This window comes from Gossypium raimondii, chromosome 13 (genome assembly GCF_025698545.1).
Source record: "Gossypium raimondii isolate GPD5lz chromosome 13, ASM2569854v1, whole genome shotgun sequence".
Lineage (NCBI taxonomy): Eukaryota > Viridiplantae > Streptophyta > Magnoliopsida > Malvales > Malvaceae > Gossypium > Gossypium raimondii.
This window is the reverse complement of record NC_068577.1, coordinates 13,675,061-13,747,149: the sequence shown is the minus strand read 5'-3', so window position 1 is coordinate 13,747,149 and position 72,089 is coordinate 13,675,061. Positions and strand designations below refer to the sequence as shown.

Sequence of the window (72,089 nt, the reverse complement as noted above, 5' to 3'; positions counted from 1 at the left end):
CACTGCCCACAGTTTCAATCCACTCCCCTTCAGCTAATCCAAGCCTTAAAGCCAAGGAGATAAGATTCGCTGTCGTGGCTTCAATCTGCTCAGTTACAATGCCAGGGAAATAAGATTCGCCGTTGTGGCTTCAATCTTTTCCATTGCAACGTCGAGGCGATAAGACTAGTGTCTTCGATCTGCTTCACCGCCATTACAGGAAGGCAAGATCTACTTTTTTCAACCTACTCCACTGCTGCTCAGGGAGACAAGGCTAGAGTTTCACCGTTTTGTTCTCTAAGAAACATGACTTGTAATTTCTTTTCATGAACCTAATTATGTCTATTGATTAGGATGTCATGATCAGAATGAATCAAATGCTCCTAACTAGACATGTATGAATGACATTTGAATGAATACAGAATGTCATTTTTTCAAGAATGATCCCTCATTATCACTCAAGTTTACTCAAAGTTTATTAAGGTTTTATCGCTGACGTGCTACAACGCCTTTTTGCTCGACTAGTGTCTCCCAAGCAAAACTTAGTCAGATTGTCCCACTGTATCTTTCTTTCGTTGTGACCCAAAGGTACAAAAATTTGGCTTTTCCTTAATCTTCTCCTATCGTAACTCAAGGATGCAGATCATGAAACACTTTGGTCCTTTACACCATTCCCCGAGTGTCATACTAAATTCTTATGCGCAAATGAAGAATTTATTTTCTAAAGGGAACTTCTTCCTATCCCTTGAAGCTTTGCCACCAATCAAGATTTCTTGTCATTTCGTTCAATCAACATTTGGACAACAAAATCTGAAAGAACAGTATTAATTTAGAATTTTCCTAGGACGAACCTTTTTTTATAAGCTCGCATCATTCATTTCTGGTACATTTGACCGTGACGAATAGCTTTTAGTCTTTTTTCTTCTTTCAAGTTTAACTGATCTTACCGAGATTGGATCCATTCAGCCTCATCCAACTTTAACACAGCCAATACCCGAAGAGAAGGGATTTCAACTTCAATGGGTAAAACTGCCTCCATCCCATAAACCAAAGAAAAAGGCGTTGCCCTAGTAGAAGTTCTGATAGATGTTCGGTAAGCAAGAAGAGCGAATGGTAACTTCTCATGCCAATCCTTGTAAGTTTCAGCCATTTTCGCCACAATTTTCTTGATATTTTTGTTGGCCGCCTCCACTACACCATTCATTTTTGGACGATATGGTGATGAATTATGGTGTTTAATCTTGAACTGGTTGTAGATTTCTGCTATTGTGCTATTATTCAGATTCAGCGCATTCTCAGATATGATTCTTTCAGGCATTCCATATCGACATATGATCTCTTTCTTCAAAAACTTACTGACTGCTGACTTCGTGACATTAGCATATGAGGTTGCTTCTACCCACTTAGTGAAGTAGTTAATAACCACAAAAATGAAATGATGTCCATTAGAAGCCTTCGGCGATATTGGCCCAATGACATCCATCCCCCACATGGAGAAAGGCCATAGAGAAGTTATAACATGAAGAGGTGAAGGAGGCGCGTGCATTTTATCCCCATAAATTTGGCATTTATGGCACTTCTTGGCATAATTGATGCAATCTCCTTCCATGGTGGATTAGTAATATCCGAATCTCATGATCTGTCTAGCCATGGTGAATCCATTGGCGTGTGTTCCACAAATACCCTTATGGACTTCTTCTAAAATTTCCTTAGCCTCTATAGCATCCACGCATCTCAACAGTACTTGATCCTTTCCCCTTTTGTATAGAATCTCTCCATCTAAGACACAGTCAATAGCTAGTCTCCTCAATGTCCTATTTTCATTCTCTGTTGCCTGATCAGGATATTCGCGATTCTTCACATATAGCAATATATCTTGGTACCAGAGACGATTATCATTCTCAACTTCTTCAATACTGTAGCAGTAGGCCGGGATCTCATAAATACTAATTTGAATGGGCTTCATGTCTTCTAATTTATTCACTTTAATCATGGAGGCTAAAGTAGCAAGAGCATCAACCATCTGATTTTCTTCCCGTGGGAGATAACAAAATGTAATGTTGTCAAACTCTTCAATCAATTCTAGAACCAATCTCTGATAATGGATCAACTTGGGGTCTCTCGTTTCCAATTCCCCTTTTAGTTGGTATATTACCAATACTGAGTCTCCATATACTTCTAGTGTCTTAATTTTCCGTTCTATGGCTGCTCGGATACCCATGATGCAAGCTTCATACTCGGCCATGTTATTAGTGTAATCGAAGTCCAATTTACTGGTGAAAGGATGATAATATCCATTTGGAGATACCAGGATTGCCCCAATCTTATTGCCTAACGCATTCGAAGCTCCATCAAAGTTTAACCTCCAAGAATGATTTTCTTGGGGATCCCTTTCCGCATTCACCACACACATCAAGTCTTCATTAAGGAAATCGAAGTCCAGAGGTTCATAATCTTCTAAAGCTCTGCTAGCCAAGAAATCTGCTATCGCATTCCCTTTGATGGCCTTCTGACTTACATATACTATATCGAACTCGGAGAGCAAGATTTGCCATCTAGCCATTCTCCCATTCAACACCGTTGACTCCATCATATACTTTAAAGGGTCTAATTTTGAAATTAGCCAAGTCGTATGATAGAGTAAGTATTGCCTCAACCTCTTTGTCGTCCAAATCAAGGCACAACATAATTTTTCGATAGACGAATATCTCATTTCACAATTAGTGAATTTCTTACTGAGATAGTATATCGCCTTTTCCTTCTTTCCAGTCGCATCATGTTGACCCAACACACATCCCATGGAATTTTTGAACACCGTTAAATACAAAATCAAGGGTCTATCTGGGTTAGGTGGTGACAGCACTGGAGTATTGGATATGTATTGCTTTATCTTTTCAAAAGCTTCCTGGCATTCTTCATTCCAAACACCTAGATTATGTTTCTTCAGAAGACAAAATATGGGATCACATTTCTCGGTCAATTGTGAAATGAACCGAGCAATATAATTCAGTCTTCCTAAGAAACCTCAAATCTCTTTCTGAGTACGTGGTGGCAGTAAATCTCGTATTGCCTTGACTTTGTCTGGGTCAATCTCGATTCCTTTCTCACTGACTATGAAGCCCAACAACTTTCCTGACCTAGCTCCAAAAGTGCATTTTGTTGGATTAAGTTTGAGCTAAAACTTTTTTAGTCTTAAGAACAATTTTCTCAGGACCTGCACATGTTTCTCCTCTGTTCTGGATTTGGCAATCATATCATCTACATAAACCTCAATCTCTTTATGCATCATGTCATGGAACAAGACTACCATGGCTCTCTGATATGTTGCTCCCGCATTCTTTAATCCGAATGGCATCACTTTATAGAAAAATGTTCCCCACAAAGTAATGAATGTAATCTTTCCCATATCTTCAGGATGTATCTTTATCTGATTATATCCTAAGAAACCATCCATGAAAGAGAATAGTGAATACCCCGCTGTATTATCCACCAACGTATCAATATGTGGCAATGGGAAGTTGTCTTTTGGGCTTGCTTTGTTCAAATCTCTGTAATCCATGCACATTTGTACTTTTCCATCTTTTTTAGGGACTGGAACGATGTTGGCTACCCATTCAGAATATTTGACCTCCTGTAAAAACCCAGCATCAAACTACTTATTGACTTCCTCTTTTATTTTAAACACAATATCGGGCTTCATTCTTATTAGCTTCTGTTGAACTGGCTTACAATCCTTCCTTATAGGTAGGCGATGCACTACAATGTCAATGCTCAACCCGGGCATATCTTGGTATGACCATGCGAAGACATCTTTGAATTCTTGGAGTAATTCAATGAGGTCTCGTCTTGTTTTTGCAGAAATCCCAGTTCCAACTTTCACCTCTTTCCCTTCTTCCAAGCTCATAACCTCTATTGCTTCCTTGTGAGGTAGAATTTGTTTTTCTTCCTGTTCTACTAGAGGTGCTCATGGGCCGAGCGGCCCGGCCCGGCCCGATGACCCACCCGAAATATGAGAGGGTTTGGGTAAAAATATAGGCCCGAAATATGGGTTTGGGCAAAAAAATGAGGCCCGATTAAAAAACAGGCCGGGCCTCGAGCACCACTTTTTTGGCCCGGGCCTATAATAATTTTTTTATTTTTATTTTTTTAAAATACTTTTAAAATACTTTTTTTAAATTTTTTAAAATTTAAAATTTTTTAAAAATATTTTTTTAATTTTTTTAATTTTAAAATAGTTTTAAAATAGTTTTTTTAATTTTTAAAATAAATTTTTTGGTATTTATTTAAAAAATGGGCTGGGCCCAGGCTTATGATTTTTTTCCCGGGTTGGGCCTGGGCAAAATTCTAGGCCCATATTTCGGGCCGGGCCGAAATTTTTTTCTGGGCCCGGCCCGACCCATGAGCACCTCTATGTTCTACCATTCTCAACAAGTCCAAAGATAAACCACCATCTACGTCACCTTCAAAGTCCTGCAATCTCTTTAAACACATGTTTCGTTCAAGAGGAAACTTTGAGTTTGTAGCAGCGTCATTCACGTCATTGATATACAGGGATCTAATATGGTTACAAAAGAATGCATGACTTTATGTACAATTATTTGTGCAATACGATTATAAATGAAAGAATAATTTAATATATTTACTCGTATGGAAAAAATAAAATAATATTTGCTTGAAAGAATTGCAAAGATGTATTTTATTAAAATAATAATATTTGAACATAAGCCTATTTTCACAAAAGAGTTCTTATTATTTCTAGGCTAAAACAACAAGTTTGTTCTGAATATTACTCTAAGACAGTTCTAAAGACTTCAGGTATTTCTTCCGTAGTCCAATTATTTAGAACACCCCCAGGTTCATAAGGACAAATGTCTAACATTCTCCTCTCTTCATTTGCATCCTCATTTATGGCATTGATGTGCATATTTTCCAACGTCTCTTCGATGCTTTCCTCAATCAGTATCTTTCTCTCAGAATGAATGATCCCTCTAGATACGAATGTTTTGGATATGTGGGGAATTATCATTGGCTCCTATATAATTTCCTCCCCACTTAAAAGCGCACTTCTTCTTTCTTGCCTTCTTTCTCTAATCTTAAGTTCATCTTCTCTTCCTCCATTTGTTCTATCTTCTTTTCTAAATCAACATTTCTTCTTTCAAAATCTTGTCTTATGATTTCTAACTTAGAAGGGATGACCCGCAAATATTCCTCTATTGACCGGCGGGTGTGTTTCCATGCACTGGATATCTCTTGAATCTTTTTTCTATAACCATCATCCCTGTATGAGAATTCACAATCAGCTATTCCTTAGGTCACAGGTATAAATTGTCTTGACCTATACTGCCTTAGCACTAGCAATGGGACATATCCAACAGCTCCCCAAATTCTAAGCAAAGGAACCCAATCAAAATTACCAAATCTATACAGGATCTCATCCGGAAGCAACCAAGGAGCTCTCCACTCGATGTCCTCTTCTTGAAGATTCTGAAGAATTACCATCCACTTCTCCTCTGAAATGTCATCTCTCCTCGGTGTGGCTACAATCTCGTTTAGTGGCGAATAATTTTTAGAGAAAACCCGATATGAAACCCTATCAACCTTCCAAAAGTGACTGTGAAACCATGCGAGTTGGAGCTGTGCACATCCAATGAATCTGTCCTCTCCTACTTTTCGACATGCACTCAATGACCTGAAGGTTTCTGCCAAAATTGTCAGAATTGGTGTAACCCTTTTATCAAGCCGGTCAAATAAATCGGTGACTACTTTATCAACATGTCCGAAAGCTTTGGGGAAGACAACTAAGCCATATATACTCAAAGCAAATACGTCTAACCTCTTCCTCACATCTGGGTGTGTTAGAATGAAATCTTTCAAACTCTTCCAAGGAATGCACTTGCTATCCCCCTTTTGCTTAATCCATGCAACAACCCACTGCTCACTCATACCCATTATATTTATCAGCTTCTTCGAAAAGGTTGGCACATTTTTCGCTCTCGAGTAGACTTTATCTACATGAAACTTTGAACATCGAAGTAAAGCCACATATTCTTCTATCGTAGGCACCAAATCAACCTTCCCAAATGTGAAGCAATTGTAAGCAAGATTCCAAAACTGGGCTCGGGCTCAAAACAAGTGCTTGTCTACCTTCACATCAAGAAAATAAGGAAAATCCCCATAATTATTATAAAATAGCTGTCTAACCTCGTCATTCCACTGATCCCAGATTTCCTTCAATTCTTGCAAATTGTTTTGAGTTACACTGATGCACGTAAAGTCCCAAAATTCTGATACATATCCATCAGCCAAACTATCGCCTTTCTCTCACTACGTTGTTTCAGACCAAGTTCAGACAGCCGCATTATCCTCCACTTTATCAAGAAACCCTTTTTCCATGATAAGCTTTCTATCTAGCAACTGAATATGAACTGACGCCTTTTATAATGAAATGAAATGCCATGTCATGCAATCAAAATAAAACACAAAAATTCAGTATCATATATAAGCATTGAATATAATCTAGAAATAGTAAAACACCTGTTTGGATATCTACTAGGGTTCAGTGTAGTTCTACCTAAGGTGGATTCCCAAGGTTCATTATATGAAGTTCGGCTTCTAGGGCAAAGGTACTTGAACCAACAGATTCCTTGATCCTCACCAATTATAGGCTCAGATAGATTGAGTTCGGTTCAGGGGAATACATTTTACCTATGACTATACGAGGATGAAAATCTCACGAAGGCATCGGTACAGATATATCCTGAAAGCGATCCACTATCCTATACGGAGGTGAAAATCTCACGAAGGAATAGTTTCTCACTCCCACTTAGAAGGTAAAATCATTAATCTCATGTAACGTATAATGCAAAAATATCTAAAATACCTAGATCAATTAATCAAGAAAATAATGAATGCAAAAGGATATCATGAATTTTTAAAGTTCATTTTTTCGACCATAAGACAAAAATTAATCAACTTTTGGGCTCGACTGTCTTATTTTTAAAAGTCCCCAGCGGAGTCGCCAAGCTGTCGAAACCATTTTTATTTTTTATTTTTGAAAAAAAAATAGTTGTCGATGAAAATTGGAGTTGCCACCAATCTTTTATTAATGTGTGATTGGATCACCTAAAAACGACTTTGGTCTACGAGTTTTAGAAAAACGGGTTCGGGAGTCAGTTACGTACGAGGAAGGATTAGCACCCCGTAACGCCCAAAAATTGGTACCAAGTTGATTAATAAATGTCTTGATGTCGAGAGTTGAAAAATACGATCCTTAATTAAATCAAGTTATTCATTAACACTCACTCATTTTGGAGAAAAATGTCACACCCAATGCGTTAGGGCACGGCATTTTATTTCTTCAAAAATGAGTTTGTCCAAAAGATTCATGTAATAAAATTTAAAAAAATATATTCAATTGTTTGAGATTTATGAAGAAATCGCAGCCCAATACATTAGGGCACAATTTCTCAAAATCCTAAACGTTGAACATTTCCTTTATTAAATTTTTAAAAAAAATCTTTATCTCAAGAAATCAACACGTCACATCCAATGCATTAGGACACAACTTATTGAATTCCTGACAACAAGCTTTTCATTTGTTTGATTAAAGAGCATTCTCGATAATTAGATTTAACGAAGAAAATTGGAACCCAATACGTTAGGGCTCAATTTTCTTGAAAATCCTAAATACGAGTATTATCTCTATTTTGAAAATTTTCTATTTTTAAATTCGAGTAAAAGATGATGTAATGTTATATTGAATGTATGTATAAATGTCGCAATAACAAATACAACAATTGTATAGAAATAATATAAATAGTAAATAAACAAAATTAATATAAATAAAAAAATAAACAATGACAATGCAAAATATCAAATAAATGAGCAAAATAAAAAAAACATTCTTTTAGAATATAAATGCAAACACAAATAAATAAACAAGTGAAGGACATAAGCGAAACTATAAAATAAAAAAAATAAAGGATATAAAGTGTGTATATAATATATCTATTGAAATTATGAAAATAAACGACATACATAAGGTACGAATATGGATTATAAAATTTATAAAATATATGTATATACCAATTATAAAAAAATATCTATGTAAAACTAGGAATATTTAAAATGTAAAGTATATATATATAAATATGCATTAAGACATTTGCAAAAATAATAAAAATAGATATATGGATATATGTATATATATAATTTTAAAATAGATGTGCACGTGTAAATATAGATTTTGAAAATAATAATAATTATATATATATAAATTATAAAAGTAATAATAATAATTACATCATTTAAATTAATTAATTCCTAAAAATAACAAAAAAAAGACTAATTTGAATTAGAAATTGAAATCCGGGGCAAATCTGCGAATAAATGGAGACTGGAGGACCCTATTGAATACGCAAATAATTCAGAGGGGCTGGAAAGGAAATTATCCATTCTCCTCCAAAATGGCGTCGTTCAAATAGGATTAAATTGAAATCGAAGAAAAATTAAAAGGATAAATTTAAAAAATAAAAAAAACTCAATTGCAAGAATATTAAAAGGCGAAGGGGCTAAAAGCGCAATTTGCCCCTCCGCATAAAAACACACGGATCCTAGGCCGGGTCGGGTCGATTTCGGGTCGATCCAGGCCTAAACGACGCCGTTTCATTTGGCTGTTTAAGCCAAAAAAGTTTCAACAATTTCATTTTTCATTTCTCTTTAAAAGAAAACAAAAAAAACCTTCAAAACTCTCTCCCCTCCCCAGTCGTTAGGCCAGGGTCCGGGTACCGGCCGATCTTCGGCCACCGTGCCGGCCGCCGGCCTCCGGCGACGACACCGCCATCTGTGGTGGCCGAAAAAGGGGAAAATTCTCTATTCTGCTCTTTCGTCCCCTTTAAACCCAAATTCGGGTTAAAAATTCCCAAAATCAACGAAAAAACCCTAGAAAACCCCTAGAAACCTTTCGGCTTCTAGTCGTCTGTCCTCGGAGACGGACCTCGGCCTTCCTAACGGCGTTATAGAGGCGAACGAAAGTAAGTGTTTTACTTTTTGTTTTAATTATTTCAGTAAAAAAATAGAAAGACAAATATAGAATAAAATAAAGCTAAAAAATCAATCCTCGTTTTCGATTGATTCTGTCTGTGTTTCCAGTCGCTTTTTTGTGTGAAATACTGCCCTTTTTATTTATTTTTTCCGACCCTCTTACAATATTTCAATGGCCTTTTTATAGCCATAATAATAATAAAAAATAAAGAAACAAATCACGTTTGATATCTTCTTGATCTGCAATCTTTGATTTTGTTTCCTTCTTTGTGATTATTTCTTGCAAGTGAAGGTGTGGAGATCCAATTCGTGCGGGCTAGGTGGCTGCAGCGCAAAGGTTTCCTCAAAAACCCTAGGGTTTCTGCAACTAATTTGGGCCACTGAGCTTTGGGCCTCTGTTTGATTTTGGTTTGGGCCCTTATAGGCCTGTTTGTAATTTGGGCCTTTTACCCGGGCCAAAATCGGGTATTACACAATGCATTAGGACACAACATATTGACTTCCCGACGACAAAAATTTTATTTTGTTTGTTTAAAGAGCATTCTCGATAATTAGATTCAACGAAGAAAATTGGAACCCAATACGTTAGGGCTCAATCTTTTCTAAGATTCTAAATACGAGTATTGCCTTTGTTTTCGAAGTTTTTCATTTTTAATGAATTCGAGTAAAAAAATCGATGTTTCATTAGATGTATGCATAAATTCCCTTTTAACAAATAACAATAATAAATACAACAATGGTATAGAAATAATATAAATAAATAAATAAACTAAACTAATGTACATAAAAAATAATCAATGACATGCAAAGTATCAAATAAATGAGCAAAAAAAAAGACATTCTTTTAAAATATAAATGAAAACATAAATCAATAAACAAATGAAGAAAATAAACAAAATATAAAGAATAGAAGGTACATAATATATACATTGAAATTATGAAGAATAATAGACATACACACGGATTTACATATAAAATTTGGGATTATAAAATTTATGTAACAAAATATATAATACATTTATGAAAATAAAGAAAAATATATAAATTATAAAATATATGTTAAAAATATAAGTAAGTATTTAATTATTTTCGAAATAAAAAACATAGATATATACGTATATATATATAAATATAGAAAAATATTCGTTAGAAAAAATATAAATATATATACATATACATATATAAAAAATAGATATATACATATATATATATATATATATAGATTATAAAAAATAATTACATATATAAATTATAAAAATATAAATAATAATTACATTATTGAAATTAATTAAAAAATATGAAAAGGACTAAATTGAATTGGAGATAGAAATCTGGGGGGAAATTTGTAAATAACTGAAGATTAAAGGACTATTTTGAACACGCCAATAACGTAGAGGGGCTGGAAAGGAAATTATCCCTTCGCCTCTAAAACTGCGTCGTTCAAATAGGATTAAATTGAAATCGAAAATAAATTAAAAGGATAAATTTTAAAAATAAAAGAAAACCCAATTGAATAAACACTAAAAGGCGGAGGGGCTAAAAACGCAATTTACCCCTCTGCATAAAAATGTGCAGATCCTAGGCCGGGTCAGGTTGGTTTCGGGTCGATCCAGACCTAAATGACGCCTTTTTCAGTAGGCTATTTAAGCCAAAAATAATTCAAAAAATTTCATTTTTTCATTCCCTTTTTCAAAAAAAAAACCAGAAAACCTCTAAAAAAAACGGGCTCTCCCCCCAGTTCGTCCGGTCAGGGTCCGAGCACTGGCCGGTCATCGGCCACCACGCCAGCCGCCGATCTTCGGCGACGGCACCACCGTCTGCGGTGGCCGAAAAAAAGGAAAATCCTCTTTTTGGTCCTTCCGACCCCTCAAAGCCCAAATATGGGTTTAGATCCTTCAAAATACCGCCAAAAAGCCCCAAATCTCGGCCGTCCTTGGAGACAACTTCCTCGGCCGTCCCTGGCGATCTGGGCGTCACTTAAAGGTCGTTTCTCTCTTTTTCTCTTTTTTTTGCTTTATTCATATGTAAATAAAAATATAATAAAAAAAGAGTAAAAAAGTAAAAACTACAGATGCTAACATTTGGATCAACTGTATTGCTCTCAGTATTGAGTTCTCTGTTTTTGGTTGCGAAAATAACTATTTTTTTATTGATCTCCTCTTTCTTTTTTAGTGTAACAATGGCCTTTTTATAGCCGAAATAAGACAATAATATAGAAAGCAAATCTGTTTACATTGATTTGATTCACAATCTTTTGATTTTTCTTTCCATTTGCTGTTTTGTTTCTTGTCGTGCAGGTACGAGCTTGGAGATGCGGGGGCTTGGCTGCGGCGCAACGTTCACCCTAGAAACCCTAGGGTTTCCTGAATCTGTTTTGGGCCACTGTAATTTGGGCCTCTGTAGTTTAACAAAAATCGGGTCTGGGTTTGGGCCTATTTTGTTGTAATTGGGTTTGGGTTTTGGGCCCATTTTATTGTAAAAGGACTGTTTGTATTTGCTTTGTGTAGGTCGAGCAAATTGGGCCAATTACAGTTGCCCCTTTTTGCTCGTTATCGTGTAACGGGAACGGAGCAAAGACTTTAAAAATGCCCATTTTTACCCGGTCGTGCTGGAACTTGCTACTCTTCTTCTTCAAGTAGCCTCATTCCTTCCTAATGCATCTTCAGAAGTATAGGAACTAGTGTTTTCATCTAATCCACTGCAACTTCAGGGAGATAAGACTTATAGCTTCAACTTGATCCGCTGCAACTTAAAGATAAATTTGATGCGATCTGCTCTATTGTAATTTCAGAGAGATAAGATTCATCATTCTAATCTACTCCACTACAACTTTAGGTAGATTGGATTTGTTTATCCAGTCTGCCCCACTGCAATTTCAGGGGGATAACACTTGCTTTCTTGAGTTTGCTCCACTGCAACTTCAGGGAGATAAGACTTGCCATCTTCAGTCCGCCTCACTGCAACTTCAGGAGGATAAGACTTGCTTACTCAGCTTGCTCCACTGTAACTTCAGGGAGATAAGACTTGCTTTCTTGAGTCTGCCCCACTGCAACCTCAGGGGGATAAGACTAGATGCGATCTGCTCTCTGCAACTTCAGAGAGATAAGATCTATCACTTTAATCCGCTCCACTTCAACTTCAGGGAGATGGGATTATTGGCTTTAATCTGCTTCACTACAACTTCAGGGAGATAAGATTTGCCATCGTCAGTCTGCCCCACTGCAACTTCAGGAGGATAAGACTGGATGCGATCTGCTCTTTTGCAACTTCAGAGAGATAAGATCCATCATTTTTATCCGCTCCACTGCAACTTCAGGGAGATAGGATTGGTTCTTCTATTTAACTGTAATGTCGGGAAGACAAGATTCACCGTCGTAGCTTCAATCTGTTCCACTGCACCGCCAAGGAAGTAAGATTCGCCGTTGTGGCCTCAATCTTTTTAATTGCAATGTCGGGAAACAAGATTCGTCGTCGTAGCTTCAATCTGTTCCACTGCACCGCCAAGGAAGTAAGATTCACCGCTGTGGCCTCAATCTTTTTAATTGCAATGTCGGGAAACAAGATTCACCGTTGTAACTTCAATTTGTTCCACTACATCGCCAGGGAAGTAAGATTGTGGCTTCAATCTATTAATTGCAATGTCGGGAAACAAGATTCACCGTAGTAGCTTCAATCTGTTCCACTACATCGCCAAGGAAGTAAGATTCGCCGTTGTGACTTCAATATATTCCACTGTAATGCCAAAGAGATAGGATTCGCTGCCCACAGCTTCAATCCGCTCTACTTCAACTAATCCAAGCCTTAACGTCAGGGAAATAAGATTTATCGTCATGGCTTCAATCTGCTCTGCTATAACGCCAGGAAAATAAGATTCACCATTGTGGCTTTAATCTTTTCCATTGTAATGTCAAGGCGATAAGACGGGTGTCTCCGATTTGCTTTGCTACTAGTACAGGAAGGCAAGATCTGTTATTTTCAACCTACTCCACTGCTGCTCAGGGAGACAAGGCTGGTATCTTCGATCCACTTCGCTGCCAATATAGGAAGACAAGATCTGCTATTTTCAACCTACTCCACTGCTGCTCAAGAAGACAAGGCTGGTATCTTCTATCTACTTCGCTACTGATACAGGAAGACAAGATCTGCTATTTTTAACCTACTCCACTGCTGCTCAGAGAGATAAAGCTGAGCTCTCACCGATCTGTTCGTTGGGGAACATGACCTGTATAATTCATTTTATGAACCTAATTATGTCTAGTGAATAGGATGTCATGATCAGAATGAATCAAATGCTTCTAACTAGACGTGTATGAATGAATTTTGCATAATGTCATTTTTTCGAGAATGATCCTTCTTTATCACTTAGGTTTTCATTACTCAAAGTTTATTAAGGCTTTATCACTGACGTGCTACAATGCCTTCTTGTTTGGCTGACATTTCCAAATAAACACTTAATCAAATTGCCCCTCACTGTGAACGTCAAAGTTCAATCCACTGAGACGCAAAATTTGTATCATCTTCCTCCAGCTGTGACCCAATGGTAGAAAAATCTGGCATTTTTCTCAACCCTCTCCTATCGCCATGTGAAGCACTTTGATCTTTTACCATTCATAGGGTGTCATACCAAATGCCTATGCATAAATGAAGGATTCTCTTCTCCATGGAAACCCCTTTCTATTGCTCGGTGATAATTGCTTGCTTGTTCATTTAAGCCTCGTCACCAACCTGGCATCTTGTCATTTTGTTCATTTTTTTTCAGTCAATGTTTTTGACAACAAAATATGAAAGGATAGTCTTAATTTAGACTTTTCCTTCATAGAAATTTCAACCTTTAAACTTGGTGCATTCTAAACAATAGCCCTGCTTCAGGTTACTGTATTATTTAGAAACTTCTAGAGCAATATACAAAACTTCCATTGTGAAAGTTTTATTAGTCCATTAATCATTATTCTAATACAACACACTTGCCAAAAGAACAAAACAATGGGTAAAATAGAATTGATTTGAGAGCATAGCTTGACATGAATATATTATCATAAATATTGAGAATAAAAGAGGAATTGACTCATATCTTGAAAAAGAGTGAAGTATTCCAAGAATAAGCAATTCAATAGCATAAAGACTAGGTGCCCCAGATATCGCAGCTCGAACTTCTCTATAAAAACTTTCTGAAGACCATTTTGAGTTTGACATGTGCTTAGGAGATCTACAATACTCTGTCAATGCTCCAAGATGTCGCCTAACCTTTCCTGTTGATTCAGGCATAGCAAGATCACTGCATGCCTCATTTTGATCAACATTTGAGTAACTCTGATCACCTCATGGCCTATTCTGGTCAAAATTTGAACCGCCCTTTTCGGGTTTTCAACTCAAATCCCCTTTGGTCTAAAGTGCCTTTTACGGGTTTTCACCTTAGCCTTTCCATTTTTACTTTTTCATTTTTTATTTTCATTTCTTCATTTTTTCACATCACGTTATTTTTTTGGGACTCAAGCTGTCCTTTGCGGGTTTTTACCTTGGTCCTCTCCTTCTTTAAGTGAAGTATTTCTTGACTAAATCTGAGTTTACAGGTTTAGACAAGTTTTTACTATCCATCTCTCTCAAGATCAGTGTTTCTCCGAAAGAACCTTCTCTACAACATAAGGTTATTCCAAATTTGGTATCTGTTTCCCTCTAAAATATATATATTTTTGTAGAGGGAAGATCTTCAATATTAGGCTACCCTCATGGAACTCTCTAGGACAAACCCTTTTGTTATAGGCTTGCATCATTCATTTTTGGTACATTTGACAGTGACGAATAGCTTTTAACCTTTTTCTGATCACATCACGATTAGATCCATTCTGCTTTATCCAACTTGCTCAGCCAATACCCGGAGAGAAAGAATTTCGGCTTCAATGGAAAAACCATGATAAACTAAAGAGAAGTATTGCTCGGGTAGAGTTTTCACACATCATTCGTGATTTTAATCTTGAACATACTGCAGATTTCTGATATCGTGCTAATGTATAGATTGTAATGACAGTTCCTAACCCGGGCATATCCTGGTATGACCATGTGAAGACAACGTCTCGCTTTGTTTCTTCGGTCATGTATGTTCCCTTAAGGTCATAGTCTCCATTGTCTCCTTATGAGGTAAATTTGTTTCTCTTCTTGCTCTACCATCCTTAACAAGTCAGGAGATAAGCTACAATCTATGTCATTTTCAAAGTTATGAAATCCCTCTAAACACATGCCTCGCTCAAAAAGAAATTCTGAGTCTGTAGCAACGTCATTCATGTTATTGATATCTGGGGACCCATAATAAATACCAAAGAATATACAAAAGAATGTATAAATTTATGAATAACTATTTGTACAACATGATTATGAATGAATGAATTATGTGGAAGAAAAACTAAAAGAATGAAAGAATAACTATTCAAACAGAGCGAAAGAATATTGGTTCAAAAATTATCGCAAGGATGCATTTCATTAAAATAACAACATTCAGACATGAGCCTATTTCACAACGGAATTCTTATTGGCTCTAGGCTAAAAGCAAAAAATGTGTTTTTAACACTGCTCTAAATAAGCCCTAAATACTACAAATATTTCTTATGCAGTTCGATTACTTAAAACACTCCCGAGTTTATAAAGGTGTATATCTAACAAGGTCCCTTTTAAATTGTGTCACCATATATGGCATTGATGTGAAAATTTCCCACCACTTCTTCATATATTGCATTCACTCCAATTGCAATCATGATTGGGTAGCGGATTTCCTTCACTAGATGAGTCATCAAACTTGACAACACCCATGTTGATGAGTCTTTCAACTAGCTTTTTGAAGGTAGTGCAATTCTCTATTTAATGTCCCGTAATTCCCGCATGATAATCGCATTGTGCACTTACGTCATACCATTTGGGATACGGAGGCTGTGGAGGCTTCACATGAAAAGGAGAAACAACATGCGCGTCGAATAAGTTTTGATACAGCTTCTTGTATGACATTAGAATTGGCATGAACTGGAGCTTTTCAGTACCTTACTTCACACCTGATTCTTGTCTTGATGAACCCTACTAATTAACAATCAATTTGCTGTACGTATTCACGTTGTTCACCTCATTTTCTTTTTCTTTTGAGGCTTGCCTTCTGTTATTTCCTCCAGCATTAATCTTTCCGCTCCTCATGGCGCTTTCAATCATTTCACCATTTATGACTATGTCAAGAAAGCTTTTTGTGGCACTTCCTAACATATGTGTGATGAACAGGGCTTTCAATGTATTTATAAATAGCATTGACATTTCCCTCTCCAAGAGCGGTGGCTGAACTTGGACGGCGACCTCCCTCCTCTCTATGCGTATTGCCTAAAACTTTCACCATGCTTCTTTTCCATGTTTTGTAGGGTGATTCTATCAGGTACCATGTCGGTTACATGACTGTATTGCTTTATGAATGCCTGTGCTAAATCTCTCCATGAATTAATCTTGGTACGACTCAATCGATTGTACCACTTGGATGCTGCCCCTGTGAGGCTATCCTGGAAGCAATGTATCAGCAGTTGGTCGTTATTAACATACCCAGTCATTCGCCTACAAAATAAAGTAATATGAGCTTCAGGGCCACTAGTTCCATTGTACTTCTCAAACTCTGGCATTTTGAACTTGTAAGGGAGTACTAAATCTAGAACTAAGCTCAATTCTTTAGCATCAACCCCATAGTAGCTCTCAGTACTTTCCATCGCTCTAAATTTTTCTTCCAGCCATTTATACTTTTCTTCTAGCTATTTTGGCAATTCATCCTTCATTTTCTCCTTTCCAGTTGCTTCATCGAAGTCAGGGATAGTAGGATTAACAAGGTTGTCTCTGGGGTTAGAGCCCGATCTAGCTTGAAAATTCATTGGTGTTGCAGCACCAGCTTGAAACTGCTGAGGCTTGATGGTGACAGAGGATTTGCGCGGGTATCCCTCGACATGCTGAGGGGTAAAGCCTGGGGGATAAACAGGTTCCTCAGTGTCTCATTCTTTAACGTTGAGCACCTAGCCCTTTCCTTTATTAATTCCCCTAGTCAACAACTGAGTTAACTGAGTAATCATATTCCCCTGAGATTCCATCATTTTGTCCATCATTTTTTATTGAATCTTCTCAAGCTGCTCTTTCATTTGTTGTTGAAGCTGATCTTGCATTTGTTTTTGGAACTGTTCTAGCCTCTCCATCCTTTGGTCCATGTCTTTAGTTTTTGATCGAGTACCGTAGCGGTGTTTGGTAGGTTGGTTGGTTTCCAGATTAACTGAGGAGTGATTTAAATTAATTAGAATCTTTTAATACCTTTTTAATGCATATGAAGCAATGCAATGCATGGAATGAATGCAAAAAGGCGCCAATTATAATTCAATTCCATCTAGGAAAACTTTACTAGAAAATAATTTTTTTTACATAAAGTGAATTAAAAATAAGGCTTTGCCCTAATACTCAGAACTCTAATATTTCTAAGTAACAAAGCTAATTCTCATCCCCGATCTGACTCTAACTCATACTTCACGCTCAGCATGTTGGCCTGCACTGCTAAAGTCTGTATGTGATGAGCAACTTCTCGAATTTGGACCACAGCTTCTCCCATAATATGATCTCTGCTCCTGACCTGATTCTGAAAGTAGTGAAGCTGTTCATTATTACGACTTTCATTTGCTTCCAAGTACTCGATCCGGATCTCACAATTTTGCAGCGCCGTTTCTAACTCTTCTATTCTTTTCTTCATTTTTTGAATCTTGCTCAAGCTTGCTTTTAACTCTATTGCGGAGTTTCAGTTTCGAAGAGATCTTTCCAACTCGGTCACCCTATTTTTTAATTCACATTTTTCTCTTTGGCTATCTGACAAACTCTTTTCGTTTCGCGTCTGAACCTCTTGGAATTTCTATTCCCATCTATCAACTTTGTCCTTTTCTTCTCGAATTTCTGCACGCCACTGTTCTAAGGATTTTCCCAGCCCAACAGTTTTCATTGACCGACGTAACTTTTTATAATCTGTCTTCAAACTATCTAACTCTTCTTAAGCGTTATTTTTCCCTTTCCTTAATTTCTCGATTTCAAGCTTCTGGACGTCTATGTCTAATCTCAAGTTTATCTTTTCTTCCTCTATTTGTTCCATCTTTTTTTCTAAATCTGCGTTCCTTCTTTCAAAATCCTGTCTTATGATTTCCAACTCAGATGGGATGACCTGCAAATGTTCCTCTATTGACTGGCCATTTTCCTGTCTTGACTTGGGTGTATTATCATTAATTCTCCTAACACACTATTCATTATACTCAGAAGTTGTCATTGGACCCACAGCTAACCTCTTCATCCGGCGAGTTTGTTTCCATGCGCTAGATATCTCTTGAATCCTCTTTCTATAATCATCATCCCTGTATGAAAATTCACAATCAGCTATTCCTTGGGTCACAGGTATAAATTGCCTTGACCAATACTGCCTTAGCACTAACAATGGGGCATATCCAACAGCTCCCCAAATTCCAAGTAGTGGAACCCAATCGAAGTTACCACATCTATACAGAATCTCATCTGGAAGCAACCAAGGGGCTCTCCACTCGATGCCCTCTTCTTGAAGATTCTGAAGAATTGCCATCCATTTCACCTCCGAAATGTCATCTCTCCTAAGTGTAGCTACTATCTCCTTTAATGGCGAATAATTTTCGGAGAAAACCCGATACGAAACCTTGTCAACCTTCCCAAAGTGACTTTGAAACCATGCGAGTAGGAGCTGTACACATCCAATGAATCTACCCTCACCCGCTTTTCGGCATACACTCAATGACCTGAAAGTTTCTGCCAAAATTGTCGGAATTGGTGTAACCCTCTTATCAAACCGGTCGAATAAATCGGTGACTGTTTCATCAACATGCCCCAAGGCTTTAGGGAAGATAACTAAGCCATATATACTCAAAGCAAAGACATCTACCCTTTTCCTCACGTCTGGGTGCGTTAGAATTGCATCTTTCAAACTCTTCCAGGGAATGCACTTGCTATCCCCCTTTTGCTTGATCCACGCAGTAACCAACTGCTCACTCATCCCTATTATATTCATCAGCTTCTTCAAAAAGGTTGGCACATTTACCGCTCTCGAGTAGACTTTTTCTACTTAAAACTTTGAACATTGAAGTAGGGCCATGTATTCTTTTATCGTTGGCACCAAATCGACCTTCCCAAATGTGAAACAACTGTAAGCAGGATTCCAAGACTAGGCGAGGGCTCGAAACAAGTGCTTGTCTATCTTCACATCAAGCAAATAAGGCAAATCCCTATAATTATTATAAAATAGCTTTTTAACCTCATCATTCCACTGATCCCAGATTTCCTTCAATTCTTGCAAATTGTTTTGAGTTACACTGATGCGTGTAAAGTCTCATAATTTTGATACGTATCTATCAGCCAAACTATCACCTTTCTCTCACTACGTTATTTCAAACCAAGCTCGGATAGCCGCATTATCCTCCACTTTATCAAGAAACCCTTTTTCTATTATAAGCTTTCTAGCTAGCAACTGAATATGAACCAACTCCTTTTATAATGAAATGTCATGTCATGCAATCAAAATAAAACACGAAAAGTCAGTATCATGTATAAACATTGAAAGCAATCAAGAAATAGTAAAAACACCTATTCGGGCATCTACTAGGGTTCAGTGTAGCTCTACCTAGGGTGGATTCCTAAGGTTCATTATACGAGGTTCGGCTTCTAGGGCAAAGGTACCTGAACTAGCAGATTCCTCGATCTTCACCCACTATAGGCTCATATAGATTGAGTTTAGTTCATGAGAATACATTTTCCTTATGACTATATGGAGATGAAAATCTCACGAAGGCATAGGTACAGATGTATCCCGAAAGTGATCCACTATCCTATACGGAGGTGAAAACCTCACGAAGGAATAGTTTCTCACTCCCACTTAGAAGGGTAAAATCATTCGACTCATGTAATGTATAATGCAAAAATACTTAGATCAATTAGGCAAAAATAATGAATGCGAAAGGATCTATGCATTTTTTTAAAATTTATTTTCTCTACCATAAGACAGAAATTAATCAACTTTGTGGCTCGACTCTCTTATTTTATGTCTCTAGTGGAGTCGCCAAGCTGTCGAAACCATTTTTATTGAAGAAACAAAACAATAATTAATTACCGATTTAAAAACGAAAAATTGGGAGTCGCCTCCAATCTTTTATTGAGGTGTGATTGGATCACCTAAAAACGACTTTGGTCTACGAGTCTTAGAAAAAACGGGTTTGGGAGTCAGTTACGTACGAGGATGGATTAGCACCCCCGTAACGCCCAAAAATTGGTACCAAGTTGATTAATTAATGTCTAAATGCCGAAAGTTAAAAATACGATCCTTAATTAAATCAAGTTATTGATTAAGACTCTCTCATTTCGGAGAAAAAATGTCACACCCAATGCGTTAGGGCACGATATTTTATTCCTTTTAAAATGAGTTTGTCCAAAAGACTTATGTAATAAAATTTAAGAGTACATTCAATTGTTTAAAATTTATGAAGAAACCACAGCCCAATATATTAGGGCACAATTTCTCAAAATCCTAAACTTTGAATATTTCCTTCATTAATTTTTAGAAAAAATCTTCATCTCGAGAAATCAATGCGTCACATCCAATGCATTAGGACACAACATATCGAATTCCCGACGACAAGCTTTTTATTTTGTTTGTTTAAAGAGCATTCTCGATAATTAGATTCAACGAAGAAAATTGGAACCCAATACGTTAGGGCTCAATCTTTTCGAAGATTCTAAATACGAGTATTGCCTGTGTTTTCAAGTTTTTCATTTTAATGAATTGAGTAAAAAATCGATGTTTCATTAGATGTATGCATAAATGCCGTTTTAACAAATAACAATAATAAATACAACAATGGTATGGAAATAATATAAACAAATAAATAAACGAAACTAATGTACATAAAAAAATAATCAATGACATGCAAAGTATCAAAAAATGAGCAAAATAAAAAAAGGCATTCTTTTAAAATATAAATGAAAACATAAATCAATAAAAAATGAAGGAAATAAACAAAAATATAAAGAATAGAAGGTACATAATATATACATTGAAATTATGAAGAATAATAGACATACACATGGATTTACATATAAAATTGGGATTATAAAATTTATGTAACAAAATATATAATACATTTATGAAAATAAAGAAAATATATAAATATATATGTATATATAAATTACAAAATATATGTTAAAAATATAAGTAAGTATTTAATTATTTTCAAAATAAAAACATAGATATATACGTACATATATATATAAATATAGAAAAGTATTCGTTAGAAAAATATATAAATATATATACATATACATATATAAAAAATAGATATATACATATATATATATAGATTATAAAAAATAATTACATATATAAATTATAAAATAGAAACAATAATTACATTATTGAAATTAATTAAAAAATATGAAAAGGACTAAATTGAATTGGAGATAGAAACCTGGGGGAAATTCACAAATAACTGAAGATTAAAGGACTATTTTGAACACGCCAATAACGTAGAGGGGCTGGAAAGAAAATTATCCCTTCTCCTCTGAAACGGCATCGTTCAAATAGGATTAAATTGAAATCAAAAATAAATTAAAAGGATAACTTTTAAAAATAAAAGAAAACCTAATTGAATAAACACTAAAAGGCGGAGGGGCTAAAAACGCAATTTACCCCTCCGCATAAAAACGCGTGGATCCAAAGCCGGGTCGGGTCGATTTCGGGTCGATCCAGGCCTAAACGACGCCGTTTTCAGTAGGCTATTTAAGCCAAAAATAATTCAAAACTTTTAATTTTTTTCACTCCCTTTTTTAAAAAAAACTAGAAAACCTCTCAAAAAAAGGCTCTCTCCCCAGTTCGTCCGGCCAGGGCCCGAGCACTGGCCGGTCATTAGCCACCGCGCCGGCCGATGATCTCTGGCAACGGCACCACTGTCTGCGATGGCCGAAAAAAGGAGGTTCCTCTTTTTGGTCCTTCCGACCCCTCAAAGCCCAAATCTGGGTTTAGATCCTTCAAAATACTTCCAAAAAACCCCAAATCTTGTGAAGACCCTTCGGCTTCCAGTTGTCTGTCCTCAGAGACAACTTCCTCGGCCGTCCCCGGCGATCTGGGCGTCACTTAAAGGTCGTTTCTCTCTTTTTCTCTTTTTTTTTTGCTTTATTCATATGTAAATAAAAAATATAATAAAAATAAGAGTAAAAAAATAAAAACTATAGATGTTAACCTTTGGATCGACTGTATTGCTCTCAATATTGAGTTCTCTATTTTTGGTTGCAAAAATAATTGTTTTTTATTGATCTCCTCTTAGTTTTTTAGTGTAAAAATGACCTTTTTATAGCCGAAATAAGACAATAATATAGAAAGCAAATCTGTTTACATTGATTTGATTCACAATCTTTTGATTTTTCTTTCCATATACTATTTTGTTTCTTGTCGTGCAGGTACGAGCTTGGAGATGCGGGACTGTAATTTGGGTCTCTGTAGTTTAACAAAAATCGGGTTTGGGTTTGGGCCTATTTTGTTGTAATTGAGTTTGGGTTTTGGGCGCATTTTATTGTAAAATGACTGTTTGTATTTGCTTTGTGTAGGCTGAGCAAATTGGGCCAATTACAAACTTAATAAAATTTTATAAGTTTTCTATAAGTTCTAAATATATTTTATAATATTTTCATATTTTTCGTAATATATTAATAACATTTTATAAAAAATTTTACATTTTCTATCATTTTTATAAATTTCTAAATTTGTTATAATATTTTAATAATTTTTAGGCTTAAATCATTAAAAATAAATTAAGTCTTCCTAAAATAATTACAAAAATCAATTAAGCCTTGTAAATTAAAAAAAATCAATTAAGTCCTCCATGTCGACATATTTCCACGTCAATCGCTATGTTAGCCTCCACATCATCACTCAACGGTCTCTTAGAAGCTTCTACAAAAACCTATATTTCAACGGCTCAATTGTTTGTAACTTTTGAGTAAGGGCACAATTGGTTCCAATTTTTAATTAGGACTTAATTGATTTTTAATTTTTTTACAATAGATTTTTTAGCATTTAAGCCTAATAAATTTATTATTGAATTTACTTTGTAATAAAACTTATTTTTTTGAATAGTAAAACATGTCAAGGATTAATAACCCAAAGCCCATCCTAAGTCTGACTTTTTCTAACAAGGGAGCAAGGCAGGGTAGATGTTGCCAAATCTAGAACCATTCCATAGTTAGCATGCTCTGCTCCACCACTTTCCTCACTACCACTTGCATAGATGTTGGATACATTTATAAATTTTGCATAGCGAGGCAAGTCGGGGCAGAGTGGGACAAATAGTTATCATAACTACTCCGTACTCATTATCCAAAAAGTAAAAAAGTACAATCTTACCGCAACCTGTAACGCCCCAAGTTTCTTAATTTTTTGAATTGTTTTATTATGGTAAGTAAATTGTTCTGGTTTAGTGGATAAGTGTCTGGATGTGTGCTGAAGGTTTTGTGTTTGATTCCCTTCCCTTAGGAATTTCTTTACTAATTTTGATCCCTTATCCATTTGGTACGTATATGTTATCTTTAATTTTTATATGTTTGTTGATAAGAGTGAGTCTGTTGATTCAGTGGTAAGGCTTTAGCTTATCTTTAGGTCCCATGTTTGAAACTTGTTGTGTGTAAAAGTGAAATTATTTTTGCTCGTCTCCTACTATGTTGTCCAAACTGTCAGGAGTTGAGTCAAACTCAAACTCTTAGTAATCTGATTTGATAGGATTTTATTTTTTTTAAAACTTGAGAATTATCTCTAAAAATCTTCCCACGTTGTTGTCCCTTTCTTCCATTCTCTCCACCTTTTTGTTTTTTTTGTTCTTTTCTCTTCTTTCCATTTTCATTTTTTGTTACTAAAATTTTCTTTGCCATTCTCTTTTCTCAGCTTCTTACCTTTTCTTTTTTCCTATTTTTCTCGTTAACAACCCTTATTCTTCATTGTCGTCCTTCATACTTTTCTTGCTGCCACTCAAATGTTTTGCCCAAGGTCGTCGCCTCTTCTAGATTCAATTGTAGTTAGTGTGTTCTCGTTCAGGTAAGTGATTTTGAAGTATTGTAAGTAGAGTATTTTAGTTACTCTTTTATTTTTCAGAGAAGGTGAGAAGATATTTGGGTTAATCTGTAAGTTTTAAACTAAGCGATTTCAATTTTAATTAGGTGGAGATCGAGTGGAGAATAACCTTCCAGTGAATTGAGAGCTTTGGGAACCACTTATTCTCTGGGCAAGTGGCCAAATGTCCAAGTTAGGGGGCTGGTTTGTGTAAATTTTGTAAGGGTTGAATGGCCTAATGCATTTTGGCCTAATACTCTAGTGGAGTAAGGGCTAAATTCATGATTTGGTCTTGGTGTTTTCTTACTAATTGGTTTAGTTTTGGATGCCATGTGTGCAAAACTTGGATTACTGCTCTTGTACCGACATCACATGAATGATTAGGTGTGTTACTCTAAACCCTAAAATCAGTGAAAACTTGCAAAATCAAAAGTTAAATGACAGACGACGTTACACGGGTGTGTGCTTGGCCGTGTGGGCTACATGGGTTGGATAGGTAGGGCATGTAGGCCCATTTCAAATAGTTAAGTTGGGCTGGATGTGCGAGTTAGCAAAATTCTGTAGTCGGTTATGTGATTATGTCTGAAATCTGTTAAGATTAATTAGTTATGCATGACGATAAATGCAAACATTCCACGAACATGTTAGATTTGGTAAATTTATAGACTTGTTGTATGTCTAATTGCGTGTGTATGTCTCTATTCCATAATTCCAACGAAGATTTTGTGCATAATTTTGATATGTAAAACAGTATACACTATTAGCATGTTTCTGATATGATAAGCTCATAAATGAGCATGCTTAATCTAAATATATCTGTATAAGTGTTACGATGTTGCATGTGCATTGGGTTGAGTTCTGATTATGTTGAGGAGGAAGATTTGGTAGACTATGTTTTGAAATTCTGGCGATAACTCGCAAAAATCTGTTTTGGTAGTTTAATTTGTAATATCTGTTTATGGCAAATTTCTGCATTTTATCTTGCAGTTCAACTGCATATTTAATTAGTGGAACATGACCACTAATTTGGTGTGTAGGTTAGATGGATACTTGATTACCCTAATTGGTATGTTGGGTGGGACGGAGATGGTGTGTAACGGTTGGGGGTAGGAATAATTCTGTATGACAATGCATTTTTGAGCATGTCTTGTTCTTCGATTATTCTATTTTGATATGTGTCTCTGTATATTATAATGCCATTTGTTCTGTATGTGGGCCAATTTGCACATTGGGCTTCAAGCTCACCCAATTGTTTTAACTTCTTAGGCAATCCATAGACTTAGGAATGAGCAGCGCTTGAGAGCTCGAATTAGGTTTTTTTAATAGGACAATTTTTTTAGGAAACTTTTAATATGGAATTTTTGGGATTGTAATATTGGTTTTGAACTTTGACTTGTGGTTTTTAGTAGGCTAGTTTAAATAAGTTGTATGGTTTTTCTATTAATTAGAATTGGATGCTGATTTTCAAACACTAAATAAGTTGTGAATTTTTTCATTGCAAATCAAAACACACAAACAAGTTTTCTGAAAGATATCTCAATTAATGGTATGGGTTTTACAATAAACTTGGTAGCAAATAACTAATGTTTTAGAAATTGTACTCCTAACAACAACTAAGTTTTCTAAAAGATAAACAAAATGGTTTTCTCAATAAATTTTCTTCGCTAGAATCAAAAGGAGTTTAAAAAGGGCTAAGCAATCGATTCTTTCAAGTGGTTGATGTTTTTCAAAAATCGGGTTTGGAAAACACAACAAAAAATAAATTTAGGGAAAAACCAGATTTTTAATTTTTTTTCTAAAACAAGAACTTGGTTGTGATATCTAAAGTAATAAACACTTAATCAAAATTGTACCTTTTCGATTTGTCTAGGATTAGTGCTTCGATCGAGTAATCTTCTTCGCTATCCTCAAGCTCATGTCTGTTGAGTGTGGGCTTGCTTCGAATTACAAAAATTACCAGTGGGGTAACTTCGTAATTTCTCTAAACTTTTAGGCTAAGATGTAAATAAGAAAAATATCTCTAGAATATTTCAAGTGTAGAAAAATATCTCTAAAATAAGAAAAACATCTATGTCTCTACCTGTGGAGTCAACTGTTCTGATAGCCAAGACTAGCCATCTCTTCAATTGGAATTGTAGACGACATGATAATCCTTCTCACTATTTGAATCAAATGCTCACTTTGATACTTTTACGGGATTACAGACTCGTTTAGATTATCTATTGAAGTAAGTTGTCTTTCTCGTAATGTAAACATTTTTACAATGCTGCTTATCATCAGTTTGAACTTAGACAATCAATGAGGTAATGTTTCCTTGTCACAATTTTAGTATGCATACAAAATATGAAAGAAAAAAATACAAAAGACATAATAGTGAAATGTACATAGAAAACAATTACATGTTTACTACAATATGGACATGTTTTCCAACAGATGTAACCTCTAAGATTCAGTCATAACGTCTAGGTCGGGTTAGGGGTGTGTACTTAAAAATAAACGCTTTATTCGAAACAAATCGATTAAAAATAGATCAAGCAATTTGGATTTTATCATTCCTATTTGCACTTATATTAGTCTAAATAATATAGGTATAATTTTGAGTCCTACAAATCTAAACAAGCTATTTGTGTTATAATTTTGATATTAACAGTTTATTTATAAGTTTAAATATTAAAATTTCATTGTTTTAGAAAAAATAAGTTTTCATCTATTGCAGCTTTATTCATCAAAATTTCAAAAGCAATAACAAATTCGGGGTTTACATTTTCCCCTTTTATTGATTGGAGATAATTCTCAATTTTTTATGGTACACGAGGAAGGAATAAACCATAAATACACTAAGTGAGGCCGAGCCGTTCAAGAGTATTCATCGTACAGTAATTTGAGCACTTCATCCGGTGAATGCTTGAAAATATTTCTACCCAATGGTCTTAAGAACATCATTGAAGCCAAACCATCAGCAACCCTATCACCCTCTCTGAAGATATGTTCATTCCTAACCATCCAAGGAAGTTGGAGTAATTCTTGATAGCTCGACTTACAACAGAATATTGCTGATCCACTTTAGTTGCTTGAATCACTTGGATTGCTTCAGTACTGTCCATCTCAAGAATTACTCGTTCAAGCCCAAGATTCGAGGCTAATTGGAGACCTTCCAATGCACCCGAAAGTTTAGCGGTGATGATCGAACAATAACTAATATTTCTTGAAAAACTAGCAATCCATCTCCCATGCTTGTCACAGATTAGTCCATCTGCTGACGCATACCCAATTCCATTACAAACAACACCATCTGTGTTCACTTTCAACCATCCATCATTTGGCAGAATCCAACTTATTAACCTACTAATTTTATAACTTGTATGCCAAAGAAAAACAAGTACCTTTTGAGGTCATCTCACTGGATTCTGATTAGTAAGGATCCTGTTTAAAAAAGCCAGCCAAAGAAAACCATGTACCTTTTGAGGTCTCAAATTATGCCAAATTTGATGCCAAATGCTGCCTCTTCTAGCCATTTCTATTTCGCAGTTAGTGGAGTAAGCAGAACAAATGGAGAAAACAACCTTTTCTCATACAGCCATCCAATAAAGTCATCCACATCAAAAAGTGATGGAGGTTTATAAGCAGAAATGCTCAAAAGAACCTGGATGGAATGCTAAACTAATTGCAGACCAATTCTACTCCTCACTTGGCGTAACCATATTTTTAATAGGAATATGCTCTGTAGGGACATTTTTGGATTGAGTACACACATTAATAAGTGGTCCCCAATATTTACCCCAATAACCTCTCCAAAAATCCACATATAAGCCGTTCCCAACATTCCATATAATGCCATTTTGGATATGAGTCCAAATGCGACCTATCCCTTTTCATAATCGTGATGCATTTCTAGTAGATAAAACAACAGTTAGGTGACCCTTCCATTTGTATTCAGATCTAAGCACTTGAACCCAAAATTGCTCAGGATTCTTGATAATATTAAAATCAATCTTTATGAGTAAAGCATTATTGAGGTAGTCAAGCTTCTTGAAACCAATGCCCCCATGTTTTGTATCTTTGCAAATATCATCCCACTTAACCAGATTACGCCCTTTTTTCTCCTTAGTGTTTCCCATACAAAATTATGAATGATCTTATCCATTTCATAGCAGACTCCATTCAGAATAAGTGTCAATTTCGTAGCATAATTAGGAACAAATGCTAAAATAACTTTAGCCAATGTAATCCTCTCAGCTAGCAATAGTAGTTTAGTCTTCCACCCTGTTAATTTTTTCCTCATATTATCGACGAGGTACTGAAAAGTGTCTTTTTTTCACTCTTTGTTGTAAGAGAAGAACCACTAGGTACCTCCCCAAGTTATCCACATAAGAGAAACAGAGGCCACAACTAATTTGCATTTTCAACTCTTAGAGAAAATTTTTAGAGAAAAAGATTTAAGTTTTTTGTGCATTGACTTTTTGCACAGAGTTAACATAGAAGTTTTCAATCACTTTTTTCAAAAGCACTTTTTGTTCAACCGTTGCTTCACTGAATAAAACTAAATCATTTGCAAAAAAATGGTGAGAAATACTAGGTCCATCCTTTGAAAGTTTTATAGGTCTCCACACCCATTTTCTAGACTTCCACGTTAATAAGATGAGCCAATCGCTCCATACAAAGTACAAAAAGGTAGGGCGATAAGGGATCGCCTTGTCTTATTCCACGAGACGGGTTGAAGACCTCAAATAGATTCACATTCCAAATCACCTGTATGGTTGATAAGCTAGCACAATACATAATAATATTTTGAACAATACTTTGAATGCCAATGTCAGTTAACGTATCTCCAATGAATCCCCAATCAAGTCTATCATAAGCTTTTTCCAAGTCAATTTTCACTGCTATCCAGCCTTTCCTACCAGTTTTCCTACGCATGGAATGAATGACCTTTTGAGCCACAATAATATTGTCTGTTATGCTTCTCCCAGGACAAAGCTTGTCTGGTTCGAAAGTACCCAATTAGTCAGCAAAGGTTTTAATCTGTTCACTATAACTTTACCTACAATTTTCTAAAGCACCGTGCAGAGGCTAATGGGTCGAAATTGAGATAAAGATTCAGGATTTTCCACCTTAAGAATCAATACACATAAAGTATGATTTATCCAACCCTCAAATCTGCCACCATTCCAAATATTCTTTACAAAATCACAAACACTTTGTCCAACCGTAGGCTATTTTTCTGGTAAAAAATACCATGAATCCCATCCACTCCTAGAGCTTTCAAAGGAGCCATCTCAAAGACAACCTTATAAATTTCCTTATTCGTAATGGTGACACTTAAGGAATCTAATTCAACTGCAAACATTTTATAGAACAATCCTCTTTGAAGAGAACCACTCCCAATTGACTTGTCTTTTATGAGAAGCATTTTGTAAAACTTGGTAGCCATCTGTTGCAAAATATCTGGGTCATCACACCAAATGTCGTCACTAAGTTTTAACATCTTGATCAAGTTAACCCTCATTCTATTAATAGTACTTGCATAAAAAAAACTTAGTATTACGGTCACTATTACATACCCATTTACAACAAGCCTTTTTTTTTCCCCAAAGACTCTCCTATTGAGTAAGTACTTCTTCAAGTTCAGATCTGAGTTGTTTTTCCAGGTTAAGTTGGAAACTCGAAGGGTACCTATCCAATCTTTCTTCAATCTCCTTAAGCCTAGCCATAAGGACCTTTTTCTTTGTACTAATATGATCAAAAGAGCTAAAGTTCCATTCTTTGATTTTAGAGCTGAAATTGTTTATATTAGTCACCATATCAGCATCCAAAGCCCAAGGATCTTTCAAAACCGAATCAAATTGGTCATGTTCTAGCCTAGCAGAAATAAAGCAAAATGGGATTTTATTAATGGATGAGGTCTGTACACTGGTAGATAAACAAATCGGTTTGTGATCAGAACCAATATGCTGAAGATGAGCCATAGAAGAATCAGGGAAGCTATTCATCCAATCGATATTGCAGATAAACCTGTCCAGGTGTTGAAAAAGTGAGCCTCGACTCCAAGTGAAAGCTGGACCTTTGAACCCCATATCAAGCAGACTATTGTCAAACAATATATCAAGGAATAAATGGTCAATGCCCACACGATTCTTTGCACTTCCTTTCCTTTCCTCACTAGAGACAATAACGTTTAAGTCACTACAAGGAGCCGTAGTATACTATCCTGAGGAGTCAAGGATGCAAGGTGGTTTCATAACAGTTTTCGTTTACTTGCATTAGTGTTGGTGTTTAAGGGCAGCAGCAAACTAGTTTGCACTTGCTTGGACAGAAAGTGTCGAGCCTTGCTGAAGAAACTATCGAAGAAGAAGAAAATTTTGCAAGAAAAGAAAGAGATAATTTTGAATGAAAATTGAGCTAAATTTTCATTAACTTGACAAAAGACATAAAGCCATTATATATATGAGTTAACAATCTCAAAAACAAACAAGTTACTACCTAAACTTATACCTAACACCACTAGTTTACCTAGTAACTTGATAAACTTGCTTGAACATCATAACAAGCTACCTAAACTTGTCATTCATCACCTAATTACATCAAGATGAAGCTACCAACTAAGTTTGATTCAAACTGAAAAGCAAAACATCCATTAAAGAAACTAAATCAAATGAAAAAGCTTTAGTTTGCTGCATGAAGTACGTTCCCTGCATGGCCACCTTTTCATGGGAAGCTGGTTGCATGGGAACTATCTTTAACACTCCTCCTTAGTTTCCATGCTGATAACACCTAGCTCCTTCTTTAATTTTACAAATCTTGATACGTTGAGTGCCATGGTAAAGATGTCTGCAATTTGCTCCTCCGAATTGCAATGAACTAGCTCGATTTCATGAGCTTGCTCCATCTCCCTTATAACATGTAGTTTGATATTGAAGTGCTTTGTTCTCCCATGGAAGACAGGATTCTTTGCAATTGCAACAGTAGATTTGTTGTCACAGTAAATCTCTGTTGCCTTTTCTTGATTTTGGTTTAAATCAGCTAGGATTTTTCTAAGCCATATGGCTTGGTTCACAGCAGATGCAACAGCAACATATTCAGCTTCTGCTGTTGATTGTGCAACTAAATTCTGCTTCTTAGAACTCCAGCAGAACATGCCCGAGCCAATGCTAAATGCATATCCAGATGTGCTCCTCATGTCATCACATGATCCAGCCCAGTCACTATCAACATAGCCTATCAGCTTCATGTTTTCAGACCTTTTAAACAACACACCATGATCAATAGTGCCTTTGATGTATCTCAGCACTCTTTTAGCTACTTGAAAATGCTGATCATTGCAACAATTCATGAATCTGGAAAGCACACTAACAGCAAACATGATATCGGGTCTTGTTGCAGTCAAATACAACAGACTGCCAATGAGACTCTTGTACATTGTCTCGCAAACTGGTTCAGCACTCCCTTGCCTCGATAGCTTCATTCCAATAGCCATTGGTGTGCTTGTTGGCTTGCAGTTCTTCATAGAGAACTTATCCAGAATCTTCATAGTAAAGGAACTCTGGCTGAGAAAGATTCCTTTTGCTGTCTGCTTCACCTCCATTCCAAGGAAGTATGTCATCAATCCCAGGTCAGACATTTCAAACATTTTCTTTATTATTGTTTTGAAATCAGCCAACATGAATTTTTCTCCTCCAGTCACTAAAAGGTCATCAACATAGAGTGACACAATGAGCTGTGTTTCAGCTCGATTTCTTTTAACATAGAGTGTTGGCTCACTAGCACTCCTTTCAAATGCCAAACTGACCAGGTATTAGTGAATTCGAGCATACCAGGCTCGAGGGGCCTGCTTCAGGCCATACGAGGCCTTTTTTAGCCTATACACCAAATGTTCCTTGCCAGGCATTATGAATCCTAGAGGTTGCTCGATGTATATCTCCTCTTCCAAGAATCCATTGAGAAATGCAGTGGATTGTCCACTGGTTCTGAGCAGCTACAGCAACCAGCAATCTGATTGTATCGAGTCTGGATACTGGAGCAAATGTTTCCATGTAGTCCAGACCATATCTCTGACTGAAGCCCTTCACAACTAGCCTGGCCTTCAACTTGTTTAAACTTCCATTTGCATTATGCTTCACTCGATAGACCTATTTTACACCAATGGTTTTTCTGCTAGCTGGCTTTTCAACCAACTCTCATGTTTGGTTCTTCTCAATCATGTTGATTTCATCAACCATAGCCTGTTTCCAGCCTTCATCTGCCTCAGCTTCTTCAAAACAGGTAGGTTCAGCTACAACAACCTGTGCCCTTTCATAAATTTCATATAGGGATATTGTCCCTCTCACAGGCACATCATCTAAATCCATTTCAGGACCAAGCTACTCGAGTTCAGCTTGATTAGGCACCAGGTTTTCTGAAACTGCTTCTGGCTCATTCTTCTCCCAATTCCAGCAAGCCTTTTCATCAAATATATCATCTCTGCTCACCTGGACTTTGCTTGTCAAGGGATCCAGAATCTTGTAACCCTTCTTAACTGAGCTATAGCCCATTAGGACACCTGGTTGAGCTCTTTTTGAAAGCTTGTCCCTCTTTGCTGCTGGAATCTGTGCATAGCACAGGCAACCAAACACCTTCAGATGTGCCAAGGAAGGCTTGAATCCAAACCAGGCCTCGAAAGGTGTCTTGGAAGCAAGAGCTTTGGTAGGAAGCCTATTCTGAAGGTAGACAGCAGTGTTTACTGCTTCAGCCCACATGGTCTTGGGCAGTTTCTTCTCAAACAACAGGCATCTGGCCATATCCATCAGACTTCTATTCTTCCTTTCAGATACCCCATTCTGCTGAGGTGTGTACACATTTGTTAGCTGGTGTTTGATGCCAACATCATTGCAAATGGCTTGAAACTGAGCTGAGGTGTACTCAGTGCCATTGTCTGACCTTATCGATTTTAGCTTGTAGCCTATTTCTGTCTCAGTAGTAATTTTAAACTTTACAAACACCTGAGCTACCTCAGACTTGTGTTTCAAGAAGAATATCCAACAGAACCTTGTAAAATCATCAATGAAGAGGATGAAATACCTATTTTTGCTGAGTGATTCAGTTCTCATAGGTCCACATACATCAGAATGCACCAGCTGCAATCTTTCAATGGCTCTCCATGCTGAGTTTGTAGGAAATGGTAATTTTTCCTGTTTCCCCATCTGACAGACTTCACACACATTATCATACTCCACTGAATTGGTGAAGTTCTCAGCCAAGCCTTAACTAGCCATTCGAGCCATTGATCTGAAGTTGGCATGCCCAAGCCTTTGATGCCAAAGCTTGGAATCATCAACAGAGGCTGTGTATGCTGACTTTGAGTCATTAGGCCAATGAATCTCAAAGCATTTGTCAGTAATTGTGACTATCATAAGGCTTGATCTGCTTGGATCAGCAATGTGGCACTGTTTGTCCTTAAACACAACTGAATAACCTTTCTCGAGCAGTTGAGCTATGCTGAGAAGGTTTCTGTCAATCTCAGGCACCAATAGCACATTTGGAATGACTTTGTTGCCTGTAGGAGTGCATATCAACACCTCTCCTCTTCCTTCAGCCCTTATGAACTGACCATTTCCAACCTTGACCTTGGTTTTATAACTTCTATCCAAGATTTTAAACAAGGAGGCATCTGGTGACATGTGGTTAGTGCAACCACTGCCCAATAACCAGCCTTTTGAACATTTCTTCTCAGCAGCTAAGCAAGAAACAACAAAGACCTGCTCTTCTTGGTCACTACTGTTTTGAGCTACTTGAGCTTCAACCTTTGGTTGTTGAAATTGGCTCTGCCTTGGCTTGGTTCTATTTTTGCAAACCTTTTCAACATGGCCTTTCTTCTTGCAGTGTTGGCATACTACATCTGGTCTGAACCAGCATCTATCTTCTGGATGTCCTGGCCTCTTGCAATATCTGCAGGGCTGGTCACTGCTCCTTGCAGCATCAAGCTTAGGCCTGTTTTTCCAAGGCTTTTTGCCTCTATGAGCATTGATGCTCGAGGCTTCTCTGGCCTTGGCTTGAAATGCACCTTCTTGGTGGTCTTCAGCTCTGCTAGCTCTCCTTTGTTCCTGAGCATAGAAAGTGTTAATTAGCTCAGTCAAAGAAATGCTAACAAGGTCTCTTGAGTCCTCTAAGGAGGATATCTTTACCTCATATCTTTCAGGAAAAGTGGAGAGGACTTTCTCCACGATTCTTGCCTCATCAAAGTGCTCACCAAGGAGCCTTATGCTGTTGACCACTACCATGATTCTATCCGCATACTGCTTCACTGTTTCTTCTTCCCTCATCTTCAAATTCTCAAAGTATCTTCTTAGATTCAACAACTGTTGTTGCCTTGTTCTTTTTGTGCCTTGAAACTCCTCCTTAAGCTTGTCCCAGGCCTATTTTGGAGTCTCACAGGCCATAATTCTGGTGAAGATGACATCTGGCACACAGTTCTGGATGCAGGACATGGCTTTGTGCCTTTTGGTCCTCTCATCAGCATGTTGTCTGATCTGAGCTACTGTGGGATTTGCCCTCAGTGATGCTGGTTCAGCATCTGTGTTGACAACTTCCCACAGATCAAAGGCCTGCAGGTAAGTCTTCATCTTTACCAGCCATATATGGAAGCCTTCTCCATTGAAGACTAGTGGGGCTGCTGGTTAAAAACTTGAGGAAGCCATTCAGTTTTCTTGGTTTGATACAACAGGTGCAGCTCTAGATACCAATTTTGGTGTTTAAGGGCAGCAGCAAACTAGTTTGCACTTGCTTGGACAGCAAGTGTCGAGCCTTGCTGAAGAAACTACCGAAGAAGAAGAAAATTTTGTAAGAAATGAAAGAGATAATTTTGAATGAAAATTGAGTTGAATTTTCATCAACTTGACAAAAGACATAAAGCCATTACATATATAAGTTAACAATCTCAAAAACAAACAAGTTACTACCTAAACTTATACATAACACCACTAGTTTACCTAGTAACTTGATAAACTTGCTTGAATATCATAACAAGCTACCTAAACTTGTCATCACCTAATTACATCAAGATGCAGCTACCAACTAAGTTAGATTCAAACTGAAAAACAAAACATCCATTAAAGAAACTAAATCAAATGAAAAAGCTTTAGTTTGTTGCTTGAAGTACGTTCCCTGCATGGCCACCTTTGCATGGGAAGCTGGTTGCATGGGAACTATCTTTAACAATTAGGACTCGCATATATCGCAGTGAATAAAAAACTCTTTTTCACACCTTGACTGAGAACCCGAAAATGGATGAATTGATTGGAAACCTTAATAATTTCAATTACCATTTTACCCCTCTAGAAAAGCCAGACACCTCCAGAAAAACCCGTCGTTTTAGTTCTGTATGAATAAGCAAAAGAAGTTTTCCGTATAATATCGTTAGCCCTTTTTCCATTAACTCTTGTTTCCATCAACACCAAGATATCGGTTTCTGTAGCTGTAGAATATTCTTTAAAGCAACATAAAATTTGGGACTAGCCACCCCTTGGCAATCCAACATAAAATTTTTATATCCATAAAAAAGAAGAAATTAAAGAGAAGGTCACACTTACTATGAATGTGACAAACCTGCAACTTCAATAACTACCTCTGTTCTTTGCACAACATCCTGTCCATATTGCGTTTGATCTCCTACAACTGAATCCTCTAACATATCGTTCTCACCCAAGCTATTGAACTCCCTAGGCGCCGCTTCCATATGAACCTCGTGCTCGACTTCCAAACCGAGAGCCTTAGTCGACACCTTGAGCTCCTTCGAAAGTGATTCTACCCATTCTTCCATACCTTGGGTAGACGATCTTTTGTGTTCCACCCTTTTACATACTTTATGCCCTTTCTTAGTGATTTCCTTCATGGCTACTGCTTTATATTTCAAAATAACTTGTTATTTTTATTCTTTCCCTTTTCTAGTTATTTTTACTTTTCATGATGCTTGTAACATTTTCTGTTTCGATTAGAGAACTATATTTTTTGCTCCCATATCTTCCTCAAAACATGTTTCCTCTAAATCAGCGAGGGTATAAAAATGAGAATTTCTCGGAGTAACTTTATCATCTCCATGTTTTTAATCAACTCTAGGCAGTTCTCTTGAGTATGTCCATGACATCCATATTGGTAGCAAATTGATGACAATCCCTCATATTCAACACAATAAGGGTTTCCATTAATACCAATGAAAGCTTTTAATGATTTCTTTAGATCAACAAAAATGGCAAAACCCCGCGAACTTCCCTCTCTTACATGCCGTGGTGTTATAGTCCACTTTGATCACTTTCCCCAATGTCCTCATCCACAACACGATTTTAGAGGGATGCTGTTCCTACCTGGAAAAATCGCGGCTCCATGGTTGAACCGTTAGGTAATTACTATACACCACTCAGGAACCCTTCGTCAACGCTTTAGTATAATCTTGGCTCATTGAGAAATTTACCAGAAAGTAATCATTCTCGATGTCAATCACCTAGAACGAACTTCTAGGTTTCCAGAGGGCTTATATTCTATTGAGGAGTGCTTTGTAACCGACCGCTCTACCCAATAGTCTCACCACTACTGTCCGCTCCATGCTTTTGTCTAATATTTCCTGCTCACGGTCACAAAGCAAAACCTCTGGATATGGACCGTCCATTGATACTCTAAAATCACCTTCCATTAATACAAGATCATCATTTTCCACAATGGGATCTGCAACACCACCATTGCTCCTAACATTAGCCATCAACTTCTCTTTGAATGATTCATTCCCATAAATCATTTCTTCCATGGATAGGTCTCCTGGAATAAACTCTTATGTCTCCTTATTCCAGACTTTCTTGGTTGCTCGCTTAATCTCCGAAGGAATTGGTGAGCAAGATCGCTCAAACACAGGCGGGGAACTTCTTTGCATGCTGCTTCCATTAAAATCTTATTGATAATTCTTAAATTTTAGTTGCTCCTTTGGATCACATCATTAAAGGACATGCCTTACGTTGGGTAAAAACAAGGGTGACCTGTTCTAAATTTAATTGTGTATAATCACAATTCACAACTACCAGACCGCAAATATAAATATAAATGATAGAAATTGATATAAAAATTAAGTAATTTATGATATGGTTCGGTATAAAAAAATAACATTTTAATTACACTTATGACATGATATACAAAATGATTTTTAGATAAAAAATTCATTTTATATATCCATGATTGATTGTAATATCCATGGATGTGTAATTCTTTTATGATCTTTGCTCTTGAAGCCTTGAGTTAATAATATGGATAGATGTGTAACTGTTTTATGAACTTTAATATCTTATATAAATTATTTATGAAAGTTTTTCAAATATTATTCTAATTAAAGTCTTATTAGGTGAAGATCATGTTTAGATTTATTTTTATATAAATTTAGATATAGTTTAATTTTCGATTTATTTATGCATTAAACTAATTTGATTTTGATTGTAATTATTTCGACATAATTACATTTGTAATTCGACACTTACCTCTTGAAAAGAAATTATAATCATTCAAACCTAGTCTTTTCACTTATATATAAATGAATTTGAATGTTAAAAGTTTGGAGTTGAAATTATTGAAATGAATTCAACTATTTAATAATTATGTGCTTGATGATTTAAATTTATAAATATTTATGAATTAAATTGTATCGAATTTCAGATAAATAATTTAATTTTTCTTTCTTTCGAATTAATAGGACGATATATGAGGGAATAAAATATATTCAGTTTGCAAGCAATTGAAAGAATTTCCTTGAGTTGTTATGGAATCTACAGTATACTATCTATGATAATCGGTATTGTTTCAAGACCCTGTTGTACTGGTTGGTACATATTATTATGGTCTTAAATCAGTATTATATGATTTAAGTTTTGTTTCAATTAAAATTGTAGTATATTTTAACCAACTTAAGTTCACCTTAACTAATATTGGCTTATACCACCCGAATTTATTAATACAAAAGTTTAATATTTCAAATTAAATTTTAATATTTTTATTTGAACTTTTTAAAATTTTATAATTACATCTAAAATGAAATATAATCATTTAATTAAATTGTTGAGCTTAAATAATAATTTAAAATAATATATATTAATATAAGAATATGTATATGTATTGATGTCCATGAAATTAACTAAAATTTTGACTAAGACAAATGCACCTATCAATTAATAGTATAGCTACGATGAACAAAGATATCATTCCCACGAAGACTAAAAGTACTAGTAATTATCATCTTTCTATTATTTAACAAAATAATTCAAGTGGTTGATTAAAACTAAAATTAACTAATTTAATTAACTAACTAACATGGCAAAGAATAAATCACAAAATAATCGATCAACAACCAAGAAGCAATACAATATCTAGGAAAGAATTCACCTAGATTTTATTTTTCACTATCAATCTAAAATATACAATTTCTTTACTTAGTATCTTAATTGTATAAATCCCTAAATTATGCTAATATCTCTTTCGAGCATAAGCGTAACTGACTCTAGGTTGCTTAATTGAAATTTCTTTCTAATTAAAACTCATATTATCGCATTAACTTGTGTATGGATTCCCCTATTAGATTTGACTTTAATCTAGTAGATTTATATTGTCTAATTTCTACAATTGCATACAACTCCACTCAATTATGCAAGATCTACTCTTAAACAGGGTCTATTCAACCACTGATTTAAGCATATCAAACATGGATCAACAATCTAGAAATGTTAAACCAAGAATTAAACATATATAATTGAGAACAAGAAACTAAGTATTTATTGCATAAAATATAAATCAAACGACATAATTCATCACAGGATTCATCTCCCTAGGTATTTATAAAATTATTTCATGCTTGAGAATAAAAACATCCAAGATACAGTATAACCGAAAGAACCAAAGAAACTCATGATAACTTTCTAATAAATCAATTGAAAATTTTCAATCCTGACGGAAATCTGCTTCAAAATCGAATGGTGTTTTTTGAGTTGTTTTCTTAAATTTTTTATGACCCTCCTATATTTTTATTTTTGTCATATATACGTCTTAGAATGCCCGGAAAACCTAAAAGTCATGATTTTTCACAGTTCGGTGTGCAAACCCGTGAAATCGACACGGTCTACCACATGCCTGTGTGGGTCACATGGCCGTGTGGAATGGTTTAGCTCGTGTGACTTTTGCATCTTGGCCCAACACTCCGGTTATCATTTTTTTTCCACTCCTTTTGCTCCCAAGTGCTCTATTAAGCATTAAAACATGAATTTAAAGGATTAGGAGTATAAAATTCACAACTAACATCGAATAATCATCCACAAATGCATTAAGAATGAGGTTAAAACATATTATTTTTAGCAGTTATCATGTATGTAATTGAAGTAGATCTGTAATAACAAAAGACAACCAAGGAAAGCTAGGGATATTGAACATACAAAAAAAAACCTTTAGTGTAACTCACCCAAAAACCATTTTTATCTGACCAGAGAAATTAAATAATAAACTACTACCAATAACTCTTATAATAAAGTAAACAACATAGCATTTTGAAAAAAAGGTAAACAACATAGCATAATATTAGTAGTATTGACCAATAAACTCATAATTTACCATAATATTAATAGATTTGACCATTAAATTTATAAGGCTAGTTGCAACTCAACAAGCATTTTGCAAGCCATTTGTGTTTTATCTTATTTGGATGGCATATTTTGACTAAAACTATTAGAGTTTTTAAATACATATTTGTATTTTATCTTATTTGATTGGCATATTTTGACTAAAACTATTGGAGTTTTTAAATGCATATTTGAGGGCTTTTAGCAACACATTACTGAAGAAAAATTGTGAAAGAATCAAACTAAGCAGGGAATTTTGAAGACTCAGTGAGGTCAAATGCCCTATTACATGAGAGATCAAATCTACAAGTAATTTGATAATAAAAAGATCTTTGATAATGTATTCTTTATTGAGGACATTTTTTAAGGCTATTTTTGAGGAATTAGAGATTACATTGATTGTATTTTAACAAGTTGCATTGTACTTATTTAAGAGGTAGCTTATTTTAGGTTGAAGTGCATGGGTGAGAGAACTTAACCTATTTATTAAGGAACTTATTTTTAGAGCATATTTGTGTGAGTAAACTATTTTTGTTCATCAACTTACACTTAAGCTTTTAAGGGGAAAGACTTAGTAGTAGAGTGATCTAGTTGGAGTATATGAGTGAGATTGCAATTTGGTGAGTAAGTTGAACTTAAGTCACATCTTGTACTTATTGGTTTATAAAAGATAACTCTTTTAGCAAGGCACCATAGACATAAAAAGTTTCTTATATGTGTTACTAAAATTTTGTGTCCATCTCTATTTGATAACTATTAGTAAGTTCGTCAAGTTGCAACTGAACGAAAATCTAGAAGGCAAAATGTAACACCCCATACTCAACTCAATTGTAAGGTCTGAGTTACGAGATGCCACATTTGTTGCCGGAGCAACTACTACTCTCTTTTTTAATAAATAAACAGTTTACACAAGTCATTAGGACTATTACTTATTTAAAAATGATATTTAATCAAATCTGGGATTTAAACGAGCTTACTAAAGCTCTTTAAATAACCAAGATTGTTGGGGGACTAAAATGTAACACTTTTAAAACTATCAAATTGGCTTCGTTGTCGGATCTGGTACCCTAAGTGTAGTATATTCATTTCTACACTTGTATTTCTATTCGGATGACTGGTTTAATAAAATTATCCATAAGTTGCATTAATATCATTTTTATATTGCCATCAATGGTTTTTCCAAGCAAAGCAAAATGAAAGCAAATATTGGCTCGTTGGTTATCTAACGTTTAAGTAATAAAAGTGGCATTATGTGGTTGGATCGTAATATGAAAAGACAACTTGTATTAGTAGATGAACCTAAACATGTTCTTAGTCTAATCAGAAATTAGCAAACTAATTGAAAGTCTACTATGTCATTTATCAAGTTCAATTGGGTAGATGATTTGTCTTGAGCATTAGAGCGAATGACTCTCAGAAGATAGATACATAGATGTGATTGACTAAACTCATAGTATATTGGATTTGACCCAAGTAGAATAGATCCTGAATCCATTTATGGATTTATTGAGTTGTAACGTTCATAGTGTGACATTCCTTAATACTGAAAGGATGATGGACTATGCATGTGTGACTCATATACATTGATGCAAGTAAAAGCCGGAGTTAAAATAGATAAGGAACTAAAAGCTGGTGTGTTGGGTATACGACTTATCATTCACAATAGTGGAATTCACAGCCCAAAGAAATGGGTAAATGATATCCTCTCATTGGCATTACATGATAGATGAAATGTAAATGTGACCACAAGTCGTTTGTCTTTGTGATAAATGACTTAATTGCTATTTGATAGTAATTGACTTTTCATGAATGAAGATGTAATGGTTACCATGATATAAAAATATGATCATATTGGAAGCACATATTTATCCCAAAGAGATTAAGGGTATCCTTTGAGGGTCAACACGCTTATGACAAGGTCATTGGATGAGCATTGATTGGGTAACTTTCGTAATGATATGTAATTAGGGAGAGCTTAGTCACGATACTATACTAGAATGACTTCATGACTAAATGAGCTTATAATTAATATGAGAAAAGTTGGAACTTAATTATAAATCATTTGGGCCCTAATTAGATATATCCAATTGGTCCCTCCGTTAACTCGTTGAAAACCAAAATGAATTGTATGTAAAATCAAATGAACAAAAAAGGTTACATTCGAAATGAATGTGGTTTCTTACTAAGTATGAAAATGACATGAGAATTAATTTAAGTTTTTGAATTATTATTTATTCAAATATTTGAAGTTAAAAGACGAAATTAAATTAATTGGTCATTGTGAATATGTTGAATATGAAAATTAAATATATATTCTCATAGATTCTTTTTAAGATAAAGTCGCCATGGCTTTAACGAAATTAGAATTTGGTTGAGAAAATTATTTAAGTAGAAAATTAATTAATTAAAATTAATTTAATAAATAATATTTATCTTGGGAAATAGAGAAACATGTACGGGGCTGCATTAAATTATAACGTTTTGGGTTAAAAGCCAAGGAAGTGCATATAATTGAACTCAATACAAGAGAGATCCAAAACCCCTCATAATATGTATGAGGGGCAGCAACCCGAGTATATTTAACTAGGGGACTAGTTTTTCTATTAAATATGTATTATTTATGCTTTAGTAATTCAACCAGGACTCTCGTATCTCTCCTTATAAATATATAACACTGGTAGGGCTAAAAACAAAAGTTATACACAACTTTAAGATATTGTTATTCTACTCGAAAATAGTGACAATTTATTTTCTAAGTATAAATTCTATTTTTTGAGAATAACAATTCTACCGATTTCTATAAAGAGAGATTTACTTTTCTACTGAAAGTAAGAAAATTAAATCTGGTTCAGTGTTTGATTCGTGATTATTTGAGCCCACAATCGAAGCGATTTATGGTACAAGAATAGTGAAGAAGGTTATTCAATTGAATGTCGAGAATGTCAAGGATCCGTCTTGTCACACCCCAAAAACTAGGTTAGAAAAATCGAGTTTGTGAAAATCGAAAGTGGTCACTCACCGATTTATAAAGTTATCTTTGAGCATTTATAAATCGATGGTTTGAAACGGATATCGAAATTAAGGTCATAAATAACTAATTAAAGTATTAAAATAATTTAATCAAGTATTATTATTTAATTAATCTAAAAAATGATTACGAGGTTTAATTTGAAAATAGCGTGTTTTAATTGAGTTAGGACTTAATTGAAAAGAGGTAAAATAATTTAAAATATTAATAATGAGATTTGACCATGAGTATTAATTATTATATATAAACTAAAATAGAAATGTGTTAAAAACTATAAAGTTAAATTAATTAATAATAAAAAAATTGAGTAAATGTGTAAGCTAATAAAGAATAGTTGACCTTAAAATAAATATATGCAATTGAGTGACTAAAATAAGCAAGAAATGAGACACAAATTGAGTCATTAGGCATTGGTGTCTCCTCCTTAGAAGCCAAGATTAGAGTCACCCTTTTCCTATTTATTTTCCTTTTAATTTTCAGCAACCTAAGATAAAAACAATACTAAAATAAATATTATTTGGAGTAGAAACTTAACAAGAATAGGCAGTAGCCCAATGGTTAACATGCCACTCTCCCTTTTGCTTATCGCAGCCCAAGCTCCCTCATTCCTTTTTATTTTAAATTCAAATTTCAACAAAATATTGAGAAAACCACAAGTGTAGCCCCTAGGGTTCACAAGCCCAAGGAATTGACCCAATTCTTTCCTAACTAGAATTCATATCTTGCCCTTCCTCAAAATCCCAATAGAGTTAGAATTCTATCATCTTTTTATCTTCTTTTCCAACTAGAATTTTAATTTGCTTCTTTTCAAATCCTAAAAGAATTTTCCCTCCATCTTAATTATTAATAATTATTTTTGCTTCCGATATCAAATCAATCCTCGATAAATCAATTGTTTACTGATTGTTGAATTCATTGTTGATAGCAACTGTAATTCCATCAAGTTTGGTAAGTGCATCTCATTCTAAAATTTAGACCCCAAATTTCATAAAATTTCTATTTGATATTAATCTTTCAAATAAATTGGACAATCTTTCACTGTTCTTGAAAATCTTTTATTGTAACCGACAAATCTTGATAAATCTTGGAAATCAAACATTAATAGTATGAAATTTTTATTTGAAAGACCCAATTTAGGCGAATCAAATCACATTTGATCGTGATAAACATCGATCGGACTCCTAGTGAAAGGGGTATGTTCTTTTATAAGTGAATTAGAGTAAAATCTAGCCTAGGATAGGGCCACACGGGCATGTGGGCCACCCATGAGGACCACACGGTCATGTCCCCCTTAAATCCTAGGATATGCCATTCTCACATGACCTAGGACCCTCACATGCCCCCCATGATTGTGTACCCCTTTCAATCGGTCTAAGGCTTCTTGCACAGTCCAGTCACATGGCCTCATGTTGCCTGTAACTCAGATTTGATAGTTTTGACTTAGAATTTTATGATTTGTTCAGATTAGCCCCTAATTGATTCCTGAACTATTTTAATGTTTACTTTTTTTAAATTAAGTCCTTAAAAATATGAATCTTGTTAGAATCCATGACTTGCTTGATTGAATTGATATTGTATTTACATATATTTGCATTAATTGTGGACAATATTTATGACTATTGTAACTATATATTTGCGATCATATGTACAACATGCCTTATGTTATTGTACATCTAGATCCATGAAATACATGACTTTTGCCATTGAATTTATATTAATAAACACATTAATTGCTCCCATATTGATCTGTATTAGATATTCCACATTGCATTGCATGGGTTAGGATGTTATGAATAGAAGAAGAATTGGCAGTTTATCTGCATTCATATGTTTTGCTGTACATCCACAGCCAAAGACAGATTCCATCTGTGGGTACTTGTTGTGTATCCATAATTAGAGATAGATTCCATCTGTGGTTAGTTGTTGTGTAATCCACAGCCAAAAGTAGGTTCTCAATGCGTGATCATATATATAATAGAACAACCAAAAGAGAAATTTTGACAACGAATGCCATAACAAAAGAAATGAAATGTAAGATGCATGAAAGAAAGAAAAAAAAGCTTAGCTAGCTTGGACTTACATGTAGATACTTTATTCTGCTCGACGAGTGAATTTTCGAGCACTGACTTTGTACTGCCACTTCATCTTTTTAGGGGTCATCTCTTCCCCTTCCTTGTCAATTTCTGTGAGCTCATTGATCAGGTGATCAATGTCACAATCCTGTGCAGATACATGAGCTAGTGATGAAGGTGGAACAGGGTCACTCCCTTTGGTGGTGGCAATATCATCCTTTTCTCCTTCTTCCTCCTTTTCAGCATTTAGGGATGTCATCTTTTCAGGCTCTTCCACAATAGATTAAGTAGATGATACGGCAGTAGGTTGAGTTGGTGCTTCAGCAACAGCTTGAGTGGGCTCCTTGGCAGCATCAGCAAATGGGAATAAGGTGGCTAGGAAGATAGGGAATTCTTTAAACCCAAATCCCTACTCTTCACATAATCCTAATATTCAACTTGCTGCTGTTAGGCCTGAGTCATCTCTTCAACCATGTGAAACTGTTGGATTTCAAAAAGGGACATCCTCTACTCTAATTGCTTCAAGGAGTGCACTATTCATTGCTCAATGGAGCTACAAGAAACTAGAGGTGCTGTAGTGGGAGTATGCGCAGCAGAGGAAGTGGTGGCGTGGCTATGCTGAGTTGCCCTGGTAGCATTAGTGCCTTGGAACTTAGAAAAGATGGTCCTAGTCAACCGGCCCTTGTTAAAGGTGATATCCTCCTCCGCATTGAGAGGGACTCGGGCAGTTCAATAGAGAGCAGTAATAAGTAAGGGAAAGTTGAAGCTACCCGCATTTTTCTCAGCACATCAATGTACTTATTGAAAAATTATCCTCTTGACATTAACCCTTCTCCCTTTTTATAATGGAGTGTAGCAAAAGCATTTTTTTTCTTTCGAAATAGTTTTATTGTGTGTATACGGCATAAGTCAACTCCTCAAGAAATGGTACCAAAATTTCCCAATAGGCTTCAACAAAGCCCTCTTAACAGTATAACACTCCTGACTGGAAACAGTCCATCGTGATCCTTTAATACATAAATCCTCCAACACCTGGGCTAAACCTTCAGCGGTAATACTTTCAGCAAATAACGTGTGTTCATCCTGTATTCCTACAAGACAATACTGTGCATTAATATGATCTTCATCAAAGGAACATAAGTGCCTGTTACGTAGATAAAAGGGGAATCTGGAGAGTTAATATCGGTATAAAATTCTTGAACAATTTTTCCTAAAATGTCCTCAGGGTGCAAACAAAAAATATTCCACCCATGTTTTTCTACTATGTAGGACACAGATTCATCATATCCCATATATGGTGCACCTTTAAACAAGAACCCTTCCTCAAAACAGAAAAGGTGTTTCACGATGTTGCCATTATATCTCATGGCTACGACATTGTTCAAGAACGTATTTGGCTAAGTAGCACCAGCCCTTGATGATTTAACAATTTTGGAGGCAGTTTCGACACGAGCCATTGAAGAAAACTGGAAGAAATCTTAGAGAATGTAATGGTAGAAAATATAGGAGATATTGAAGAAAACCAAGTAATACAAATGAAAAATTTAAGGGAATTTAAGAGACGTGAGCAATTGAAGAGAGAAAAATAAAAGAGATAGTGAGAACAGTTCAACAAAAGTGAAACGTGCTAGGGAAGTTTCGTGACGTGAAGGAAGAAAGAAGAAAATTAAGAGGATTTTGGGGGGAGGGGAAATGTGAAGTGCCCTAATCCATAAAAAAAAAGCTTAATTGCTCTTCCATGGGCTCGCCAAAAATTGGCCTAGCTAACAAAAGAATAAATCTCTACCTTTGGACTTATCTGCCCGGTCATCCTCACGTTACCCATGTCCCCGTTTGTTGTAATGCTACGGCAAACTTCACTTATCATCGAAACTGCTCAGTTCATATTCTTTATTCTGTCTTTGGAAAAAAAACTATTCAAAGAGAAAAATAGAAATGGAACCAGTATTAAATAGGTAATAAAAACAAAAGAAATTGCTAGCTCAAACATCCTGAAGAGCAATAGAGTGCTTGTCCCGATCCACATGGGCACCCTAGTAGTGTTTTAAGCACTGCCCATTAACTTTAAATGTGACCACCGTTTTCAAATATTTGATATTAATAACTCCATAAGGATACACTTGGGTTACTTCAAAAGGACTTGACTAGCAAGACTTTAATTTACTAGGAAACAATTTGAGATTAAATAATAACACATGTTGTCTTGGTTCAAATTGCCGTTGCATTATTCTTTTATCGTGCCAATGCTTGATCTTTTCCTTGTACAGTTTAATATTCTCATATGCTTGTACTCGTTTCTCCTCCATTTCGTTCAATTCTAACAACCTTTTATGGCCAGTAGTGACCCAATCAATGTTCAGTTTCTTAATAGCCCAAAATGCTTTGTGCTCAAGCTCAACAGGAAGGTGACATGACTTTCCATAGAAAAGCTTAAAAAGTGACATCCCTAATGGAGTTTTTTATATGATACAATATGCCCGCAAAACTTTATCCTATCTAGTATACCAATCCTTATGATTACGATTCACCACTTTTTCTAAAACAATTTTAATTTCTCTATTTGAAATTTTTACTGGTCCGTTTGTTTGGGGGTGATATGCTGTAGCAATCTTATGTTTCACCCCATAATGCTGTAAAGCATTAGCTACCAACTTACAATCAAAATGAGACCTCTCATCACTAATAATGGCAATAGCCTTAACCCACTTAGAGACATAGTCCACTGCTAATTGTATGTACACCTTACCCACTGACGGTGGAAATAGACCCATAAAGTCTATTCCCCATACATCAAACAATTTAATCTCCAATATACTTTGTAATGGCATTTCGTGTCTCCCAGATAGATTTCCTGTTCTCTGACAATGGTTGCATAACTGATAGAATTCATGAGCATCATTGAACAGAATTGACCAATAAAATCTAGACTGAAGTACTTTGGCAGTAGTCCTCTTCCCTCCAAATCGGTCAGCCAATTGCAACGTAACCATGGTAGGTCTTGCTTTTCCAATTCCTAGTTTCATGAAAATAGACATAGACATTAATTTACACTCACTCCTAGATCACATAAAGCCTTACCAACATAATGATTTGCAATTGAATATGGGATAATGAAACTCCCTAAGTCCTTCAACTTTGGGGGTAATTTATTTTTCAATATTACTGTGCACCCTTTAGTGAGACGCCTATGCTTCTTTGACAATATATCTTTCATAAATTTCACATAGTTGGGAATTTGCTCCAAAGCTTCAACTAGTGGTATGTTGATATGGAGTTACTTCAAAATCTTTAGAAATCTTTTAAACTGAATATCCTGCTTGAAATCATGAAATCGTTGAGTAAGAGGTAAAGGTGGTCGTCCTTCAGGTTGCTGATATTTTTTTTCCATGGCTTTCTTATTGACAACATTTTCTGATTCTGCCACATCATTTAGTTGCTTAACCCTTTTAGGTTCAGTATGTTTTTGAGATGACTCCTGGATTTTTACTTGGTTGGTTCTTGAATCATCCTCTTCTGCCCTGACATCTTGAGCAATGTCATCAAGTTGAGTTCTACTTCTAAGAGCGATGGCCTTGCACTACTCCTTCCCTTGTGATCTCAAATTTTCGGTATCACTTGGAAACGCTCACTATGGTTTCAAATTTAAAGCATTCGCTATTTGCCCCCCATGATTCTCAAGAGCTCAGAGAGACGCAACTTGACTCTGAATTAGAACATCATTCATGGCCATATACTCCTTCAGTAAGGCTTCAGTAGATGATGATGATGATGAAACTGATGCTTGAACTTGCTGGACATTTTTCCTCGACATAGGTTGAGTATAACCAGGCGGCGCGTTGATGGCATTCTGTCTTTTCGTATTGTTAAAATTCTCTCCACCTTGATTATTCCAACTAAAGTTCAGATGTTTCTTACACCCATGATTATACTTCTTGGAATAGGGATTATTATTCCAGTTGAAATTACCCATGTAGCACGCTAATGCTAGATTTCATGGGCATTCATCAAACACATGATCTTCACTACAATAAACACATGATAGTTTGGCTGATTTTATCTACTTGACTACAGTAGACATTTTCATTGTTTTAATCGTATTAGCCAAAGAAGATACTTGGGCTGTCAACGGAGTGATTGCGTCTAGCTACATAGTACCAATAGCTCTCTAGCCCATCCCAACTCTTGTGGTAGGATATTGATAATCATTGTTGGCAATCTTTTCCAAAACCTAATATGCTTTATTATAAGATTTATCCAACAAAGTACTATTGGAAGAAGCATCAACTACCATCCTCGTATGTGCATTCAGCCCATTATACAATATCTCCATCTGAGTCCAGTGTTGAAATCCATGCATCGAACATTTCTGAATTAAGTCTTTAAATTGTTCCCAAGCTTCATATAGTGTTTCATCCTCTAATTGCTGAAAATATGTGATTTCATTTCTAAGCTTGGCATTTATATTTGGGGGATTATACCGCAGCAAAAAACTCTAACAAAAATCATTCCATGATGCCACTATTCCTGACAGCATAACATTCAACCATGCTCTCGCACGATCTCTTAAAGAATATGGAAATAGTTTAAGTCGTAAAGCATATCTAGGAAAACCTTGTTGTCTAAACGAGTCACAAACCTCTAGAAAAAGTCGCAAAAACAGTCTTGGATCTTCAATGGGCAATCCACCAAACTGTCCTACTGTTTGCAGCATCTAAAACATTACTGGTTTCAGCTCAAATTATTGAGCCTGTATTTTTGGTCTGACTATCCTTGGATTTAGGTCATCCAAATTTGGTACAACATGCTCTCGGATTGGTCTATCTCGGTTATCTATCACCCTCTGAACATGAGGTTTGGCACCCTGACCATTCAACTTATCACTCAGACCAGGAATCACCCTATGAACAGGAAGATTGCAACTTGACCATCCAGATTGTCATTGAGGCCAGGATCATTCCCGTTTCTAGCCATTTTTTACAGTTCTTTCCGCATTATTCGTAAAGTTCTTTCAATCTCTAGGTTAAAAGGATATTCTTTGTTAGCAAGAATGCCTCTTTTCATGCACTAATGGCAAACCTCTAGAAATTAACTTAAGCTACGTTAAATAAACTAATGAAATTAAGTAAAATAACCAAACCAAATTACACAAAATTGTCGATCCTTAGCAACGATGCCAAAAACTTGTCGTATGTAAATATGATATGCGAATTGTGCATGTGTACACATCAAATCACGTAATAAAGTGTGAAGTGAGATCGTCTCCACAAGGATTGGATTAGGTATAGAGATGGTCAAGTTATGGTAAAATCGAGTTAAATACACAATGGGAAATTAAAATAATAAGGATAAGTGTAAAATGTATACTGACTAATATTGCAGAATGTTAAGGAAAAACAAGAGTAAAAATGCAATAGCAATTATGAGAATAAGGACATGGGTGAAATGCGAGTGAATAAATAAATAACTAAGAATGCTATGACAAAGATACTACGGAAGAGGATAGAATTTCTATGTTATTGATTGGAAGGTTGAGATTACTAAGAATCTACCCTTACTTTCAATAATGCCTCAGCAAAATCATACTTAACCTAAAGTGAATACTTCTTTCGAGAGCAAGATCTCAAATTACCTAGCTTGTTTCTATAGGCCTTAGCACGACACTTGTTTTGTCTTCATTCTATACAAACGCTGCTCTATATCTAGAGTTTGCTGCAGGTATTCGGTCAAATACCCACTTGTGTATACTGCACACTTATCTATGTCTAGAGAATGTACGTATACAGTTAGGAAATAAAAATAATTGAATGAAACAATAGATTAAATCAAATATATGTTTCAACCATTAAAGAAAATAATAGTTTCATCATGTAATCCCAACCTATGAGATTTAATTCATGGGTTGGTGATTCAAATTCAAGTTCAAAATAACATCCAACATCATTTCAATCAATTCAATTCACAGGAGAACAAATTAATAAATAATGGAAGAACTTAGGAAGATGGTTGTCGCCAAACCGATCCTCAATCTAATAGCACAATGTCCTGAGCTTCCTTTTTCTATCTTTACTCAGCCGCTACACTTTATTGTTGCCTCCGGATCTGTACATACTTTAGGGTTTCCTTCTTGGCTTTTTATAAGCATTTCTTCCTAAGATAGCTCTAACTACCCACGATATCCTCTCTTCTTTTTTAGGTAGATTTTTCTGGTACAAGTAGAGTTGGGTTGAGACTAGTATGCATTGAGTGTTCACTTGGTCATCTACTTGAATTGCCATGACATACAAGGTGGCAAACTATCCAACCTTTTGCCCTGACAAACCTTCACTCATTTATTTCTTTCTCCATATCCTGCACCTGCCAAACCACCAAACATAACCCTTCCACACGAAGTTAAAAGTATCTAACATGTAAAAATAGTCCAAGCTCCTAATGCAAATGGTAAAAATACTAATAAAATGTCCTAACATAGCATTAAATGTACCCAAGTGCAAGCAATCAGCTAGGTCTAAAGGAATGAAATATAACACTTTTCAAGAGTTATCAGGTAGCTTAGAATGTAGAGATGTTCGATGAGCTAGTTAAGAGAGCTAAGGAAATTGAGAAGACCTTAGTTGAGCCACCTCGTTCGGTGGTTACTGATTCTGGTAAGAGAGCTTTTGATGGTGTCTCAGGTAGACTGCCTAAGAGAAGGCATGATAGTCATAGTTCTAGTAGGGGTGTGAGATGTGGGTCTCGACCAAGCCAGTCATAGTTCTAGTATGGTTTGAAGGAACATTTTCTGAGGGATTTTCCAAATAGAGTTGAGGTTTTGTAGACTCAGAGTTTGGCGCCTACTTTTGCGCCTTATTGAGGTTGTGGCCGAGATAGTGGGAGACCATTTGGGTAGCGGATTGTAGCTCATACTGTTGCTACACAAGTTGAGTCTGGAGGTCTAGCTCGAGTTTATGCTATTAGGGAGCTGGAGGATCAGGATCGAACTGATGTTATCACAGGTATTTTTATGTTGCAATCTATTCTGTTAATTTCCATAGTTGATTCTTGTTTGATGCATTCGTATATTTTGAGTGAGTTGGCATGCAAGTTAGGATTCCTGTTGAGACTATTGGTTTGGGTATAACTATCATTATTTCTTTCGGTGATGGTGTACTAGTGAATAAAGTTTATCGTAGATGCCCTCTTATGATTCAAGGAAATGTTTTCTTTTTTGATCTTATGGAATTTTCTTTCTATGGATTTGATATTATTCTTGGTATGAATTGGTTAACTGAGCATAAGGCTAGGGTAGATTTTAAGACTAAGCGAATTACTTTGAGAAATAGTGGTGGGTTGGAAATTATTGTTGCCAGCGAAAGATCAACATTTATATCTAATATGGTTTAGGCTGAAAAGTTGATGGGAAATGGTTGTAAGGCTTATTAAGCCTATGTGATGAATTCTGTTAGTAAGGAGTTAAGAGTTTAGGATATTCGCAATGTTAGGGATTTTCTTGACGTGTTTTCTAAAGAATTACCTGGTTTGCCATCGGATCAAGAAGTTAAGATTGAAATTGAGCTCTATTCTGGTACTACACCGGTTTCCATTGGGCCTTATTGCACAGCACTAAAAGAGCTCAAAGAGTTAAATATTTAGTTTCAAGAGTTGCTTGATAGATGGTTTATTTGACCAAGTGTATCCTCGTGGGGTGCACTGATTTTCTTTGTGAAGAAGGATGGTACGGTGAGGATGTGTATTGATTATAGGTAGTTGAACAAGTTGACTATTAAGAATAGGTATCCTTTGCCTCGAATTGATGACTTGTTTGATCAGTTTCGAGGTGCAACAGTGTCTTCGAAGATAGATCTTAGATTTGGGTATTATCAATTGAAGGTGAACGAGTCTGATGTGTTAAAAATTTCTTTTAAGACTCAGTATGAGCGCTATGATTTTTTGTTGATGCCATTTGGATTAACTAATACCCTTACTGCATTCATGGATTTCATGAACCGAGTATTCCATTCGTACTTGGATCAATTTGTGGTTGTCTTTATAGATGATATTTTTGTATATTTTAGTTCTGAGGAGGATCACGATGAGCATCTAAAAGTTGTTTTGCAGATTCTTCAAGATAAGTAGTTGTATGCGAAATTAAGTGTGAATTTTTACTTAAGGAAGTGGTGTTCTTAGGTCATGTTGTTTCAGCAAAAGGGATACCTGTGGATCCAAAGAAGAGAGAGGCAATTTTAGAATAGATGATGCATATGAGTGTTACTGGAGTTATGAGTTTCTTGGGTTTGGCTGGTTATTATCGTAGAATCGTTGAAGGGCTTTCTTTTATTGTTGTACCCTTAACAAAACTACTTCAGAAAGATGTGGTGTTTGAATGGATTGATAATAGACAGAAGAGTTTTGAATAGCTTAATGCAGTTTTGACTAAGGCACCTGTGTTGATTCAACCAGAACCTGGAAAAAATTTTGTGGTTTATAGTGATGCTTCATATTCATGTCTCAATTATGTGTTGATGCAAGAAGGAAAAGTTGTGGCTTATGCTTCGAGGCAGTTGAAGACTCATGAGCGTAATTATCCTAATCATGATTTGGAGCTAGTTACAGTGGTTTTTGTACTTAAGATTTGGCATCATTATTTGTATGGAGAGAAGCGTGTTATCTACGTGGATCATAAGAGCCTTAAGAACCTCCTCACCCAAAAGGAGTTGAATTTAAGACAGAGGCATTGGATTAAGCTGTTGTAGTATTATAATTATGTTATAAAGTATCATCCTGGCAATTTTCTTGCTGAAAAAAAGTGTAAGGATTGTAAAGATTGAAATTGGAACTAGATTTCAAGAAGGAAATTCAATCAAAAAATGAAAGGGAAAACTCAATTGGCAATTTGATTAATTAATAGAAGAGTTCACAAAGTATTCGATTAATTTAGATAGAGATGCAATTGTGTTTAGTTTAGCTAATCAATCGTATTCGATTAACTTCTTTAGGTATTCAATCTTTACAAGTTATAATACTTTTATTTCAAATTTGGATTCTTTTTCAACTAAATTAGTTTCGATGGACTTGTGATATCAACTCAGTTGAATATTTAAATTTGGTATAGACTAGTCGTGGAACCACGTTGATGGTTATGGCATGTGAGGTCAATTGACCCCACAAAAGATAAGAAATAAATATTACTTATGTTTTTTATAATTATTGTTTTAAAAAATAAAAAATTAAAAATGACCTCACAATAAAATTGATCCCACAAAAATTTGAAAAGGACTTAACACATTTTTTTTAAAAAAAAGCATTATTTTATAAAATAAACTATTTTATGTAAAATAAATAAATCTCTCCCTAGTGACAAACCTAAAAGTCACTCATTCTTTTAATTTCTTCTAATACTCAATTCTTTTCTCAAATTTCTTGTCACGCCCCGAAGTATAGGGGTTAATTGAAATGATTAAATAATAAAATGAATTAGGCTTAATGGCTAAATGTTAGAGAGTCCTACCTAGAGACTTAAGTTTAAGCTCCCTTTCTCCCATTTTATTTTCATAAACCCAAGGTAAAGTCACACCCAAAATATATATGGTTAGAAATTAAAACAAAACAAGAAAAGGGTGATAGGCCAATGGTTAAAAGTTAGTTTTTCTTCCCAAAGGTCTTAGGTTTGAGCCACTCCTTCCCTAATGCATTCCTTTTATTTTTGGCCAAATTTTGGGATATTTACCCTTATTGCCTTTAAGGTTTACAAGCCCTAGGTATTTATTCATTCTGTTCCTATTTTGATTAAGAATGCCTCTTTTCAAAATTTTAGTAAAATTCATCTTCATCTTCTATTTACTTTCTCTCTTTTCTTTTCCTCTTATTTTTTTCTCTCATACTTGCATCATATTTTCACCTTTGAACTATTGATTATTTTTCTTTCCTGTATTGAATTAATAGTAATTTTCTTAATGATTTAGAGTTATCGTCAAAAAGCATCCGTTACCTTTGTCAAGAATTGGTAGGTGCATACCATTTCAAGGATTAAATCTCGTATTTCTGTAATATTGATGTACGCAATTAATCTTTAGGTTTGATTAATAGATTTACTTGAAATGTTTCCAAATCTTTTGTTAATCTTATCAAATCTTAATATCAATCATTAATTTGTGTGTAAATTTCATTTGAAGGACTAGAATTAGGTGAATCGGACCAAAATTGAGCATGATGAACGTCGATTGGAACCGCGGTGAAAGGTGTGTATCTTTTCCTAAGTGAATTGGTGGTGATTGTGTGCTGGTTTAGGGTCACACGATCTTCCACATGGGCTTGTAGACCACACGACCATCTGCACCTATAGATTTTAGGATCTTCGTGGACCACACAGTCGCAGCCTATTACACAGCTTGCCTCACATTTGTGTCTCTATTGTAGGGTATTTATCGATTTTTACACGACATTAGCCTATTACAAAGCTTGGCCACACGACTGTGTAACCCTTCCCATGTGACCCATTTTTTACAATTTTGTCTAGAATTTTATGAATTGTTACGTTTAGTCCCTATATAGTCCCCAAATTATTTTTAGAGGTTTTATTCACCCAAATGAGCTCCTAATATTATGAATATTCTAGAATCTCTGAGTTGATAAATGAATTGCTACTGTTATAATGTTTACTTTCACTATATTTTTGATAACTAATACTATTAACACTGCAATTGTTGACCTGAAAGCATGTGAAGCATGCCTACTGTGACTGTTGACCTGAATACATGTTAAGCATGTCTACTGCGACTGTTGAACTGAATACATGTTAAGCATGTCTAATGCTATCGTTGAACTGATTACATGTTAAGCATGTCCATTGTTTTTGTATTGTATTGTTACTAGCATGCCATATTGCATTTTATGGGGTGGGATAATTGAAAGGAGGAAGTATTGACAGTTTAATAATCTACAAACATTGGTGGTTCAACCATGACTAACTAGCAATTTATCTACAAACACTGGTGGTTTATCGACAACTTACTGGCAGTTTAACTACAAACCTTTTTTTAAAAGTAGTAGTGGTTTACCCATAATTTTTACTAGCATTTCATCTACAATTATTAGTGGTTCATCCACAAAATTGAGTGTTATCGGATGACTAAGTTCCACTGAAATCTTACTGTGGATTGTAGCGGAGTATGGGTAGGAACTTTCCTGTTATACTTGTATTGCATCAACATTCATAAGCATGCTCAATTGAATAGTAGGATTCATTGCATCTACTATTATTATGTATGCTTGATCTACTATTTTACATTGATTTTCTTATGATCGGGCACACACTAAGCTACTTAAGCTCACCCTTATTAATTTTAATCTTTACAGATAACCTACAAGGTTAGGATGCGGACTCAACATTTGGAAGGTCTCGGCTTGGATCATTATATTTAATTAAAGTATTTTAGACTCAATATTATAATTTATGTTTTGTTGAACTGTAATGTTTTATTTGAACTGTGGCATGAGATTGAACTTTTGGGTTCATTTGGCATGAATGGCATTTTATTGGATTTTAGAATATTGAAACATGGATTTTGAATTAATTATGCGTGAAATTCTGGTTTTTATCATTAAAACAATATTGAATATCACATTTACACTGTGATATCATGTAAATGAGTTTCTAACAAGTAGATAAATTGAAAGTACACTTTTGCTAAGTAAACTATACAATCCATCAGTTTTAGAATAATTGAATCTTTTAGTAAAAGGGATATAACACGTTAAGTTTTTCTTCAAAAATAAGCAAATGTTTTAAACGATTGGTTTATAAACTTCGGTAGTTCTACTTGGCTATTTCGGTGGCTAATGTAATTTTTTGAATTTAACTGTACCATCTAGGTTGGGTTTGGGGGTTACTTTTCATGGTATCAAAGCTAGGTTTTCTAAAATCAGACTTTGAAATTTTGATGAGTTTGCACGCACGTCTTAAAAAGGGTTATTTTGGAAAAAACCATGCCACAAACTTTTGAAAATTGAATTTATTCAAGAAAATAATTAAATTGGAAACTTCGATGCCGTTCCTGATTTAGTTACTATTACTTCTGAAACTTTAGATAAAATTGTAAACTTTAGACTATAAACACTTAAGAAAATAACTATTGCTTTAACCTTTTTGATTGAAAATTGTAGATATACTTTAGATTTTAAATATTTGAGAATTCAGTATAAATACCCAAGGCAGACGTGGTAGGGCTAAGCTGCATAGGGTTGCACTTGTTAAGCTACACACTATTCAGGGTGAAACCCCTATTCTTGAGGCAGATTATGTGGAGGATAAACCTACCATTGGTGGCGGAGGTTATAAGAATGGAGATGGTGCAGTGTTACAATCGATGCTGAAAGTTCTGTAGAAGGTCGTTAGAGCCCAAACTAGGTTGGGGAGCCGATGATACGTTATTGAGAGGCTTTGATCTAATGGGGCTAAAATATTCAAGGTTGTTGCTGGAACGACCACTATTGTAGCTAAGTACTGGATAAATTTGACATAAATGATTTTAGAGATTCTGGATTGTACTTCGGAGCAAAAATTAAAGAATATTGTGTCCTTATTAAGGGAGGAGGCTTATTACTTGTGGCAGTCTGTTGCAGGGGCACACAGGCTAAACTTTTGACCTGGAGGTATTTTCAGGAGGCCTTCTAGAAGAAGTATGTGGGCACAAGGTCTGTAGAGGTCTGTATGCTCGAGTTCTTCGAGTTGAAGTAAGGGGATAAGACTAAGGCTAAATACGAGGCCAAATTTCTAAGGCTCAGTCACTATCATTAAGATATGGTTGCCACTGAGTAAGATAAATGCGTGAAGTTCGAAAATGGATTGCGTTTCAACCTCAAAATACATGTTGATTAACACCAGGAAAGGGTGTTTGAGACCCCAATGAAGAAAACCAAGATTGTAGAGGAGATCAAGTAGGTAGAATGTGAGAAATTAGAGAAAAGTAAGGTCCTGATTAAAAGAGACTATGGTTCCACTAGTTCGAATTCTCGTACCTCAAACGAGCCAGAAAAGGCAAACCTCAGTAAGGGTTGCTGTAGCTAATTCAAGGGGTAAGATTCCAAGATGTTTGTACTGTGATAAGTGTCATTTGGGCGAGTGTTGGAAGAAATTGGGTGCTTTTCTAAGGTCTGAATTGACTAAGCATAAGATTACACATTGTCCTCACCGGGTTAATCAAATACAAGCTCTGACCCAAAATCATGGATCAAGTCAGTTACTTCAAAAGGGAAAAGGTAAGAATAGGAACGCTAATAATGTCGCGATAGGTACTCAAGGTGCAAACTGTGCAGAGGCTTGGCAATCTACCACCATTTACATTGTTAGAGGTTGCGACGATAGAGAAGCGTCTGGCGTCATCACATATACCTTTACCATCCATACTGTTCCAGATTTCGCCGTGATCAATATAAGATCTACCCATTTTTATGTTTCATGTGGCATGGCTAATAAATTGGATATTGGGGGTAAAGAAAACCACTACTATGTTTTTGTAGTTAGCACTTTAGGACAATTAGTTGTTGTAAATAGGAGCTATAGGAGATGTCTATTAGAGGTTTAGGTTGTAGTGTTTCTAGATGATCTTATGGAATTACCTTTTGGTGAGTTTGATTTAATTTTGGGAATAGATTAGTTGGTAGAACACCAAATTAGTTTGAACTATGCCATTAAAAGGGTGACTTTGAAAATGACCAAGGGTGGTGAGATTGTTATGGTTAGGGAGCGACAGAACTATTTATCTAACCTATGTATTTGATGTGAATGTGAATAGTTCTATTATAGATTGTATCCAAACAGTTAGGGAAATCTCAAATGTGTTTTCCAATGAACTACCAGGGTTACCTTCAGATTGTGAGGTAGAATTCGTAATTGAGTTGTTGTTTGGAACTGCTTCGGTGTCCATTGCTCCCTACCGTATGACACCTAAAGAGCTTCAAGAATTAAAAGTCCAACTTCAGGAAATTTTTGATCGTGGGTTTATTAGACCTAGTGTTTCTCCATATGGAGCTTTAATTTTGTTAAAAAGAAAGATGACTCCCTGAGACTGTGCATTGACTATTAGCAGTTGAAAAAATTAATCGTTAAGAATAAGTATCCTTTGCCTAGGATCGATAATTTTTTTGACCAACTTTGAGGTGTAACGGTGTTTTCCATAATAGATTTAAGGTCTAGCTATTATCAATTAGAGGTGAAGGAATCAAATGTACCTAAGACTACATTTAAGACTCAATATGGTCATTATGAGTTCCTTGTGAATCCTTTCGGATAAACTAACGCTCCTTCCGCCTTCATGGATTTAATAAACCGAGTGTTCCAACCCTTCCTTGATCAATTTGTCATTGTGTTTATCAAGGACATTTTAGTTTACTCCAAATTTGAAACTAAACATGATGAACATCTTAGGGTGGTCTTAGAAATTCTTCGCAAAAAGAAACTTTATGGGAAACTAAGTAAGTGCGAGTTTTGGCTTAAGGAAGTCATGTTTCTAGGTAATGTGGTATTCGTTAATGGTATCTAAGTCGATCCAAAAAAAGAAAAAGGCTATTCTAGAATGGAAACAACCTTAAAACATTTTTGAAATATGAAGTTTCCTCGGTTTAGTCGGGTATTATAAGAGATTTTTCAAAGGGTTCTCATTGATTGTTGTTCCTCTAACTAAGTTGTTAAGAAAGAATGCATCGTTTAAATGGACGGATGATCAACAAGTTAGCTATGAAAAGCTAAAGGTTGTGTTAACTCAAGCTCTTGTGTTAATTTAGCCGAAGTCGGTAAAACAGTATGTGGAGTAAAACAATGCATCTCACACTGGCCTTGGATGTGACTTGATGCTAGGTGGAAAAGTAGTTGCCTATGGATCGAGGCAGTTGAAATAGCATTGGTGCAACTATCCGACTCATGATTTTGAATTGGTAGTTGTGGTGTTTGCATTAAAAATTTAGATGCATTACCTGTTCGGTGAGAAGTGCTACATTTATACTTATCATAAGAGTCTCAAGTATCTTCTTACCCAAAAAGAGTTGAACTTGAGGTAACAGAGATGGATAGAATTATTAAAATACTATGACCATGTGATTGAATACCACCCCGAAAAAGCCAATGTAGTGAAAGATGCCCTAAGTAGAAAACAAATGACTGACCTAAAAGCGATGTGTGCTAGGTTGAGTCTAGTGGATGATGAAAGCTTATTGGATGAACTACAAGTGAGACCCATCTTGGTCAGTGAAATTAAGGATAAAAAACCATTAGTCGTGTTCTTGTTTTCATGGATTAAATAGGTAGAGGATGGCATAATTAAGGATTTTGGGTTTAATCGGTGGTATTCTATGCTTCTAAGAAGGTATTGTGTATCGAACGATAATGATCTAAAATAGTCCATACTTTGGGAAACGCATAGTAGCCATTATGCTAAGCATCCTAGAAGAAATAAGAGGTATCGAGATCTAACAGAACTATACTGGTGGCTTAGATTGAAACAGGTAGTGACAGAATTTGTGGCTAAGTGCACAACTGAAAGCAAAGGACCAGTTTCCTTTAGGCTTGTTACAATCGATTATGATACCTCAGTGGAAATGGGAGTGAGTAGCAATGGACTTTGTTACGGGGTTACCCTTATCACCCACCAAAAAAGATTCAATTTGGGTGATAGTAGACTGATTAACTAAGTCAGCTCATTTTTTACATTTAGAAGATTGTACGACTACATGGGGTACTTGTATTAATTATTTCATATCGAGATCTCCAATTTACATCTCGATTCTGGAAGAAGCTACATGAGGCATGGGCACCTGCTTAAATTTTAGTATTGCCTTCCATCCGCAGACTGATGGATAATCTGAGCGAGTAATTTAGATATTAGAAGATATGTTAAGGAGTTGCATCATCGACTTTCGACGTACTTGGGAAGAATAGTTGCCTCTAGCTGAATTTGTCTATAATAATAGCTTCCAATCGAGTATACAAATGAAACCTTATGAAGTTTTTTATGGTCACAAGTGCTGAACACCACTGTGTTGAACTGAATAGAGTGGAAGGAAAGTTTTGGGTCTCGAAGTGTATAAGAGTTTAAGGGAAAAATAAGTTTAATCCAAGATAGACTGAAAGCGGCTTCGAATAGAAAAAAGTCATATGCAAACCTAAAAAGGAAGAACATTGAGAACAATGCCGAAGATTAAGTCTTTCTAAAAATGTCTCTATAGAGGAAAGTGCTAAAGTTCAAACAAAAGAGCAAGTTAAGTCCTAGGTTCATTGGACCTTACAAATTTCTTAAGAGAGTCGATCTAATCGCATATCAATTAGAATTTTCTCCTAAACTAGATCGTATTCATAACGTATTCCAAGTATTGATGTTGATTATGAATGTCACACCTAGGGTTTACAAGCCTTAGCTATTTAGTCATTCTTTTCCAATTTTGATTATGAATGCCTCTTTTCAAAATTTTAGGAAAATTCCTCTTCCTCTTATATTTCTTTTGTTTCTATTTCCTTTTCCTATTCTTTTCTCTTATACTGGCACCATATTTTCACCTTTGAACAATTGATTATTTTTTTCCATATCGAATCAATCGTCATTTCTTTTTTTTCTTAGTGGTGTTAGAGTTAGCGCCAAATAGCGTATGTTACCTTTGCTAAGAATAGGTAAGTGTGCTCCATTCCAAGGATTAAATCTCATATTTTCTTAATATTGATGTATGACGTTAATCTTTAGGTTTGATTAATCGATTTAATTGAAAATCTTACCAAATGTTTTGTTAATCTTGATACCAATCGTTAATTTGTGAGTAAATGTCGTTTGAAGGACCATATTTAAGTGAATTAGACCAAAATCGTGTGTGAGGAACGTCGATCGGAATTACGATGAAAGGTGTGTCTTTTCCCAAGGGAATCGGTGGTGATCGTGTATAGGTTTAGGGCCATACGATCTCTCACACAGGCGTGTGGACCACACGGGTGTACTACACAGCCACCACACGACCATGTGCACCTGTAGATTTGAAGGGCTTCATGAACCACACAACCATGTCTCTACTGTAGGATAATTTATCTATTTTCACACGACATCAAGAAGTTACGCAGCCTAGCCATACGGCTATGTGAACCCTGTTTTACAGTTTTGTGCATAATTTTTAAAATTGTTCAGTTACCCTGTATAGTTCCCATATTGTTTTTAGAGGTTTTATTCATCCAATTGAGTCCCTAATATCATGAATATGCTAGAATCTATGAGTTGATGATTGAATTGCTAAAATTATAATGTATGATATGTGAATGTTACATGTCTATTATCACTTTATTTTTTATAACTGATACTATTAACACTATGACTATTGAACTGAAAGCATGTGAAGCATGTTTACTGTGATTGTTTAATTGAATACATGTTAAGCATGTTTATTGCTACTATTGAATTGATTACATGTTAAGCATGTCTACTATTTCTGTATTGTACTATTACTAGCATGTCATATTGCATTGTATGGGGTGAGACATTGAAAGGCGGAAGTACTGGTAGTTTAATAATCTGGAAACACTGGTGGTTCATCTACAACTTACTGGCAGTTTAACTGCAAACCTTTTAACAATATTGGTGGTTTACCCACAACTTTTCCTAGAGTTCATTGCAAATACTGGTGGTTCATCCACAAATAGAGTGTTACCAGATGGATGAGTCATGGGGAACTCTTATTGTAGAGTGTAGCAAAGTATGGGTAGGAACTTTCCTATTTATACCTGCATTGTATCGACATTCATAAGCATGCTCAATTGAACTGTAGAATTCTGTTTTGCTATACAAATGCGATTGTTCTAAAAACTATTATTACGTATGCTTGATTTACTATTTTGCACTGATTTTCTTGTGATTAGGCACATATTGAGCTTCTCAAGTTCACCTCCCATTAATTTCCATCTTTACAGATAACTCTGGAATGTCTTGGCTCAGATCATTATCGTTAATTAAAGTATTTTAGACTTAATATTATAATTTCTATTTTGTGGAATTGTAATGTTTTATTTGAACTGTGGCATGGGACTTATGTTTTAGGTTCATTTGGCATGAATGACATTTTATTTGATTTTAGGATATTGAAACATGGATTTTGAATTAATTATGCATAAAATTCTGGTTTTTATCATTAAAACTATATTGAATATCACTTTTCCGCTATGATATCATGTAAACGAGTTTTTGAAAAGTAAATAAATTAAAAATAAACTTTTGCTAAGTAAACTTTAAAATCTATCATTTTTGGAATAATTGAATCTCTTAGTAAAAGAGAGATAACACATTTAGCTTTTTTTAAAAAAAAGCAAATGTTTTAAATGACTGGTTTATAAACTCTGATAGTTCTACTTGGTCATTTTGGTGGTTAATGTAATCTTCCGAATTCAATCGTAACGTCTAAGTCGGGTTTAGGGGTTACATTTATTTTATTATTTTACTCTTCAGAATTTTTAGAAGATAGGTGTTGAGTCTTTCAATACTTCCATGTTGGTCTCCCAATTTGGTAATAACTCTTCTTTTCTTTTCATGCTTTATTAATTAATCTCTAGAAAATTAATATGGTGACTTTTCTTATGATAGATTAGAGTTTTTCTTATTGAATGATTTTAGGATTATTGATTTTGTATGAGATTCCTAACGTCATGATTCGATAATAATTTTAGAGGTTGATTAATACAAATCCTTGAAGAAATTAATATTGATTAATACAAACCCTCAAAGAAATTAGGATTGATTAGAAATTTAGAATTTTATTTAAAACTTGTTGTTTCTAATGTGGTTATTGTGAATCTTGTGTTGAAAATTGGATATATTGCATCCTCTTAACATCAAAAAGTACTTAACTGGAGTTTATTTTTGTGAAAAAATACTAATGGTACAAAAATAAAAAATATTAAAAAAGTCTATTGGTGAAATAGAGAAATAACAATAAAAAATATTGAACATTAATTTACATAACTTTTACAAACATTCTAATTTTTTTAAAAAAACCCATTATCCAAATCTTTTGAATCCCCGGTTGATGTAGATAGATAAAACAACACACACACATTTATAAGTGGTCCAAAGAGATTGAATATTTTTGTCCATGGTCATCTCATTTGAATAAATTACTACTGTTGAGTTCCTGTTGTGTGGGGGCAAACTAAATTAATTTTTTTTCGTTTCAGAAGATAGAAAAGAAAGAAAAGTACAATTAGAATTTTTGTTCCTTGGTTAAACTATGATTTTGGTCCATTTACCTCTATACTTTTATATGATAAAATGTAATATTTTATTTTTATAATATCATTAATTATTTCGATTAAGATACTAATACTTTTTATTAAAAGCACATGTTTTGACACATGTTTGATATATATATTGTATAGTGTGTTAGAGTTGGTGTTTTCGAGAAAAAATAATGTCAACAAGTTAATTGGAATAGTTAATGGTGTAACCATTTAGACAATTAATGATATATAAAAGCACAAGGGTAAACCATAAAGATAGTCAACGAACTACAAAAAAATTTATTTTAGGCACAAAAAATAAAAAGTTTTTAATTTAAGTATCTACGTTAAATTCGGTCATTTTGGTCACACCAGTTAAAATCCCAAACAACAAGCTGGCATGGTAGTTAAAGAAATCAATATAATAACAAATTTAGCCCTCAAATTTTACATATTATATTGATTTAGTCATAATTTTAAAAATTAACGTAAATTTTACAAATATTCTCAATTTGATCCTAACTCTAAAAATTTAAATAAAATATATAAAAATATGTAAATATTTTCAAAAATATATAATAAATTTAAAAATATTTGAAAATAAAAAATACTGTTGACAAGAAAAATAATATAATATTGGTCAACAATCATTTTAATTTTTATATTTTTAATTTTTTAAAAATATTTATGTATTTTATATATTTCTTTGAATTTTCTAGAATTAGGATCAAATTGAGAACATTTGTAAATTTTGTTGGTTATTTTTAAAAATTATGACTAAATTGATATAATATGTAAAAGTTGAGGTTAAATTTGTTATTATACTTGATTTTTAACGCCACATCAGCTTGTCGTTTGTAATTTTAACAAGAGTGATCAAAATGATAGAATTATGTAACGTCTTGCTTAAACTGTAAAGTTTTTATTTTGAGTGCCTAAAATGAAAATTTTTAATAGTTAGGTGACTCTATATACAATTTACCGAAAGTAAAAATATCAAATATGTCAAAAAATATATATCATAAATATTATAAGGTCTTATGCTTCCAGCTGATACGAAAGCCTAACATTTTGACATATGGCATACCTATTATGTCGACATGTGACAATTCTTTATACAATCGAATTTTAATCACACATCCATTAGAACACACTCTCTTACTTCACTTGCTCTATAAATAAGTATAAAATTTCCTCTCTTTTTTTAACGAGTCTTTAAAATTTGTCCAAAGTTATGAGAAAGAGTTTACAATTTAGAATTATTTATATATAATAATATATTATACAAGAAAAATAATAATATTTCTTTTTGTTCGGAAATAACCTAGAACTATTATTTTTTTCATTTTATTTCTTTCGGTCTAAAAGGTTTAATATACAGAAAATAGCCACCCAGCTTAAAGAGATTCAGGGTGAGTTTGGATGGGCGGTGCTTTACCTGCGGTTAGTGTAAAAATAGCGGTGGCAGTGAGATTAGATACTGTAGCGATGCTATAGCGTGAGGCAAAAAGTAAACTAAACGCACCGCACCGCACCCAATCGCCCATCCAAACCCACCCTCAAACTCTAACCTTCTTCACGGTGGGAAATAAAATATAATTTTATATTAAAATTGTTGACACTATTTTTTGATAAAACGGGGTCGACTTGGGTTTTGAAAAATGAAAATGAATGTGGGAGTCGCCACCAATCTTTTTTTGATGAGGTGTGATCGGGTCACCTCGTAAAACAGTTGTTTTTAATAAATGATTTAGATCTATTAAAACAATTCTTTTGGTTTGCGAAATTTAGAAAAAAACAGGTTCGGGAGTCGGTTAAGTACGAGGAAGGATTAGAACCCTCATAACGCCCAAAAATTGGTACCTAGTTGATTAATTAGTGTCTTAATGTCGAGAATTGAAAATTTTGAAGAGATTTAAAATACGATCCTTTGTGAAAACTTATATAAAACAAGTTACCCATTAAGACTCTCTCATTTCAGAGAGAAAATGTCACACCCAATGAGTTAGACCATGATATTTCACCTCCTCAAAAATGAACTTGTCCAAAAGACTCGTGCAATAAAATTTAAAAGGATATTCAATTGTTTAAGTCAGATGAAGAAATCGCAGTCCAATACATTAGGGCACAATTTCTCACTATTCTAAACATTGAATATTGCATTTATTGTTTTTTAGAAAAATCTTCATCTCAAGAAATCAACTTGTCACATCCAATACGTTAGGACACAACGTATTGAATTCCCGATAATGAGCTTTTTATTTATGTTTTGATTAAAGAGCATTCTCGATTATTCAGATTCAACGAAAGAGTTGGAACCCAATATGTTAGGGCTCAATCTTTTCCAAGATTCCAAATACCTAGTATTGACCTTATTTTTCAAAATTTTCTCTTTATACAAATTTGGGTAAAAATTATATAATGGAGTAACAATTGTGATAATGTAAATATAAACAGCATGATCAAGACAACAACAACAATAATAATAATAATAATAAAAGATAAAAAAAACAAATCAATCATGTATACTCAATATCAAGTAAATAAAACCAAAGCATTTAAAGAATATAATAATGATAATAATGGTCATGTGAATAAATAAATAAATAAACATCAAGTAAAGCAATAATAATAACAAATAAAATATATAAAAGCTATAAAATATAAAATATATATATGTACATATAAGAAAAATATATATGTATGTGAATTATAAAAATAAAAAATAAAAAAATAAAAAATATAAATATACATATTTTAATATGTAAATATATATAAGTATGTATATAAAATTATGAAACATAGAAAATGTATAAAAGTATGTGTGTATATATATTTATAAAAATTAAAAAATGTGTACGTATATGTATATATTATAAAACGTTTGTATGTATACATGCATATATAACAAAATTTGAAATTTAAAGGCGTAAAAATAAAATAATAATGATACAAGATTAATGATGCCACATAATAGTATTAATAATATTAAAATAATTAATTTAATAAAAAACTAAAATAACAAATACAATATTAAATAGCATCAATAATCAAGACCAATAAATTTAAAACAAAGGGTATAAAAAATATAAGGCAAAATAAAATGTAAACAAATTTGAAAATAATGAATTTGAAAATGAATAATAAGGGAAAAGAGATTTGAAATCAACAATATACAAATCAATAAATAAATTATACACAGATCAACAAAATAAGAACAAACCACAGAAAATAAGAACGCAAGAGAGAGAGAGAGATTTGAGTGAATACTCTTAAGAATTATTATTACTCCCAACTCAAATCTTTTACAATGAAGGGAGAGGCCTCTATTTATAGTTAAGCCTCCCCAAATCCAACGGTACAGATCAATTACATCAACGGCTAAGATTAAAGGGTATCTACAAATTAAATCTCTAAGATTACAAAATCATATCTTCTAAGATTGAATATCATATCTAAGATTGCATATCGTTGAAGATTATGTTTCCATAAGCTTGTAGATGGACCTTCAACCTTTTCAAGTAATGGGCCATTCCGATCGGGCCAAATGATATAATTTTGTACTGAACTTGGAATTAGTTTTATTATTTTGGGTTTATTATTTTTTTGTGAGCCCGGGCTAAATTGGCCTATTACAGCTGCCCCTCTTTGCTTATTTTCGTGTAACAAGAATGGATCAAAGACTATAAAAGGTCCAATTTTGCCTGGTCGTGTTGGACATTGGTGCACTTCTTCTTCAAGTAGCCTATTCCTGACCCACTGTAGCTTCGGGGAGATAAGGCTCACTTCCTTCACCCTACTCCACTGCAACTTCAGAGAGATAAGATTGATATCTTCAACCGGCTCCACTGTAACTTCAATGAGATAAGGTTGGTTATCTTCAGTCTTGATCTGCTCCGCTGCAACGCTGTGGAAACAAGATTCGCTACCTTGAGCTTTAATCTGATCTACTGTAACACCAAGGAGATAAGATTCGCTGCCTTCGATCTGCTCCACTACTGCTTAGGGATACATGATCTACAATATTCGACCTACTCCACTGCTGCTCAGGGAAAAAGGATTGGTGGCTTAAATCTGCTTCCCTAGTGCCTTGGGAAGATAGGATTTGTTGCCTTCGATCTGCTCCACTACTGCTTAGGGAGACAGGATCTACAATCTTCAACCTACTCCACCGCTACTCAGGGAGATAGGACTGGTGGCTTAAATTTGCTTCCCTATTACCTTAGCAAGATAAGATTTATCATCTTCGATCTGCTCCACTACTGCTTAGGGAGACAAGATCTTAAATCTTCAATCTACTTCACTGTCAATACAGAAAGACAGGATCTGCTATATTCAATCTACTTCGCTGCCAATACAGGAAGACAAGATCTGCTATCTTTGATCTACTTCGCTGCTAATACAGGAAAACAAGATTTGCTATCTTCGCTGCTAGTACAGGAAGACAAGATTTGCTATCTTCGATCTACTTCCTTGCCAATACAGGAAGACAATATATGCTATCTTCGATCTACTTCGCTGCCAATAGAGGAAGACAAGGCCTGCTATCTTCGATCTACTTCGCTGCCAATATAGGAAGACAAGATCTGCTATCTTCGATCTACTTCGCTGCCAGTACAGGAAGACAAGATCTGCTATCTTCAATCTACTTTGCTACCAATACAGGAAGACAAGATCTACTACCTTCGATCTACTTCGTTGCCAACATAGGAAGACAAGATCTGCTATCTTCAATCTAATTTGCTGCCAATACAGGAAGACAAGATCTGCTATCTTCGATCTACTCCGCTGCCAATACAGGAAGACAAAATCTGTTATCTTCAACCTACTCCACTGCTGCTTAGGGAGATAAGGCTTTGTGGTTTTACCGATCTGTTCTCTAGGGAACATGACCTGTATAATTCATTTTATGAACCTAATTATGCCTAGTGATTAGGATGTCATGATCAAAATGAATCAAATGCTCCTAACTAGACACGTATGAATGATGTTTGTATGAATGCAGAATGCCATTTTTTGAGAATGATCTTTCTTTATCACTTAGGTTGTTGTTGCTCAAAGTTTATTATCAGTTATGTGCTACAACGCATTCTTGCTCGGCTTGCATCTCCAAAGAAACACTTGATCAGATTGCCCCCACTGTAAACCTCCCAGTTTGATCCACTAGGATGCAAAATTTGTACCATCTTTCTCTCGTTGTAACCCAAGGGTAAAAAGATCTGGCCTTTTCTAAATCCTCTGCTACCACAATTCAAGGATACATAATGTGAAACTCTTTGGTCTCTTACACCATTCCCAGGGTGTCATACCAAATGCTCATGCACAAATGAAGAATTTTCTTCTCCGAGGAAAGCTCTTCTTATTGCTTGGTGATCATTGCTTGCTTGTTCATTTAAGCTTTGTCACCAACCTGACATCTTGCCATTTTGTTCAATCAATATTTTTGACAACAAAATCCAAAGAAAAAGTCTTAATTTAGACTCTTCCTTCTCATATTTCCAACCTTTAAGCTTGGTGCATTCTAAACAATAGTCCTGTTTCAGATTCTCATATTATTTGGAAACTTCTAGAGTAATATGCAAAACTTTCATTGTGAATGTTTTATTAGTCCATTAATCATTATTCCAATGCAACATGCTTGCAAGAGATCATAACAATGGGTAAGAATAGAATTGATTTAGAGCATGGCTCTAAAATTATCAAAGATAGTAAAGAAAGATAACAAAGAAATTAGTTGGGAACACATATCTTGGAAAAGAATGAAGTATTCCAAAAACAAAAAATTCAATATAAATAGTATGAAGACTAGGTGCCCCAGATATCGCAGCTTGAACTTCTCAGTACAAACTTTCTGAAGATTATTCTGAGTTTGACATGTGTTTAGAAGATCTACAATACTCTGTCGATGCCTTAAGATGTCGCATATTTGAACTTCCCCATTTTGCAAGACCACTGCATGCCACATTTTGCTCAATATTTGAACTTCCCTGACCATCTCATGCCCTATTCTGATCAATTTTTGAGCCGCCATGTTCAGGTTTTCAACTCAAATCCCCATTGATCTCAAGGCGCCCTTTGCAGGTTTTCACCTTGGCTTCTCCATTTTCTTTTTCTTTTTCCTTTATTTATTTTTTAGACTCAAAGTACCCTTTGCGGGTTTTCACCTCGGGCTTCTTTTCTTTTTTCCTTTTTTTTAGGACTCAAAGTGCCCTTTGCGGATTTTCACCTTAATCCTTTCTCCTTTTAAGCACTTCTTGTCTGAATCTGAGTTTACAAGGTTTGGTAATTTTTTACCATCCATCTTACTCATGATTAAAGCTCCCCCAGAAAAAGGCTTTCTTTACAACATAAGAACCCTCCCAATTTGGGATCTATTCTCCTTTAAAATCCTTTTGTATAAGAAGGATCTTTTCCAATACTAGGCCTCCTTCATGGAATTCTCTGAGACGAACCTGTTTGTTATAGGCTCATATCATTCGTTTTTGGTACATCTGACCCTAATGAATAGCACTTAGCCTTTTTCCTTTTATCAGGTTCAACTGATCACATCGCGATTGGATCCATTTTGTTTCATTCATCTTTAGCTCAACTAATACTCGGAGAGAAAGGATTTCTATTTCAATGGGTAAAACTACCTTTATCCTGTAACCAAAGAGAAAGGTGTTGCCCCAGTGAAAGTCTTGATAGATGTTCGACAAGTGAGGAGGGCAAATGATAATTTCTTATGCCAGTCCTTGTAAGTCTTAGTCGTTTTTCCCGAAATCTTCTTAATATTCATTTCTGGGTGATACAGTGATGAATCATGTTGCCTGGTTTTGAATTGATTACAGACCTCAGCTAATGTGCTATCATTCAAGCTCAACGTATTTTTGATACCATCTTCTTTGGAATTTTATATCGGCACATGATGGAATTTGCGTATGAAGCAGCCTCTACCCACTTGATGAAGGAATTGAGAACCTCAAAAATTGGGAGATGCTCATTAGAAGCCTTCAGTGATATTGACGTTCATGCCCCATATTTCTCAAAATTTGAGTTGTCCTTTTTGGGTTTTCAACTCAAATCCACCTTTGGTCACAAAGCGCTCTTTGCGGGTTTTCACCTTGGCCTCTCATTTTTCTGTTCTCTTTCTTTTTTTATTTTTTTATTTTGATTTATTTTGATTTTTTTCTTTTTCGAAACTCATAGGATTAGGCAAGTCCTTGTTATCCCTTTCGATCAAAATCAATATTTTTTCTAAATTCTTCTACATAAGATCTTCCACTTTCATCTTGTATGCAACAGATTTTCTTTGGTATCAGGTTTTCCTCACAGACCCTTCTAGGGTGAAATTTAACTATGACGAAAATCTTTGGATCTTTTTCTTCAATTAGGATAAGATCCAACAAAAATGCAAAGAGATGGAAACTCGACTTCAAGGGGCAAAACTATGATAAGTCAAAGAGAAGACATTGCCCCGACAAAGAGTTTTCACTGCATCATATTGCAAATTTCTGATATCGTGCTGCTGTTCAGATTACAATGTCAGTGCTTAACCTGGGCATATCCTGGTATGCCCATGTGAAGACATCTTTGAACTCTTAAGGTAACTCAACAAGGTCTTGTTTTGTTTCTCTGGTTATGCACGTTCCCTTAAGGTCACAATCTCCATTGTTTCCTCAGGAGGTAAAATTTCCTTCCTGCTCTACCATCCTCAACAAGTCCAGAAATTGGTTACAATCTATGTCATTTTCAAAGTCATGAGATCCCTCTAAACACATGTCTCGCTCAAAACGGAAATTCTGAGTCTGTAGTAGCATCACTCATGTCATTGATATCTGAGGACCTATAGTAAGTACGAAAAAAATATACGAAAGAATGTATGAATTTATGAATAATTATTTGTACAATATGATTATGAATGAATAAAAGAATGATGTGGAAGAAAATCCAAAAGAATGAAAGAATAATTATTCAAAAAGAATGAAAGAATATTGGCTCAAAAATAAATGCAAAGATGTATTTTATT

The 72,089-nt window shown here is 35.0% G+C and overlaps 1 protein-coding gene and 1 non-coding gene across 2 annotated transcripts in view; one reads left to right on the top strand and one right to left on the bottom strand.

Annotated features, from left to right (window-relative positions):
* LOC105781106 (uncharacterized) overlaps positions 1-5,928 on the bottom strand; it is a 13,709-nt gene extending 7,781 nt beyond the window's left edge. The window contains exons 1-4 of the mRNA XM_052627013.1: positions 5,669-5,928; positions 5,162-5,257; positions 4,386-4,534; positions 2,135-2,397 (exon numbers count right to left, since the gene is read on the bottom strand). Coding sequence (XP_052482973.1) covers positions 2,135-2,397; positions 4,386-4,534; positions 5,162-5,257; positions 5,669-5,928 — 768 coding nt within the window. The remainder of the gene's footprint in view (positions 1-2,134; positions 2,398-4,385; positions 4,535-5,161; positions 5,258-5,668) is intronic.
* A 43,289-nt stretch (positions 5,929-49,217) lies between these two features.
* On the top strand, positions 49,218-49,324 carry LOC128036269 (small nucleolar RNA R71). Its single transcript, XR_008193067.1, has one exon. It is a non-coding gene; the product is annotated as a small nucleolar RNA R71 (small nucleolar RNA).
* The last annotated feature ends 22,765 nt before the right edge of the window (positions 49,325-72,089 follow it).